We start from the raw sequence: 70,992 nt of genomic DNA on the forward strand, positions 1-70,992 counted from the left end.
ACGCTGCGTCCCACCACCACCCTTACAACAAGCAAGCTGCACTTTCCACATTGGTGCACAGGGCTAGAGCTCTTTGTGATCAAGACAGCCTACATGCGGAGTTGGTGCTCCTGGGGGATGTATTCAGGAAGAACGGATACAACAGCTGGCAGACATCCAGATAAGTCAGCTGTAGCTGAACACAGCATCGATTTGGGACACTGCATTCAGCTTCAGAATACCTCCATCCTCGCCACCATGACCTGATATATAGATCGCATCATTAGGGAAGCCATTGAGATTGAACTCCATCCCGACAATATGAACAGAAAGGGGGGGTGGTTGTCTCAGCAAGTCTTGGAATCCTCTCATCTGTTCCCTTAGAGGCCCCCGGGACATGACGCCAGATCCACAAGGCCTCACAGTCCATGACCGACTCACATAGCAGCCCCCCCAAGCTTAAGGGTTAATGCCCTCCCATTAACCTTGCCTTTCTCNTTCTTATCTTTCCTTCTACCCTTAAGATGGAGGCAATACGTTCCTCCAAAACATCGGTTAACTCCTGCATCATTCTAGTGAACACGGCGTAGTCCTCTGGTATTCCCTGCTACTCGCCCTTCATCTCTGAACTCTGCAGTCAGCAAAGTATTATAACCTGTCTTCTGTAAGAAGGGATGACCAAACATTTCAATCAAGTGGGTAGCATGTCTTCATATTCAGGAGATCATGGGTTCAAATCTTGACCTGGAGAGCAATTACCGTGACCGAGGTTTTTGTCAGTCAGATGTTGGGATAGCATATACTGTATTTGCTTGAAAGGGTTCAAACTGTTCTTAAAATGAGAGAGAAGTGTTTATTTTGATTTATATTTTTTTACCATAAAGTAGCATAAATATAAAATATGGTGAAATGTGACAATGTATTCTTCAGATAAATGAAACATGCATGAAATATGTTATGGATACTTGAATAGTAGAGTCATCATTTAGTTTGTCTGTGCCTGAATGTAATACACATAATAATGAATGAAAAAAATCTTATTCACGAGGTTTTGGTCTGATGTGTTACTACTGCCGTCTGCAAACATTATTACAGTCAGCCATCAGAAAGCAGTATTGATAATTCATCAGTAATACACATTAAATGAAGGTTCAACAGAGAATACAGGGCAGACGACCTTCTACCTTCTGTATAAAAAGTTAATAAACTTCAGTCACAACTCTCTATCTTAAACGTGGCAATCTTATTATAATTTGTTTCTAGTCATACATGTGGGAATAGTATTCCTGATACACTTGTATGTATGCTTCTTTCTCTGCGGGTGTCATTTCTGCAATCAACGAGTCACTGACTTCTGTTACAGGCACACTTCTGTCCCCAACTGACACTACCGGAATAAGGTCATCATCATCATCAGAATCCATAGTCTCAATTTCAGCTGAAACAGAAAATCAGCGATATACATGATGTTGGGAGGGAGAAGTGTGTATACATTCTGGCTGGAAATCCTCAAGGAAGACAGAAATTCACCTGGCTCTGAAGCATCCAGCTCCTTGAGATCCTCGTCTGCACTTGACTCACTGGCACTGTCATTTTGTCCAGGGATCACTGCCTTTACAGCGGCAGCTGTTGAACTTCTCTTCTCATGAGCTAGTAATACGGACATTATGTCTTCCTGACTCTTGGCACCAGCATTCGCCTTATCAGTGTTGCTTGTTTCTAAACCAGGCACTAGACTGCCCATTGGTGTGGCATTCTGAAATAAACAAGAAAATATCTGAAAGATCCCTTGTTTCCTGAGTAATTTCTGAAAGAGTATTAACGTGCAAGAATATTTAAAGCATGGTTTTCATACTTACTTACTTATGGAGCTGAGCCCTTCTGGAGGAGCGGCCAATTCTCCAGCTACTCAAGAATTTCCCAACATTTTATGGAACCCGAAGGTTCATTACCGTGTTCACAAGAGCCCTCCACTAGTCCCTATCATGAGCCAGATCTATCCAATTGATACCATCCCATCCTATCTCTCTAAGATCCATTCTAATATTGTCCACCCACCTATACATGGTTTTCATATGGTATTTTAAAATTCTCACAGCAGGGAACTTTAAGGGTACAGTCTTTTGGGATGTGACACTGTGTACGAGTAGTTCCAAAGTTCTTGAGGAACCTGCTGCCCCAAAAACATTTGTATCTATTCACAATCTCACAATCACATCTCAGAAGATGGTAATCTTGAAGTCAATAATATACCTTAACAAGTTTCTCTTTGTCAAATATGCTGCCAAAAATTTTGAATTCTTACCATGACTGTATCCTGGGAGATAATTGTACTTTCAGTCATCCAAATTGGACGTTCCTTCCTAAATGCAGTCTGGTCCTGAATGCCTTCATCACCAATCATAACATCAACACGAGCTTCCTCGACTGCAAAACCTTGTGTTCTTGTAGCTTCGCCTGACCAGTGATCACCTGGAGGCCGTAATCCAACTGCTGGTTTCTTGTTCTCCAAACTGGAATCATAGCAATTTTTCTTTTCAAATTGTGAAGAGTGTTTTATACAGAGAGTAGTGTGTTCTGAGATGTAAACTGTGTAGTCCGGTAGAGGTCCACTGACATTTTGGAGAATGTTCCGCCTCCATTTTCAGAGTTGAGCAGTATGCCAAGCAAGAAGCAGGTCCTGTCAAACTCTCCCACTTAACTTCCAACTCTAGAATATATAAGAAGATACATTGAGTGGAAGAACAGTGGAAGTCAAGTGGGAGAGTTCGACAGATCCTGCTTGCTGGTTAATTGTTGGCTTAGTCTTGGATTCTGCAGATGGAAGGAATACATTCGTCTGAAACAACGGAGGACTTCTACCAGACTGCATGGCATTACATCCCAGAAGACAATACACTTCACAGTGAACTTAAGATTTAAAATCTTCTGGTATGTAATGCACAGAAGACTGTAATTTTAATACCCACTGACATGAGAACCCCATATCTCGTGCCTCATTCTATTTATGAAGCTGCTACAAACTCAAAGCATAAGGTACACACCCTCTTATTGTGCTAAGGTCAACTGGTTCTGGCTCCAGAATTTCTGGTGCCAATTTAATTCCTTCAACTTCCCTTAGCAGTATGTATAATGGTTCAAGTTGTTCATTAAATTTGGCTAACAAAAGTCTAGAATCCTTTTTAGGTAAAGCTGACTGGTCCTCTTCTACAACTTCTCGACAGAATGTGCAACGGAACTCTTGTGTCGTAATGTCAAACAACTGATCAGCCTGTGAACATTTGAATAAAATAACAGCTTCAGTCTTCTTTATTGCCACAGTAACAATGTGGGAAGTGACACAATCTCAGCTAAATTTTACAGGAATTACAGAATAAGTAATGTAAAATAAATCACCTCCAGATCTGTAAATGTCTTGCAACAGGATGGACACTTAAAACTTGCCCTGCTAGTTGCATCACGTTCTTCAGTCTCCATTCTCTTTCTCATTAGATCTAATTTGTATTTTACAACATTTACAAATGTCTGAAAAAATGTAAATTTATTAGTCGGTAACAGTCGAACTACAAACTGGAATTGAGATTTCAATAAGACATTTTAGCAACGATTATGTAGTTCACAGCATTTATGGGACTATATGTTTTCATTACCTTATAATTAATGAAATAGTAATTTACTTTCTGAGCTTTGCCATCTAAGCCGGTTTCCATTTTAAGCCGCACTTGTATGAATTTGTCGTTGCGCAAAGTTGATATACGAGCTCTCAACATTTTCCTTTCAAATTTCAGAAGTTCACAGATGTCATCCTCTTTCATACCTGCAAGAATGGAACATGTGCAATAGCTCACATATATCCATACTGAAGTATCAGTTTTTACATCTAAGCTTAAGTAGGGAACATGTACCAAGGTGCGCTAACTGTAACCATTTATGACTGAAAAAGAAATGTTCTGATGTTACTCCAGTCGTAAAGGACTGGAAACAAATCACTGAGTATTCTGGCCACAAATCACAAAAGTGCCTGCAAGACAGTGAGCCTGTCCAAATTATTCAGCGGTCTTTACTGGACAATCATGCCACCTCAATATACCCACACTCACTATTTTTGTAGCTAATTTCCACACTTGGTATGATGATGTATGCTCTACATGCAAGTTTACTTTATGGACCTTAGTAATACTGAATTCATCATTCCTCAATCTGTCATCACAGCCCTTCACTTTAAAAAAAGAAACAATATAATGTAAAACATTCCCCACACAGAAGGTGAACACGGAGGCAGTATGTTCCTTCAAAACGCTGGTATTCACTTACCGGACTGTACAGTGTTATGACTCTGATGACCACATCTCTGTACTGAAGGTGGAGGCTGTATGCCCCTCTAAAAATTTGATACCCACCTGTCAGGCTGTACAAAGGGTACACATATCTTGAATTATATCCTAGGCCATGAACAAAACCTTATGGCAAAAGAGCGCTCTAGGCACATGTACTCACATGGATTCCGAACCAGCATATCAACTATTAAAGCGTCTTCAATAGTATAAAATCCTCGAACAACAAGACGGGCAAGTTGCTTGAGACTACTTGGGACCTCTGTGACAAGTCTTTCTTCACCCATCCTTGGATATAATTCATCAGATCAACACGGTTAACAGTGCCTTTCGTACTAAAATCCTGGGAAAAAAATTCATTGTGAACATAACGTAACCTATAAATTAATTTCCTATTTCAAAACTTTCAAACTGCCCAACCTAACCTAAAATTTAAATCGTATTTAAAAAAATTATTTATGCATATATGAATGAACCATTAATAACAACATTAATACATTTAAGTTAATATTAGACAATGTAATTATATAAAAGTTTTCGGTTACAGTATAACACCACAGTGTATTACATCACATTCACATTCTCATACTCCGCCTCGCTGTCATACAGCACACACACCATCCACACCATATACCGAAAGTGGCGGAAAGAAATTCTCGGTTACCAGTTTTGTAATTATATGTATATTTAATGGCAGCATTTGACAAAGTGAAAGTTATTGTTGTTGGAGATTCGGGTGTGTTGTAAAAATATGATGTTAATCTATTGATAAAATCTTTAACTGGAAGATTATTTTAAAAAAGTATGTTAAGCAGACCGCTTGTGGTCTCTTCCCAAAAATGGTAGATGGTAGTTTGTGAAGATCGTTAATGAAAACGTTTTTATTTTTATCACAGTGGTGTGCAGCATTTAGCAGTTAGGCTTGGTGACATTTCCCAAAAATCTGTTAGGTTAAATATGCAATAATTTAAAACGTAGAGCAGAAACTAAGAATCTGTGACAGTCTTTCACACTTTGCGCCTACGTAATTTGCAGTTCATCCATATGATGTATGTAAATATAACTTCGACAGTAATGTGTTTTAAAGTGTTACTTTAGATGTAGAATTCACTTTGTATAAGAAGTGTTATAAGTCAGTTTCTGTTTGAGGTTAAGACAAATTAGTTTTTTCCTGGTGATGGTAGTATTACCTGTAGGTTAGGCACACCATAGCATACACAATTACCAACCACAAAGACATCTGGCGAAATGTGTTTTTATTTAAATCATATCCATAATATATGAAGCTTTTACATGTATTGACCAGGTGTAAATCCATTTATGACATTCAGTAATGGCTGGGACAGCCTCCTATTCAATAGATAAAAATGGTTAGTTTAATCAGAGAGGAACATAAGCATCCACTGTAAGTGTAGTATGAAGCTTAGACCCCCAGTGTACTTCATGAGATGTGATTATGTGTAGAGTTCGTTAATAATTCTTATTACTTTGTATTTTTCTTATATCAGGTGTTGGAAAATCATCACTTACATATTTGATATGTCATCATCAGCCTATTAACAATCCATCTTGGACAGTTGGATGTTCAGTGGAAGTTAAACTTCACGAATACAAAGAAGGAACACCTGATCAGAAGACATATTTTATTGAACTCTGGGACATCGGTGGAAGCAGCAGTCACAGAAACACTCGTTCTGTTTTCTACAATCCAACTCATGGTAAGTTGCTCATATAAGCCTATGTAATCAGAATATTTTGTTTCTGGATACTGTAAATGCAAGGAAATAGTTCAGTAGAATGGAGAATATGAAAGATGAGCTGCTCACACTTTCCTATCACTGATTTTGGATTCCATTTTAATCCTTACAAAAGTGTCTGTATTTGGTATAGCAATAATGCTCTAAACTTGTATTTTGAAGGTACACAGTTTTTTGGCTGAGTTGTCAGTTATCATGAGAGATTTTCCATGAATTTCATGTCTTGAAATAAGCCAGGAAAGCCTCATTTCAACATTAATTAAGTTAGCTGTAAGTGTCATGTAAAGGACTGCAGACTCAGCTCTGGAAAGGGTGGGTCATTAGCTGTCAACATGGAAATTTACCAGTAAGCATGTTATATAGTCATCATTCACTTCTGTCTTGAATATGGAGCTCCATTGTAATAATACTTGTCGGTTTATCCAAGAAGGGATTCAGAGTTACAAACTTAACAATTGTCCATTGTCCTTGAACTTTACATTTGTGTGCATACATAGTTCCCCCTCTCCCCTCCCACTGTGAGGCCATAGGTCATGTTACAGCCTTGAGTTCTCTCTCCACCTGTAAATTGTGTAACTGAAATTACGATTCTCTTACTTTGCAGGTATCATTTTAGTACATGATCTTACAAATCGGAAGTCTCAACAGAATTTGCAGAAGTGGCTGGCCGAGGTGATAAATAAGGACGGAAGTTCAAAATCACGAGTTTCCAGTTTTGATGACTTTGATCCTGAGCAGTTTGTTGGATCCACACAGGTGACATGAATGCCATGTGTTTTGTGCACGTGATGCATGTAGCTTTTGCAGATGCGTGTATGCATAAGGGATGAAAATGCATTTTAAAAACTAGGTGGATGGTCCAGATCAGTTAGAAGGCCAATGTTAATGACCATGGGCAGTGCGAGAATTGTTTTCTGGGGGAGCAAGCTGGCCTGTTTACCACAAGGGATGGGGGCAGCCAGAAAACTTGGTTACAAACTTACGTGTAAGCCATGAAAGCCTATTCATGATAGAACAAGAATTGGTTTTAAAAATACTTTTGATGTTTGTTATTAGGTACATATGGTTTACTTTTTTCTATGCTTCAGTCCCCACCCCCAAGTAATCCAAAACGGGGTGAACATGGACGTAATAATAATAATAATAATAATAATAATAATAATAATAATGCCTAACACTGAACTGTTACTGATTTCTCAGTGTAGATATGTTAGTTTGTGAACTGAACACACATATGGAACTTGTATGTCCAGATTCCAATTCTTGTGATTGGGACAAAGTCTGACCTGTCAGAGGAAGTGAGGACACATTCCCATCGAAGATCATCTACAATTGCAGAAGAGTGCGGTGCGGATGAAATTTTCCTGGTATTATGATTTTGACTTTTCTACTTAATTCCTTTCCTGTGGTGCGTTATTGCTATACTAGCAAAACCCGAAAATTGTGATCTAGGATGACAGCATGGGTCTTGAAGATGCAGGCAGCAGTCTGTTGTGAAACATATCACATCCCAGAATGCCATAGTCTTAATCTTCGGTACCATGGGGACCCTAGATTTACAGTACAACCTACTTACAATGGAATCGCAAGGATCCTGAAGATTTATACTCTGTAGACAAGTTTTCATTCAACATAGGTTTTTTAATTTGAGATAAGACGAGTTACATAATGAATCCCATATATATTTATGTCCATTACTACCTAACACAAGAGCTGATTTGTGTTTAAGAAGTAGTGTGTTGCTTTTTCTTGCAGGATTGCCGACAGGTACGTTCGCTGGCCGCTGGATCAAGCTCTGCTGTGAAACTAAGTCGTTTCTTTGACAAAGTGATTGAAAGGCGATACCACTGCCGTGATGGCATCAGCCCATTCTCAGACAAAAGGCGAACACTTGCTTCACTGAACCCAAAGTTCTATCACAGTGACTGAATAATTTACATGTTAACTTGAGCTCGATATTTTACTTCTGTGGTCCAACTGTAAATAAATTCCATTAGTTTGGGCCATTTATTTGATATTCTCATGTATTCCTGTTTATTTCTAATTATCCACATGTGTTTTTATTAGTTTCCAGTATGAGTCATTACTTTTCCTCCATTATATACTGTGTTCATTTTGATATATATTTCATTGTTGAAGATACCGTCTTTCTTCTGAATTCCTTGTATGTTACTGTAACATAGAATTGAATATATATTGAATTTATGTAAAATGAGCATATTTTAAAGTTTTCATATTCACGTGTCTTTTAAGATAGTATTAAGAGTTGTTACAATTCCGATAATTCACATTTACAAACATTTTTTAAATTCTTTTTTCTGTACTCCCATAATGTTAATGTTTTGTCCAACTTGTGCGAATATTCTTGGTGTTGAAGAAGGCCTGAATTGTTTGAGATTTGCTTGCAATACCTGCCCCTATGTGTACAACATTTCCCACCGTATGGGCACACGGTCGTACCCAAAGCTGAAGGAAGTTGATGATGTGCTAGGGGGTGCTGCTGCTTGGGATAATGTTGATTCAACTGAAGAAAGGTGCCCTAAATGCCACCATCCGAGGGCTTATTTCATGCAGATTCAGACACGGTCAGCTGATGAACCAATGACTACGTTTTATAAATGTTGTAATCACGAGTGTGGTCATCGTTGGCGCGAGTAAGTTTCGTGGTGATAATTAGGAGTGGGATTCTTTATCTTTATCAGCTGGAATTCTGTCATTTATATCCATATCAAATGTGTAAGTGGAATTTGTGGTAATTTCACATGAGATGTTTGTCTTTTGTTGAAGAAAAGAATGGCAGTATTAAATATAAAAACAGTTGACATTTGTATCCAGAGTTGCCCATTCAAATATAAATTTACTGTTTTAAAATGAAATCAGTTTTAGTGTCAGGCACTTTGTTATAGTTCCAATTTACAGAAGCCAGGGATACAGCTACTGTACATGAAAGTGTTTATACAAATGGAATCATTATGAAAAAATGTTGATATGCCTGCGTGTGACAGTCGCACATATACAGGACTTCTAGGATGGAATATTTATAAAAAAGTGAGTGATGCTGTAGTGATGCATGTTCATTTTAAAGATAGTTTTGTGAACCCATGTTGCATGATAGATTGTTACTAAAGGGCTAACGTTATTCGCATTCAGAATTACTGAGTTTCTGGACCTTTTCCATCGTCTGGAATTCTAGGTAATCTCCCGCTGAACTAGCCTAGTCTTATATGTTGAAATAGCTGGGTAAATCTGACAGGAGTTGTCCAGTGATTGAGATTAGCTCTTACTAAGGGACCCATCTGAGTAGGTGTCTTCCTTTCTCACATGAAGACGGACACAGATCCAGTTTCCGAAACATTGTGTCCTCTATTACCTAGAATTCCGGACAATGTAAAACATCCAAAAACCCAGGAATTCTATGTGTCATCCACCATCGGCAGAACCCTTATAATTTAATTATTTACATTTTTCTGCATACTCCTGTTCAGTCTGGGCCCCAGGCCTCCCTCTTTGTTTGTCTAGACCATTTTTCTGCACTTACCCCACAAGCCAGAAGGTCATGGGTTCTATTCCTAATTAGGTCATTGCGTTTCTCAGTTTACCCAATCCATCCAATCACAATATGGCCCTGGGGTCAACTAAGCCTCCGACAGAAATGAGTACCATGAATCTTCCTGGGGGTAAAGGGTGGCTGGTGCATAAGGATGACATCCTCACCACCATCTGTGAGCTGATTGCTTGGAAAATGTGGGAGCCTACAGATCTCACAACCCACTGGGTCTGTTACAGAGATAGCTTTACCATTACCTCACCCCAGAAGCTGGAGGCACCAGGTTTCCCTAAACATTTGTAATGATCTGCCAAGCTACATGGTGTCACATCCCACAAGATAGAAATCTTCATAGATATGGTGTGAGATGCTCCAAATGTTGCATTTTCATTTTACTTACTGTACCTTAATCAGCCAGACATAGAATTTTTGAACATGCCTTTAATGATGTAATTTGGCACCAGTTACTGTAAAACTATTTACTCCTTATTGAAGTAGAATCATATCTATACTCGTTGTAATTGTGTAATTGCTGATAAAGACCTCCTGCAGTACGTAGTTCAGTAGGAACTGAGTTTGTAGGAATTGGACCCATCTTGCTAAAATACTTGGAACTGTGTATGTAAACTATTTTAACGATTTGTTTTAGTGAAATATCCAAGTTCAGATGTCACTATATTTTGTACAATCTGTCTCTCTTATTCCACTGGTTTCCTCAGTCTTGTCACTGTTTTTTTAATAATTACTGTAAGTTCTGATGCGAACTTTGCTCTAATGAATAAATAGCCTACTTTGTTGCAAAGTGTGCAAATCAAAGAGAGAGACAGTTTATTAAAATATATATGATCCTTTTTCTGCCTTAACTCTAGAAGTAGCAAGTGTAACCTCTATTACGCTGTAATGTAGTATAGATGTGTGTATTTTAAGTAAAAGACAGCTGAATGAAACATACTCATTTTCAGAGCACCTTCATATCTCACAAATATCCTCTTTGACACAAGAAATGAATGAGCTAAATATTTTAATTATATTTTACTTAATTAAGGAAAGTTTTAACAATCATTTTCTTATTGTAAGTGTTGAAATTGTGCAAGAAGTGTAAGAAATTAATGGGGTGAGTTCTTTTCATACATTGTGCGTGCCTTTCATTAATCCATTTAAGTTTACTGCTTCCGCTATGTTTAACCTTTAAACGCCGGACTTTCAAATAGTGGTAAGCTTGAGCTGGCCGGAGTTTATTTAAATGCCCGTTGGAACTCTGCCTTTAAATGTCCATTCCTGTTAGGTGCTTAATCAATTTTAAGCGTTGTGTTTAAAAATGCTGTATCTAGCTCAATTTTTATGATAAATGGATGGAATTAACTTACTCAACGCTGGCACAAACGGGGCACTTCGGCACTTAAAGGTTAATTACAGAACCAGTACTGAGCTCACAAAGAAATGTGTGTGCACAGTATGAAGGTGGGGGGATAAATGTAGGGGTGCCATATACAGGCCAAAACAGTAATAAGAATTCGTAACAGGTTAGGTCAGGAAAGCCTTGGCTTGTGTGTGTGATTTGAGGTTTCCATAGCGGTGACTATGAAGAATAGTGTCTTCTGAGGTGTGACACTGTGTAGTCTGGTTGATGTTTGCTGAAGTTTTGGAGGAACATTACTGCCACCTTCTGGGTCAAGCAGTAAACAAAGCAAGTATCTGGCTTATTTTTCAGACCAGAGCTGGGAAGATGGAGGAAGTATAGAGAGTTTTTTTTTTTAATTATGTTGACTGGTTCAGGGCTCTGCGTTTCACGGTGACCAGTACACCATTGGCTGCAAGGCATATATGATTTTTTCCAATAAATTAGTATGTCTGATGGCTGATAACATTTGGAATGAAGGGAATTTATTAAATCTGTGGACCACTTGATGGTATCATGTTTCACAGTGAACAATGTGGTTCATACATGGGAATTTGTTATATCAGTTTTCTGCTCCATTAGTCATTTGTTCTCAGTTACAATTAGTGAGCAGTGTGTTTGGTCATGGTGTGTATGTTTTAGTGCAAAATATGTTTCTGTATGACACACATGAAATATGGAACTGCTAGAAGCTCTTGACATAAATTTTGTGATTAAAGAGTTCCTAGTAGACAGACAATTTACAATTTGGTGAGTAAACTTAGATCACCAGTACTCTCATAAATGCCGAGTGCTTACTGAGGAAAAGTTGACATAGAAGCCAAACTTGAACATACACCTAGAAAATCACTGAAAAGTCTAGTGCAAGAAGGGCAACACAATTGCAGAAGTTTAGACCCTATAGAAAAACAATTTATGCAAGCCATGCGAATCACCTTGAAGGGTTCATTTTTTGCGGTTGGTTTCTCCAATCTGTTGCTGAAGGTGCGATCAATCTGCAATTGACATTATTTCTGATGAAGCGTGGTTTTGTTTGCAGGAGTACATAAACACACAAAATAATTGCTACTGAAGTTCATTGAATCCACACCTAACCCACGAAGTTCTGCTCCAGCTGGTGAAAGTTGGTGTCTGGGGTGCTATAAGTGCAAGGATTGTTGTATTTGTGTCTTTTAATTAAACAATTAATTGCAAAATATATCTACGTGTAGAGAGAGAGCATTTTCAACACCACCTGTGAACTGTGAATTGTAACTACATCATTCTGAGCATTATCGGCCAAGGAGCATATTGAGGGCTGTGCCATGGCTGAGGCAGTTAGTCGCTGCCATCCCACCACGGTGGCCTGAGTTGTAGCCCTGGTCAGGTCATGTGGGATTTGTGGTGGACAGAGTGGCACTGCAGCACATTTTCTACAAGTACTTCAGTTTCCCCTGCCAATCTAATTCCACCAATTGCTCCACAGTCACCATCCTGTATCATCTGTGGCTGGTACAATAGGCCAGTAGTTACCGCAGTACCAAGTGGACTCAGTATCACCCCAATAAGAATAAAAAAAAAGGTATACTGATTCATCGGCAAAATTCGTGCGTGCCTGGCAGCCGGCGGTGCACCGGTCAACGAAGTAAAGAGTCTTCCCTGTGGTCCTCCAACACATATGCACACGTTACCAGCCATGCCAGATAATACACCATAACCGCCCCTCCCCCTTCCCCCCTTCAAAGTACATAGTTCCATTCTCTGCATTCCCTGTGCGGCGTCATCCTAATCCAACCTATTAAATTTAACTCGATAAGAATCGATTTTCTCAACCACCGATACTGAAATTATTGCCAACACATATAATAACACGGAACGCGTATTATATGTTGTGTTATATATTTAATATACAGCTTGTTTGTCGGAAAACTAATTAGTGGTTTAGAGCGTCGTACTCAATTGTGTATTTGTTTTACCGTATTAAGGCAAAGTAAATTGTATTTATGGTTGATGATATTTGATGGAAGGGGATTATGTTGGTGACATTGTGAAGTTGTGTAATGGAGTTGGCGGTGGAAACGTACGTGTGAATGCATGTGTTTCTTTGATTTGTGTGATAGTAAAACTGATCTTGGATTATAATAGCCGTTATAAGAATTGAAAGAAAGCAAGTAATAGCACTTATGATTTTCTTTTATTGTAGATATCAATGGGTGGAGAAATTCCAAGTATGATTTTTGCATTGTTAGGTTAGATAATAAACAGCCTTTCCCAGTTGCGATTGGCGTTGCCCTGTAGTAGTTGTAGCTGTTGAGAATCTGTAATATGACTTATATTAGACTAGAATTTATGATTTAAATACGTAACTGTTATTGTCCATTGCCCAATTGCCTTATCACTTTCATTCATTGGGCATTTAATATATCAAATTTTACCTGTTGACCTAATGTGAACTGTAATAGCCATATGAAAACTGAATTGCAGACTATTCTTCTTAGGCGCATTATGTGCTACAGTATGGCCATACATACGATAACTACTTCTTCTTCTGTTAAGTCTATAGCTTATAAGCTTTTGCTTTAATGACTAAACATCCGTGTATAGAATTAGTTCACTGTACAGTTACAGTAATTTATTTTAGTACAGGTAGTGTGTTGCAGTAAATATTGTTTATGTATATGTGAAGCAGGACTACACGTGAACACAAGTCTCAAATCATGACCCAGAGATAAGAAATTAGGTTTAAATTTGCTGAACTTGTTGCCTCACATTTTGTGAATGATGTATGTTCATTCTATGGAGCTTAATTCAGAAATTATATTTATTACACCATGTATTTTTTTATTCTTTTGTCAAAATTAGTATATTTCTTTTAGTATCAGTATTTGTAAACTTTCCAATTTTCCCGATTTCATATACTGCATTTAATACAGTTCACATGTATCTTGCATCTTGCACTTTATGTGTTTCCAATTTTATTTACATGGCAAGCTTCCATGGCATGTTCAGACATTTCAATGTTGTACAAGTATATTTTATAAGTACCCTTTTTAGGACACATTTATATGTCATTAAGATGTGCTTTCTAGAGGTTCCAGGCTTGTTTTTTGAAGCTGCTTCTGAAAAGGTTGTCCATGAAATGCTTAGAAAACTCCCACTTTCCCAGCCTTCAGAAATTGAAGCTACAATTTTTTCTTTTCCTAAAACACTTTGTCAAATAATTTAAGGTGTTATGGAAATGAGCATGTAGTTATGAAATGGACATACGTAGTTCAATTTTTAGTTGGAAAGTTAATGATTTTTCTGTTGATTGTCATGTTCGATCTTACTGGTCGGTAGCAGACAGCTTTTCTTTCAAGATGCAGATGGCTGGAACACAAAGTTGGCCGTCCACCTCAAAGAGCGTCTGTCAAATTTTTGAGCTTCGTTACGCCATCTTAGCACATTGCTTGAACGTAAACTTAACTCTGGTGTTGTAGGCAATAACAGGAGCTGTGTCTTTATTAATGGACAGTGAACACTAGTATTTGTTGGAAATTTTGCTGGAAATAGATCTGAAAGGCCAGTATCAAGCACTGAATATCAAAGTAACTCATGCTTATTTATGTACAAAATCCTGGTTTTGATACTCAACCCAGACACCATTTAGTGTAACTGAAAACCTGAAAATTGGAAATCTAAGGCCATTTTTTTTATTGTTAGTGGGGTGAGAATAAGGCCCTTGTACTGTGGTCACTTCTGGCCTATTGTACCAGCCCCAGATGATAGGTGAGGTTGATTGTGGAGCAATTGGTGGAATGAAGATTGGCAGGGGAAACCGAAGTACTTGGAGAAAGCCTGCCCCAGCCCCACTTTGTCCACCACAAATCCCACTTGAAAGCGTATGGGTGAGGTATAGCTCCACCATTCTCGTCCTTGGAATTGGATGGAAGTGAGTGGTCAGCTTTGTGTCACAACTGCTTTTACCTCTGGGGAGATCGTCCCAAGCACTCGTTGGATAGGAGGCTGGGTGGGCCTCAGAGCTAGCCTAGATGCTGCATGGAGAAGAGAGAAAATCTTGCCATGCCAGGAATGGAACCACAACCGTCCAGCCTGTAGTCCATCACTGTACTGACTGAGCTGTCGTAACTGAAGTTTTGCAGAACAGTTCAACATAAAAATCTGCTGTGTTTATTCAGTGTGTTCAGTAGAGTTACTGCCGTACTGTGTAGGCAGTATTACTGTTCTTCAGCTTGGGACATTCTCTTGCTGAAAGTAACTTGTGGAACTTCTTACACACTTGTGCTGGTATTTTATGCATGTATAAATTTACATGAGATTTTCATTATTTTCAGAGTGAACTAATATGACAAGAGGAATGAATCGTGGTTTTCGTAATCAGCGTGGTGGAAGGGGATTCCGTGGAGGCGGACCATTTCCAAACTATAAGCAGAGGGGAAATATTAGGCCTCCCCCTCTACTTAATTTCTTTCCACCAGCAAACTTCGGTTTTCCTGTACCAAACTTCAATTTTCCCAGAGGAATGAACAGATTTCCTCCTAGGCTTCCATTGGCTCCCAATATGAGAATGATGAGAGGAGGCATGCCCCACTGGCGCGGTTCATCCAAGAAACAATCTAAGAAGCCAAAGAACTCACTAACTCCAAATGCAAATAAACCCAAACTAATGGAAAAAGATGTTGGCATTACTGAGTACATTAGTACACATGAAGGTTTCAGTGGCATTATCAAACAGAGGTTTTCAGATTTTCATGTAAATGAAATCACTCTTGATGGAAGTATTGCAAAACTCACTGATCTGGCACCGCCCATAGATGTCGGTGAGTATGACTTGGTCTTCTGAATAAGGAAATATTGATTCAGTTGCATGCAGCACACACATTATTGTTACATAGATCTGCATGCTCTGCCCTGTCTTTGTGAAGGCTTTCCTTGCCATGTGTTTCCAAGCGATGGTTTGCTGCCACCCTTCTCCCATCCCCATGTCTTATGTTTTACATTACATAACCTCTGCAGTTTGCCTCTGGTTCTGTATGGGTGTGAAACTTGGTCTCTGGGATTAAGGGAGGAACATAGACTGAGGGTGTTTGAGAACAGGGTGTTGAGCAGAATATTTGGACCGAAGAGAGATGAAGTGACAAGAGGTTGGAGAAAACTGCATAATGAGGAGCTTCATAACTCATGCTCTTCTCCAAGTATAATCAGAGTGATCAGTGCAAGGAGGATGAGGCGGGCAGGCCATGTAGTGCGAATGGGGGAGAAGAGGAATGCCTATAGGATATTGGTGGGTAAGCCAAAAGGAAAGAGACCACTGGGAAGATCAAGGCATGGGTGGGTGGACAATATTAAAATGGATCTTAGAAAGATAGGATGGGATGGTGTGGATTGGATTGATCTGGCTCAGGATAGGGACCAGTGAAGGGCTCCTGTGAACATGGTAATGAACCTTTTGGTTCTATAAAATGCTTTGAAATTCTTGAGTAGCTGCAGATTTGGCTTCTCCTCCAGAAGGGCTCAGCTCCATAAGTAAGTAACCTGTGCATTTGAATGCCATTATTAAAAAACTGCAGTTTAATCTCATGCATCAGAGAATATTTCAGTGTGTGTCATCAGTAGATTCAGGTTGTGGTATTCTGGGCTTTGATACTGCATAGCCTCATGTGTAGTTATCAACATTTTGGAGGAACATGGTGTTAACATCTTCAGATTGATTTTCTCAGAGTAAAAGGAAATTTAAGGACAAAAGGAAATTGTTTGTGATAACTGTGAAAATGTCCTTGAATGGCAATAGTGTCACAATTGTACAGTTTGTTGTGAATGAAAAATGAACACTAGGTGGGAAGTTTTCAAGCAAATTTTTTGTATTAGGAATTAATATTTAACATTCAGACATCCTCAGAATGAAGGATGATAGTGGTACAGTATTTCAATATACCTTGTCATAAGTAGTGCTCGTTATCTCGTCACCAGTGAGTTATTTTTTATTCCCTGAAGCAGTAATGTCTGTGTTCTTCCTGTGATGAATGTTCACTTACCCTTTCCCTTTTACTCTGCAGAGCATAAGAGACCAGAAAGTGAAATAATTGAAATTCTGACACCAGAAATAATGGAAAAGCTGAACACAATGGTAGAAACGAAGATGGGTTATGTTGAAATCGAGGTAATGAAGTCGTCTGTTTCATAATTGTTAACTTTCAGTTGTGACTTAGTGTAATTGTGATTATTATAGAACATGTCATGTATCCTCTATTCATAAATGTATCCCTATCATTATCATGCTGTCAGGTGACTGAAAAAAGCAAAGATGAGAGACGTAAGATCCATGAAGCAATCAAAGATGGCTTTGGAAAGGAGGTCTACAGCAATACAGTAGATAGAGGGGCCAAGAAGTTCATCACAATCTTCAAGACTAGAAAAGGAGGTAAGTGCTATTCATCTGTGATGTGGAGACCTTGTGAAATGTGTAACGAATCTGGAAGTAGGTGGATAATATTACCCATGCCCTAAGGTTCTACAGGCATGTTTCAGGTACAAGACCTTTGTATTATAATTTAGGACTTTGTTTCCAAACAGTGAGAAAGCCATTGTAATCATCCGTAATTGCAGTGTCAGTGTCGCAGGTCCAGCAGGATATCCAATAACAAAAAAATGTATCTGCCAGAAGATACATCAAGACACAAGAAACCTTTTTCCTGATAATACTTAAACAACCACAGTTTTAATCTGTTTTATTGTTGTGACTAGGTTATTATAGTAACATCATCAAAAATTGTAAAGCACTTCCATTTACTCTTGAGCCTCTGAAAATAGCCCTGAAAGGCTGAGACTTGACATATAAATAATTAGATTGTTTATCTTAAGAAGTTTACCTACACTGGATGGCTTCTTATTCCAAGATTGATGAAGGTGTAGTGGCAATCATGTGTCATGTTAAAATAATTCTTGAGCACTTTACATGATAGTTTGGTTTCTTCCATTTATTTAGTAATGCAAGATCGTAGGTCTCGTTGGCCTGCTGACAGGGGTGGAGTTTATGTTCACTTCGTTCTACACAAGGAGAACATGGATACACAGGAAACTGTGAATTACCTTGCAGGAAAATTAGGGTAAGGATTTTAGTTATTGTTTTAAACGCTCTTCATTATAGTTGAAACTCTTTGTTCTGTGAAACAGCTTATTATGCAGGCATACCTTAGGATAGAATTTCTAATGGTATTGAGAGGTTTACAATTTGTTTAGGGTGAAGCCAAATTTCATAACATATGCTGGCACCAAGGACCGCCGAGCTGTGACGAGCCAGATGATGAGTGTCTTTAAAATCGACCCAACAAAACTGGCAAATTTGAGTAAAGATTTGAAAGGCATGACCCTAGGAAATTATACCTACAAACCAACATGCTTGAAATTGGGAGATCTGAAAGGAAACAGATTCAGAATTTCTTTGCGGTAAGTTTGTGAATATTACCAAAAATCCAGATTCCTTTCTTCATTTGTTTTGTTTTGTTTTGTTTTGTGCATATTTTTCAGATACATTTGGTAACTTAACCCTTGGAAGCACAAATGACAATGCATGTCTCACCTGCTGTAACATTACGACAACCCGCATTTTGCCTTCAGAGTGTATTTACGTGTTTCATATTAGTCTCACAATATACTATGATTATTTCCCTAAAGGGCATTAACCATTTGTGCCTTGTAATGGAGATGCAAGTGTTTTCTGTGAGGTATAAACAGAATTTTTAAATATTATTTAGATGAACGTCATGCTTCAGAAGGGTTAATATAGAGAGTTATTTCTGTTTAGGAATGTTACTGGAACAGATCAGCAGATTGAGGAAGCAATGACTAACCTTAAAGAGAAAGGTTTTATAAATTACTATGGTCTGCAAAGATTTGGCAGCTCATCATCAGTTCCTACACCAGAAGTAGGACGAGCTCTGCTGTTAGGAGAGTGGAAAGAGGTGAGTTAACGCTGTGTGCAGCCAGATGTCACTGCATGCAAAATAACTTGGGTGTGTCAGACTGTATGTTTCGACAGCCAAGCTGCTAGATAACGTTTTGATACAAACTGGTAAATTTGAGAACATGTTTAGATTTTTGTCACATTGTTTTGGGGAGATGAGGATGGAGGCAGGAGATTCTGCAGAAATCTTGGACTACTCAGTGTCACATCCAGAAAGATTGTAGTTTTAGTAATCTCTGCTGGGAGAATCACAGACTTCACATTTAGGTTTGGTTCACTAGAACTCCTGCCCTGTAAAAGGCTGTAAATATATTTTTTTTTGTAATTTGCTTACTGATCTCTGTGTAATGAATAAGAAAAGGGTAAAAAAAAAAAAAAAAGGTAAAGCTATCCCTGTCACGGGCCTCGGAGGCCCAGAGGGTTGTGAGACGTTGAGGCTCCCACATTTTCTAGACAATTGGGTCAAAGATGGCAGTGAGGTCAGCCTTACATGCCAGCCGCACTTTACCCCCCAGGAAAATTCCTGGTACTCATTCCTGTTAGAGGCTGAGTCGACCCCAGGGCCATAGTGCAGCTGGAAGGATTATGTCAATTGAAAAAATCCAATGACTTCATTGGGACTTGAACCCATGACCTTCTGGCTTGTAGCATAGTGCCTCAACCAACTACCCTACCACGTGCCCCCGTGTAATGAATAAAAGCACGATGAATCTTAGGATACATTTTGTTATAGGATTTTCATTGCCATGTAATGAACACAAAACATGTTAGCTATTCCACCTTACTCAGTCATGGGGATTAGAATTTGCCTTTTAAATGTTAATATTTTTAAGTTCTATTTGTAAAATGACCATAAAATGCATTAGAAAAGTTTGGATCTGGTTTACTTGTAAAATCCTCTGTGTAATGAATGTTAAATACATCCAAAAAATTACATTTCCTACATTTTATTTCAACATCTTGCTGTATCTTATTTATGGTTGAAAATCTGCATGTTACATTTTTGCTGTTTGTATGATGATTAGTCATTTATGTTGCCAAATTCAGCATCTGGAAATGTAAGGTGTCAGTCCATGTTATATCTGCTCCACTAGGCTATTGAGTTGATTTTGAAACCAAGAAACACTGACGAACCATGGGCCATAAAACGAGCACGCAAGCACTGGTGGTTGACGAAGGATGCCAAAAGAGCAGCCAAAATGTTAAGGAAGAATTTCATGAATATCATTGAGTCAAAGTTGCTGTACAGCCTCAGCAGGCATGCTCCTGATGACTATGTTGGCGCTCTCCAAAACGTAAGTTAAGCTTATGTTAGTAGTTGGCTTATTTTCTGTGCCTTAATGTCATAATACTGAACCTGACTTGACTCTTCACTTACTGACATTTCCCAGGTTATTGTAGTATTTGGGCATGTAACATGTTGACTCCCAAGGAAAACTAACATGTTCCCAGAAAATTTTCCCTGCTACCGGAATGGTCACCTTTTGTCTCTTCCAGACCCTTTATCTCACCATCCCAACTGACATCACTGTCCGATATCTGATAAAGTAAAGTAAAGCTATCCCTGTACCAGGCAGTGAAGGCCCGTAGGGTTGTGAGACGTTGAGGGTCCCACTTTATCTAGACAATTGGCTCAAAGATGGCGGTAAGGTTGTCAGCCTTACGTGCCAGCCGCGCTTTACTCCCCAGGAAAATTATTTAATTCCTGGTACTCATTTCTCTTAGAGGCTGAGTTGATCCCAGGGCCATAGTGTGGCTGGAAGGATTAGGTCAATTGAGAAAAATCCAGTGACCTCATCAGGACTTGAACCCATGACCTTCTGTCTTGTAGCATAGCCCCTCAACCAACTATACTACTGTGTACCCTGTCTGTTATCTGATGCTTGGATATATTTTTACACCTCCACCAGGTGTCTGGTTACTTGCGGGTTTTAAAAACTGTGACGGCTTTGGCTTTTATGCACTGCAACACTCATGAGCATCTGTGTCAGTTCACAGAAGTGTAAAGAAGATGGCATATGTCTCAACATGATGGCTTGGGACAAATAATACTGTCATGTGTTGGTGACTAGACATGGATTTATTGGACGCTTGTAAATTATAACTACAAGAAATTCTAGAATTCTCGCTACTTCACACACTCAGCTTCTTACTGCAGCGCACACTAAGTTTTCTCAGTTTATCCTGACGAACTGTCACTAGTTACAGCTGCCTGCAATGTAGGTACCTCAGCTTCTGTGTTCACAACCTTACCAGCTGGCTGCTGTCTCACAGCTGACTGACTCAACTGCTGACTCTCAAGTAACTCATGATGGTGGGCCATGCCATAGCTCAAGCAGTTGGTCGCTGGCTTCCCACTGCGGCGGCCCAGGTTCCATCCCTGGTTTGGTCAAATGGGATTTGTGGTGGACAAAGTGGCACTGGGGCAGGTTTTCTCCGAATACTTTGGTTTCCCCTGCCAATCTTCATTCCACCAAATTCTCCATCATCATAATCACCCAGGCAGGTACAATAGGCCAATCAGTGGACCCAGTCGGACCCCACCCCCAGCTAAGCGAAGAAACTCATGATGGTGACTCCTAGTCATGACTGACTGATAGCAACTCACTATATAGCCTGGGGTCAGAACAAATAGAAAACACCATTTCCGGTAGTTCCTGTGGAAACTGGTTTATCGTGTTGTTACCCGGCAGTGGCTGTCTTTGTTGGTCATCATAGCAGAAATCATGATGGCAGTAAACATCACGCATGGTTGTATGGCCATGCCATGAATTTACAATAGGACACGTGGAATTAACGAAGTGTTGTGTTTGGTGCACTGTTTTACTAAGGTGACCATAATACTGGACATCTAGTAGTATGAGTGTAGAAATTCACTGTACTTACTTACTTACTCATTTACTCATGGAGCTGAGCCCTTCTTGAAGAGAAGCCAAATCTGCAGCTACTCAGGAATTTTCCAGCATTTTATGGAACGCGAAAGTTCATTACCATGTTCACAAGAGCCCTCCACTTGTCCCTATCATGAGCCAGATCAATATAATCCATACCATCCCATCTTCTCTCTCTAAGATCCATTTTAATATTGTCCACCCACCTGTGCCTTGGTCTTCCCAGTGGTCTGTTTCCTTCTGGCTTTCCCACCAATATCCTATATGCATTCCTTGTTTCCCCCATTCATGCTACATGCCCTGCTCACCTCATCCTTCTTGAGTTGATCATTCTGAGAAATTCACTGTGCATTGACAAATTTGTTCTTCATGGCATCTGCTTTACATGCCATGAAATGACAAGTTTACCCACAGTGCCTTCTGCTATAATTACTTTACTTGTTTTGGAAGCCTTTAAGATGCCATGATATTAGTCCCATATTTCAGGGAAAGTCATGCTGTTTCATGTTCTTTATGATAGGCCTTAAGTTTCATATTGTAACCAGGGTTATGAAGCTGTGTAATCTCATAGGTGAGTACCACCACCTTTCTGAGGAATATACTTCCTCCAAAGCAGTGGTACATATTTACTGGGATGCACACTTTCCCTTCCCGGGAAATTGTAATCTTAGCATTTACTGCTGTGAGTACCTCAGAACACATTTCTGTTGGGCCTGAATATTGCTGATGTGGAATATAAAATATTAATTTAAAATGTGCTGTTTGTTTAGATTCCACGGAACACTCGTCTGCTGTACTTGCATTCATACCAGAGTTTGGTGTGGAACAAAATTGTGTCACGCAGAATAAAGGAATTTGGATTGCAGCCCATAGTAGGAGACTTGGTGTTCGTGGATAATAATGATTATCAGGAGGTGGTTGATCAAGAAGGAACTGTTGTTGCATCAGATGAGTTCCCAAAGAGACCAAGGAAGAAGGAAAAGAAAGCCGCAGCACTGGCTGCAAGAGAAGCGGCGGCCAGGGCGGAGGCCGGCGACACCAACAGCGCAGAAGAGAAAGATGAAGATGAGAGAGAGACGGATGGTACAACAAAATCAAATGTTGGTGATGACACTGAAAATAAAGGGGAAGAGGAAGGAGAAGCCACAGGGAAGGATGGCAGTGGTTCGCCAGATAAAGCCATGGAGCGCAACGTGCAGGAGAGCACTGATGCAGGTACCACAGAAGAAAATGTTGGAGGTGCCATGGAGGACAATGCAGATGAAGATATAACAGAAGAGAATCCTGGTGAAGGCCCCACAGAAGAGAATCCTGGTGAAGGCCCCACAGAAGAGAATCCAGAGGGATCTAAAGCTTGTCCACTGCTCGACTACAGTCAAAAGACACCCGCTGTGAGGGCCATAACTGAAGACGAACTGGACAGCGTAAAAATAGAAGACATTGTGTTGCCACTGCCAGGCCATAATGTCGTGTATCCAAATAACGCTATTAAGGAGTGGTACGAGGAGCTTCTGGCTGTTGATGGACTCTCATTTTCATCAATGAAGCAGAATGTCAGGTAAGACTGGTACAGCAGTGAGAAAAAATATTCATGTGAAACTGAGGAAAGAGTATGTTTCATTTCTCTCAGTATACATTCATTGCTTACACCCGGTCTGCCACTTCTCTTGCGATCATGGATGCTCCCAGTTCCTACGGAACGCCGTTGCCAGTCTCTTATTGCTTTGTCCCTCGGAGTTTGCTTATTGAACTGTGTGCGGTAATTTCATTGAGTCTGAGTGACTGATTTTGTCTCTAAAAGCCATCCTGCATAGTTGCCATTTAACAAACGACTGACTGAGAAATGTAAAGATGGTCGCTTATGCCATGTGTTGGCAGCAAAAGAAAATGTCCAGAGTTTCAGTATGATCTGCCGCAAATCACATGTGGCTAGCTGAATTTGTTTGTATGCCACAATTTATCAAAACCCCAAAGGGACTTTGTGGACACACTGTATAATCTTTCCTTTTTTTTGAACATTTAACCTATACGTACAGACCATGTGTTGCCTTATGGCAGCAGTGCATGTTCATGATCCAGCTGACAGTTAAATTTCTTCTCGGTATGACACAGTGCTTAATTAGTTAAGCATATGGGCAACTTTACCCTTTTTTTTACATTCATAGAACTGGGAGGTTTGAAATCCCATATTCGTGAATGATAATGATTAATAATGAAGAAATATGTTATTTCTCTTGTCATTATTCTTATGTCTTTCTTGTTTAAGTCTGCCTGTTGTTTCTTTCCTGATACAATTGAGTGCTGCTGTGACATGGTCCTTACTTTTACCACTCCTGTCAGCAACAACCACTGCCTCCCCAGTGCCTTCTTGTTGTCACTACATAATCATCCTCTCAGTCTTGTTGTTCATAGAGCAGTGTTAAAATCTCCAAAAAATTAAGAAAAATGAAAAGGTTCCCACATGGTGTATCCAGTTTGTATACACACAGGTGTCCGGAAATTCATACCTCGAGACTGCACCTTACTGCTTCTTAAGGAACATTGGGACGAAAAGTAACCTTGATATATTTTTGACACAATCATAATTCTTGTGGAAATTGAGATTGAAGTTGAATATGATGTGACAGTGTGGCATGGGGAACACAGAATGGTGACCGTGTTGCAGCAGCTACAGTCCTAGGGCCAGTATTTGAACTGGGACCTCCCAGATACAAAGCAAGAGTGCTGACTGCTTGACTTCAATGTATGATCTTGTCAAGAGTTAGAACACACATGAGTATTGTGTGTGGGTACATTTGGCTAGGGACTTCTAGTGCAGGCTGTTGGTAATGTATTTTCCCCAACTCTGCAGGCAGTATTCAGTGAGTGGTACCTACCGACGCATGCTAGTGCGACCTGAGAATCTCTCTTGGAAAACGATGCGCTATTCAAACCTGCTGTCTACTCTGATTCAGTCTGATTTGGAGGAGTTGAAGAATGCCCCGGAGCCTCAGGATGATCCAGGTAACGACTCGTGTTCCACGAGTAAGGAATCTTATGGCATGGCCTTCAGGAATGCTGATGAGGCGATGTAGTTACAGTACTTACTCTGCTTGCTTGGCATACTCTGAAGATGGAGGCAGTATGTTCTGATATGTCATTAAATTTTTACCAGGCTGTACAGGGTCACAGTTCAGAAGTTGGTACCCTTTTAATGCTTGCTTTTTATGGGAACTTCACTGCCACACTGCCTGTATTTCTTGCTCCTTTTTATACATTTTTTTACATTACATTACACTGCATTGCATTCCATGGATCCAAAGTTAGTCAAAATGACTCTAGGATGTGGAATATGTCATATAAATACAAAACATATGTACAGTCCCAATGGAGTTCTCACACAAGAGAAACCGAGAATACACAGTGACTACACACAAGGCTATTTAAAGATATATAAGTTATTTTCTAGACAACAGGTACTCATAAACAGAGTAGAACGAAAGTGTATTTAAGTATCGTTTCAGTGCTATTTAAAATCTTGCCTTTTCATTCATAAGGCCTTTGAGATCAGATGGCAGGTTATTACAAATGTTGATCACAGCATAATATGCACTTTTCTGAAAGCATGAGAGGTTAGCAATTGGTTTATGAAGACAGTGTTTGTGTCTTGTGTTAACACTGTGTACACGCGCATTCGTCTGAGAATATTCACAAGGAAAAGTTAAGATCTGTAGTCTCTTAAATAGATCTCTACAGGAATTACGGGATTTGACACCCATCATCATTCCCCACTAATATATTTTAAGCAGACTGTGTTCACAGTTCTTAATCCATTGGAGGTAATGGGTGTCTCATGTATAAGAGTGTAATCAAACGCAAAATCGTAATTATAAATCTGCTTAGAAGGCATAGAATTTATGATTCATCTTTCAGTAAATAATTTGGAAATTATATGTAAGTACATTTGGTGATAAACTGGGGACCTGTTCTGAAGATCCCTGACCTGCTGTGCTGTGCAGGTAGAGCTGTGAATGTAAGAATGTGGAAGTGGTGGGTTGTGTCAGGGTCCATATCTTGAAGTAGCTGAGAGTCTGTCAGTAAGTAAGTAATAAAATTGGTTTGGAGCAAAAGTCCATGTTAGCATTCCCAGAGTCCATGGAAAGAGATCGTCTCAAAAATGTTGGGACTTCTGCTCCAAACTGATGTGGCTTAAGTTGCCGTGGAAGCTTCCGGTCTTTCTTTAAATCGATAAATTAGTCCTCCATGTTTTAATGTTATTTGCCATGATTTTTTCGACAGAAGGCGAATACAAAGCCCTCATCTTGGATTTTTGTTTGCCATCTGCAACATATGCCACGATGGCTCTGCGAGAGATACTCAAAGTGGATACATCATCTTTACACCAAGCAAGTCTGAACAGCTACCTTCTCGGGAAGAAGGCTGCTGAGAAAGAAGCACCCAAAGCAGGTGCAGCTGCAGAAGATGATGAAACTCGTACCTCTACAGAGAATGAAAGTGCAAAGACTGGAGAGGGAAGCACCCTAGAAGCAGAGAGTAACATTGACAGAAACCAAGAGGACAGTTCGACTGGAGCAACAAAAAGGAAGGCGGACGACATTACTGAAGAAGACGCAGATGGACAAGAGACAGACGCGGATGCAGTTGCAGACGCCAAGAAGGTGAAGGTGGAAGGTGAAACCTAAAAGCAAAATATAATTTGGCGATAAAGAAGATTAATATTAGGTAAGACTTGCACACGTACAAGAAATGTACGGTAAGTTGGTAAGTTACTTTACACTCTGAATGAATATCTGTACTGTGAGTTTATTTTTAATGTGTTACTAGCTATATTGCTTTTCATACATAAAGGAAGGGGGCTTGCATCTTGTAATGAAGTAGTCTTTAGTGTAATTGGATTATATTACACAATGTGTACAAATATGAGTTTGTCTTGTTGTACCAAACACTGTGTTGACTTAATGGAAAAGTTATTTAAGTCATTTTCTCTCTTCAGGTGAGTATTAGTGTCCAACTGATGCACTTCATAACACTGTAGGTTTCTGTGAAGACTAATGTGTCCAGAGCAATATATAATTTTTCTTTATTTACTGTCTAGAGAACATACATTCTGTAGTGCAGTTAGAACTTTTTTATTTCCATGCTGTATGGTGTGATCTACTGATGGCATCATTCAATAAACTATTTGTTTTTATTTTCAACATCTGATTGAGTGTGAGAAGTGAGACATTTGTTATCAGTGGTTAGGTTCATTGCAAAATTGGGTTCATATATACAAAATTGTGACAGAAGAGAATAAAATATTTTATAACACACAATGTATATTTTATCTTCATTGCCGAAACTTCCACAATCAGGCAAGTAAAAGACTTCTGCTTTGTGCTGGTTCAGTCGTCTGCTTTTTCAGTGACTTCCCATCACTGAAAGTCATATTTCCTCCATGAAGCATTGCCATGTTAGCCGCTTGCATCAGCAGCAAAGCCTGTAAGTCGACTAATGATATGGATGTTATACATGGCATGTTAATGTTAAAGGGTGCTGGAAGAACTGACAGAGGTATGTTACACTGGTTAATGAATGAATTATTTCCTGGCCATAAATCTTCCAAAATGTTGGCATATGCAAGCCTGTTAATACCAGAATCTGTTGCTGATTTAGGCACATTATCAAGTACACAGTTACTGGAGTTCATATGAAACAGTCTTTTGTTATGATCTGTAACATTTGTTGCAGAAGGAATGTTCAGTGGACTTGCAGTGCTGTCTGCTGAATGGAAGTTCTTTATTAAAGAACAGGATGGGAACTGCTGAATCATTTCTGTTGTTGGGAGACTGCATTTGTTAGCACCTGTAACCAGAATCGATTGTGTTCCCTTGTCATTCTTCTCATGCCAGGAATTATGTATTTTATAGTTGGTATCATTTATCCCTCTAGGGGAAATCATATCAGGTTTGTCTTCGTGTCTTGGTTCAGTATTGTCATATGTTGTAGTGGTGATTCCTGTTCGTTCTGAAGATATCTCTTTGATGCTGTTTATTTTGTCATCACTGTGATGATGTGTTTTCGTATGTGCACGTAGATTGCAAGCCAGAGCAAATTTCTTTCCGCAGAATTTGCACGGAAATGGCCGATCTCCTGCAGAAAGAAAACTAATGAATAATGTGCACAGTTTTAACTTCCTTTTTCCATAACTACATTAGACTTAGCAATGAAATAATGTTTTAATGTAATTTTAGGATAAGCGGAGCATATTTTATGGTTGTATACATTGTGACATTTAACAGTTGGAATCCTGTGTGTTTGAGGTTTGTTATATTTTAATTGTCTTGTCTATTATAAGGCCAACAGCTGTAATTCAATGAAATGAACAGCAAATAGACGTTCTGAAAAGGAAGTGCGCAGTTTTCAATGACATACCCGTATGTAAGAAAAGATGGTTGCGTAGGTTGGTCTGTTTGCTGAACCCTCGGCTGCAGACATTGCAACGGAAAGGCCACGACCCACTGTGGATGTACATATGTGCTTTGAGATCTCCAGGGGTTGGGAAAGACTTAGAGCATTGGCCACATTTGTGGGGCTTTTCCTGGAAAAGATGCGAGTAAGTAAAGATAAGGGAAATAATTGAGGAACCAGAATAGTTCATTTAGTATAGTGACTGGGTTGCATGCTAGACAACCAAGGAATCAGGGTTCAGTTCCCAGCAGAGGCAAGAGATTTCTTCTCTTATCCTCAGCATCTGGATTGGTTTTGGGGCCCACCCAACCTTTGCACTGAGTGCTGTGGATTAAAGCAGCTGGGACATGAAGCTAACCACTCGTTCACATCTAGAGCAAAGAGTACGAATGGTGAAGCTGTACCTGTGCTCCCTCATTCATCCTCTGGGCATGGTGCTTAATTAAAGGCACAGGGATATAATTACTTTATACCTCCTGTTTAGGTGAGATACTGATCACACCATAGCTTACTGCAAGACCTGGTTTGTAGGCGGCTTGAGATCGTAGCTTACAGAATTATTAGGTGTGAGCATAGGTTTTGTTTAGTGTATACTTGAAAATACAATTAATGGAAAAGAATTGGATACAATGATGCAGTTTAATGGAGGGGGGGAAATTACAGACCAAATGGAGTCAGAGTTTTGAGACAGAACATATGGTCAAGCGTCCTGTGGGGTTCGAAACCAAGAATGACTGCACTGGCAAAGGCCAACAGCAATCTACTGAACTGGTAGACCACTTGAACAGTGCACTAAGCATTGATGTGGTTGTGAGATACTGGCTCTGTAGGATCAGCCCCACTGACTCAGCAGGTGTGACAAACATTTGAGAGGTACCTGCTTCAAATCCCAGCTGCCCGTATTCACCAGTTTCTTGGTACGAATGCCAGCATCCTTCACATGTCTCCCGAGTCGTCGTCATGTGTGTATAACACGATGTTCATGATTCATGCGCCTTATTACGTTCACCAGTTCGTACACATCCTTGACTCTTGAAAGCACAGTGTTTACTCTATGTAACACTATAACATTAAGAAACTTTGCATTTTGCCCACATGCTGTATTCGTATGTTTCATATGGGTCTCAGAGCAAACAGAAATTGTTTCCATAAACATTAATTACCAGTTTGTCTTTGTAGCGTACTTATCCTATGACACAGGAGCTGAAATTTTAAGTACTGTTGTGAGTTAGATGAATTTCCCGCTTCGCACCAGTATACCATCTAGTGTGAAAGAAGTTGGACAGACTTTTACCAGGCGGATGGCATCTCTGTGCGTTACCTTTGTGTGTGTCATGCGGTGGTAGTAGAGGTTGGAGCTGGCAGTGAAGCGTTTGCCACACACTAGGCATTGGTGCGGCTTATCTCCGCTGTGGATACGTCGATGTGTATTTAGTGAGCTAGATGTTGAGAACCCCTTGTTGCACACCTCACAGATGTGAGGCTTTTCACCTGCACAATGAGAGTTAATATTACCAGGTATTTTGTAGCGCACACATGAGCACTGCGGCTTGTCAGTACAGAATCCGGTTGTCACTGCCGTTGGTGATGGAGGATTAAAGACATTTAATCCTTTGTGTGTTTCATTTAGAATGCTAGCTTATGGTGTTATAAGCCATGCTCTTGCAGTTACTTCATCACGTTTCAGTGTGTTATGAGGGATATAACCCGTGAAATTTTGCTGTGTTGGGAGGAGCAAAGGGTTAAATGGGGAATCTGTTTCATGCTTTCATTGTCCCCACGCCTCCAGCATATGTAAGTGAACTTTATTGTAGATTCTGAAGGGTTCCGATGTGGTGTATCATGCTTAGAGTTACTGGGTTTTTGGTCTTTGTCCATTGTCTGGTGTTATAAAAACTATAGTATACAATGTTCCAGAAACTGATCTGTGTGTGCCCTTGTCCCACTAACCTGAGGGCAGAAGCAGATCCCATTGCTGAAAAATTGTGTTGCTAATTTTTAGAATACTGGACAGTGGACAAAGTCCAAAAGCCAGTAATTCTGAGCAAAACTTTAGTGTACATTGCTGTATTTGGCTGATAATATTCTGGTCCATGATGTGTGTTATAATTCGTTTTGCGCTCCACCAAGAAAAAAGTCTTAACTTGTTTGAATGTAAGTTCAGAGTCATTCAGAACTATTAAATGCAACTCATTGAAACCGTGATACACACAGAGTATAGATAAATACTTGAGACGTGTGCAAAGTTTACACAAGAAATTGTTTGTACACATAATGACAGATTTTTTAATGTATTTAGATAATTTATAATAATCTACATAAAAGCTCTTCTGATTTTAAGAATTATGTAAAATAATTTATTACCTGTGTGGGTCCTCATGTGCCTCTTCAATAAAGATGGTCGGTCGAACACCTTGCCGCATACTTCGCAGGGCAGTAGGGACTTTTGAGAGAGCCGTACCCGGTTACTTGTTCCATCGGTACTCATTACAAATAGTTGTGGCTTGGAATTTCCCATTAAAGACTTGGATAAATCCAGTGGGCTGTCTAGAATAATAATTGTTAGACTTCAGATACAGCAAGGCGCAGTGGGTCCACAGGCTTTTTGAGACATTAAGAAATTTATGAATTAAGTTCGTGTGAGAGTACCCTTTTCCCACTGAATAGAGTATCTCATAGAGTTTATGTATAGTCCTCCATTTCTACCCTGCATAAAGAAGCAGAAATATAGTTTTATCACGCAGTGTAGTTACCATTGCGTGTATCAGTAAGACATGCCTATGACAGGTCACTAAGTGCAGGCATGACAGATTCTTAGTGTAGTTTGTGTTCGGGAGACGCGTGCTCTGAACCTCAGCCAGGACACCAGATATCTCCACTAGGTTTCTGTGGTTTTCCTCAGCCCTTCCAGGCAAATACTAGGATAATGATTCCATCCAAACCCTTTGCAGTTCAGTGATCATCCCACAGGACAATGGTACACATAGTCTAGACTACAGGTTCACAAACTCGTGGTCCATGTACCGCCTATGCCCAAGAAAAACTTTTAAGTGGTCCTCATTCAACTTTGAGGTCAAGGTCTTTTATCTGTGCATAATGAAACGTTCTGAGCCCGTTAAATCCTTATATTATTATTATTATTTTAAAACTCATGGGGATGTAGCTGTTGACCAGTTTCACTCTTCCATTCAAAATTGTCAAGTTGTGGTCCCCCCTAGCCTGGATATTGATGGTGACATAAAATAAACCACAAAAGGAAAACTGGGACAGGAAGTGTTCAGTGTGATTTCAGAAGCTTCAAACATCACCCGGGGTGAGCAACTTGTGAATTTCGTTATTTGACCTCTGGGCCGTATGTATATAGCGACGTCAGCTGTAACGGACAAGTCGGGCGAAGATGGTGATTAGGGGCTGAAAACGGCCAGTGTGGGTTTTTCCCCCGGTCAGGTACTTGCCACCCCTTCACAGACCTGCCTATATGGGCTTTGTGGAGAACTTCATGGCTCCTCGGGTGGGGGATCAGCATCCAGCAATCACATGACATTGGGCACTGACGGGGAAACCCGGAACCGGCCCCAAACTGCTGAATTCGTGATGATGGCGCAACGTGGTAGACTTCTTCAGGCAGGATCACGCTGCGAGGAATAGCGTGCAGTGCCACGCAAACTACGGCCCGCGACTTTAGGGGGGGATCACACGAGGCTTATCTGTATGGGAATATACTAATCTGTAAAAGAATCACAGTTCCGAGTAATACACCATGAAGATAGGGGAGGAGTGGAAGGAGGGCTCCACGCATTCCTATTTTGGGCACTAGTCAGCTTCACGAACCCCCAGCTTATATTCCATCAGCGCGATTAATGCTGGTAATTGTAACGGTTTCGAAGTAGCGAATCTTTCTCGAGGGGCCCCAAATAAAAGGAATTACATGCCCCTTATCTGGTGGCTTCGCAGAAGCTCACTTTCGGGACGTTTCTAACGATGGCTCTAGCGGTGGGGTGAGCCTGAGCCCCATGTACCAGCATGGGGCGCCCTGAGGCTAACGCCGAGAGGCGCAGCATTCGCAGTGACCCCCATCCCATACGTAGAAGAGGCGAGCCTAGTTACCTTGGAGTTCTGTTGGAGAGGCATACTTCTGGCCTAGAGGAATGCCACTGTACGGGTATGCCAGCAGCCCGTCACGGGCTGTGTCCTGAAAGTGAACCACTATCAGAGTGTGAGGCAAGACGGATTTTGTAACTTCAAAAACGGGTTGCCCATCCAGGAGCATTGCGCTCATGTTCGCCTCCACGCCCTCACTGCGCTTGGCGCCGTCTTCATTTGCCTGTGTCTCACAGCTGTCAGTGGACACTAGAAAGCGAACCCAGTTGCACTGCCGTATCCTTCTGCTGGTGTCCAGTTCCTGGATCATGTCGAAAGATCCAAACTTGTACCGTACCTGTGGAGCAAAGCAGTCCCGTAAGTTGCAAGCAGAAATATCGGCATATAGAGAAAGTAAATCTATCCTTGTAACAGGCCGCGGAGGCCATAGTTTCTGAGACGTCGAGGCTCCCACATTTCCATCATAGATGGCGGTCAGATTGTTAGCCTTACTCGCCGACTCCCTTTACCCGCAGGAAGATTCCTTGTACTCATTTCTGTTGGAGGCTGAGTCGACCCCAGGGTCATAGTGCGGCTGGAAGGATAAAGCCAACTTAAAAATCTAATGATATCGAGAGTCGAACCCGCGACCTTCCGGCTTTTAGCGTAGTACCTCAACTAGTTTACCGCGTGCCCTTAATATTGCCATAAGATCTGTAACTTTGTGATGCTGGTATACAATTATCGACATTTTGACCACTGTCCATCGTCCTGCTTTTTTAACAGCTCTTCGGAGACTGGACTCTCTCCATCTTCAGGTAAAAGCCTGCTCATTTGGGCCAAATCGATAGAACTAGTCCCTATCTCTGAAGATAAGCCTTTACCTGAAGGCGGAGGCAAAACGTTTTTAAATAACAAAGAGGACGGCGGAAATATTGACAGTTGACGTATTCGAGGACAACTGAATAGATTTTTATTAAATTTGATAACGGAGACTTTCGCTAAAATTTGTGGATATATTCCCATATTCGTTTAATTGGAACAGAACTAACGGATACCTTGCACGAGGTGTATTTGCGTTTCTGTGCGCGCCTCAAGCGTGAAGCATAAAATATTAATTAGCAGCGAAATTTGTTTCCGATACAAGGAACCATGTAACACGTTATGTCCAGTGCACTGTTTCCACAAATCTCGACATTTTCTAGACAATTACGCACACGAGAGCGACTTTGCCAGACTTCACTGTTGCACTTCAGTTTTATGAATTATAAATTTCGGTGCAAGGCTTGGAGAATGTACGTGTATATCGAACACTGGCCGCGTGTGTCCGGCTGGCGAACTGCGCCTGCTTCATTCCTGCTGAAATATCTACCCTCTGTACGATTTAACCGTGGGCGGTAGAAGGCCGAAATGAGCCTAGTGGGGTCCGAATCCTCCCCCGACCCAAGGGCGCAGTGTGCCTCTGTCACGAGGCGTGAGGGGCGCAGCTCCTTTGTTTAACAAGTCCTTGGCAGCCTGAAGTTGCTTCTACGTCACAAATAGTGAACTTTTAAATAACTCAAATGTTGCCCTCTTTCCTTAAATATTGACAGGGGGAGGGGGTGAAACTGTATTAGTCTCGACCCCATCAATTCAGCATGTGACGAACCGCCACTGGGGCTCACACTTTAGTGTTTAATGTAACCTCCTTAACTGTTTCTGACATATCTGTTTCCGTCCGTCGTAAACCCTTAGAGCTGAGGATGTGATCCAAGTTTTACATAGGGATCTGCGCAGTCTTAGGGAAGTGTCCTTCCAAACAAATATACATGGATTCATAACGACGGCCTCTGTGGTCTAGTGGTTAGAGTTCCTGGCTACAGATCCAGAGATCCCGGGTTCGATTCCCGGCGCTACCAGATTTTCTGAGAAGTAGTGTGTCTGGAACGGGGTCCACTCAGCCTCGTGGGGGTAAATGAGGAGCTATTTGAATGAAAAAGTAGCGGCCCTGGTCTAGAAAACCGAAATTAACGGCCGTGGGAATTCGTTGCGCTGACGACGCGACACCCTCTATCCGCTAAAACTGGCACTGACTTCGCCGACAAACGGCGGTTGCTCGGTCGGTATAGTTCGCTTGCGGACTAAGGCCATGGAGTTTGATGGATTCATAACAACTACATCACTACTAGAGTTGCAAATGATGGTAGCAACAATTTAAATAGTTCGGGGCGAATGCAGACGTAGCGTCCGTCTGCTCTTGCTTGTTTACAGTGGCTAGGTATTGAAGCCTGACAGAACATTGCGAACAAAGTGCGAAGGGTGGATTTGATTTGGCTGGGTATTTACAAAACCGAAAGGCTCTCGAAATACCATCTCAGGTAACAAAAGCACTTCAAACCAGTTTAAAAAGACATTCCGAATATTTTTAAGTTGGCAGGAATGCGCACAACATTGTACTGAAAACAAACTGAAGTCTTCATTCTGAACGGTACAGTTTTTACGTGAGCTTGTCGCCTCCCGCTGTTCACTTGTTTCATAATGCTTTTCACAAGATTGGTACGGTCGGCAAATCAAGGGTATTATAAAAGCAGCCTATAAAATGACTAAGCTAAAATTTTAAGCTTATTTTTTCACAGTCGATGGATGACGCTGCGTATTGTAATATGGTAGGATGGGAACGGAGGCTGCTGTAATGCTGGCCCCCCACGGCCGTCCTGTGCTCTTAAGTTATTGCATTTTGGTTGCTCAATGCTGCGACATACCGCTGCCTCAACCCATGTAACACCACACACTTTTGTAGAAACGAAGTGAGCAACACGTGAGCATGTAGCATGCATGTTATAGATGAGAAATGGGTACACAATTTCGGCCTCAAAACTTGAATTGGAGAAAAAACATCTTGGAAGACCTAGGCGTTTGTAAGATTATGGGTTTGAACAAACAAGCAGGCATTACATTGACTGGAGTCATCAGGCCCGGGATAGGCCCCAGAAGTGGGGTCTTTTGAACACGGTAATGAACCTTCGGATTTTCAGACAAGCTGTGGAATTTCTTGACTAGCTCGGCGACTGTTAGCTTGTCGAGAAGGTTTGTGCTCCGTGGAGCTATTTAAGGTGGACTCTTTTTGACCACCGTAATGAACCTTCGGGTTCCATACAAAGAGGGGCATTTCGATACTAGCTGAGCGACTGGTAGCTTCTCAAGGATGACTGTGCTCCACGCAGAACAGAAACTTGACTATGGGCAGTGTAAAACTACTTGCCTGCGTCTGTGTTCGTAATATTTTCCGTTTTTGAGAAACGCGCCTAAACAGTTGGTATTCCATGAGACTTTACTTCCAAAATTTTGGAATCTATCTACCGAGCCGTACGGGGTCACATCGAGAAGACATAATCTTAAATCTTAGATTGATGAAAATAATGTTTCTTTTTTTTTTTCCTTGAGCGTAATTAGTTAAGCGCTGTCATGAAGACGTATGGGGGAGTGGAGGTATATGTCCATCTTTCTTGACCTCGGCACTAGATGGGTGTCAGTGGTCAGCTTCACGACCCTGCAGCATTAAACCCGGGGGAACGGCCCCCGGTACCCATTGCATAGGAGGCTGAGTGAGTGAGTCGGTCTGGACGCTGTGGAGAAGAGAAAAAAATCATCTAATGCCGGGAATCGAATCCAGCTCGTCGCTATACCGACTGGGCTTTGACCTCTCCATGTATCCCATAAACCATTTCACAGGTTCTGCTGAAATTCGATATGGGGGGGGGGCTGTTACACGTTTCATTGTTCAAAATTTGAAGTGCGTTTACTAAGTGAAAGAACGCCTTTTGGAGTTCTGTGACTGCGTTACGGAGCAGGGCTCTACCCTTTCCCAGTTTGTTTCATAAGGACGAGAGTCGCAAACAATACGGCGCAGGGGCGGCGGGTCCTGTTGTTCCACTTCTTGCCTTTGAGAGCTCCAAAGGTTAAGAAGAAGAGGGCGGCGCTTTGGGTTGTGACGCCGTGTAGTTGTGCTGGTTTCTTGCTTGGCTTACTCCTCGACCGTAAATATGTGGGCGATAAATTCCTCTGAAACGTCGGCCTGTCTCCAAACTACACAGCTTATAGAACCTAGGAGCCTGCACCTCAACCCCGGCCGATGTGCCGGGGAGATATATAAATCGGAACCCATCTTTAATTAACAATTAATTAACAATTTTTAATTAATCTTTGCCCTTTCAAATTAGATCAGTTAAAATTAAGTGCATTCCAAAAAATGATAATTTTGCCAGCACTATGGGGCCTTCTGTGTGGCTCAAATGACCATTGGCAAGTTAGAAAACATACGCCCAGCGTAACAACTATGGTGCGTTTCCTCATTTTTAATTGTCTCGAGAACCTTAGCTGTTAGGCAAAATGTGTTTCATTTTTGTCTGCTACTGTTTGCACGAAACTTTTTTTTTTCGTTCCGATAAATATTTGTCGAGGTGCGCGCAGAAAAATATCTGCTGTTTTAAGCTGACACAAGAATGTGTAGACACATTTAGTTAAACTACCCAATATGAAATTTCAAGAAAATTCTTTCAACATTTCTCGAGTTGTTACGCGAACAGACAGATACCTGAGATACCCCAGCTGCTAAATCAAGTTTGTGTGAATGACCCATGAGAACTACTTAAGTACAAATACGGGGCATAGAGACACTTAACGAAGTTTTGTTTGTGCTTGGTTTTCGGCATTTAAGCTAAATATTGGGAGCACAAAACAGGAAACGCTTGCAGGCTTATTAAAGCTTGCCATGCCGCATCGCAGATCAGCGGACAGTGTGTACGAGTTCTGTTTCCAGAATTTCTAGAGGCTCAATAAGACCGTTTGGCTCGCCACAATGTGTTTCGACTAGAATATTATCAGGTAACTTACATATGGATACAATTTATTTTGTAAGTTTGTGCCGATGCAGATCCAGTAACACAGTTCTGCTATAAACATTTAAAATTATGTTCAATTTTGTGGGTTATAATTTATAACGTTTCTTAGATTTGCATATCGTATTTCCTGTTGTGTGGTAAGTTATAAAGTCTCCTTCGTTGAAACAGTTTTATGGATCATTTTCTTATATTGGTCTATGTATAGGTTTTTACATATGTGGGATAGGCCCATTTAGTCTTTTAGTGCTATATTTATTTCTGGATTCGTATTAGCTCTAGCACACATTAATAATATTTAGTGTATTAATTCGCCTGATGATATTGTTGTCGAAATATGATGTGACACTTTGAATATGTGAAGATACAGTTGGTTTGTGTAACGGCAGAAGTCTTCATTCGTAGGCGTGTGCAACAAAAACGCCAAGTTTACAAAATCTATAGAAGGTGATAGCGTAAAAATGAGCAAAATTTAAACATAAAGGTAAAGCGGTCCCTGTATTTAACTAATTAAGCACTATACCATGAAGGCGTATGGAGCAGTTGGTGTATAGATCAACGTTTTCTTGAGCTCGGCACTAGTTTAAACATACGAGTTTTATTTAACTCTTTAAAGCACGGTCGTTACTATGTGCACCATCTGTTTTGCCATTAACGAAAATTCTGCATTCTGCCCCCACAGTGTCTGTGTGTTCCATATGTTTCTCACAATAAACAGCGACTGTTTCCCTAAACAGCATTGGCCGGCTGGGCTTTGTAGCGGAGACGTAATGTGTTTCCTGTGAAGTACGGACTGAATTTATATATATTGTTTAGATAACGGGCCGCGCCATAGCTCAAGCGGTTAGTCCCTGGCTTCCCACCGCGGCGGGCCGGGTTCGATCGCCGGGTCTGGTCAAGTGGGATTTGTGTTGGGCAAAGTGGCGCTGGGGCAGGTTTTCTCCGAATACTTCGGTTTCCCCTGCCAATCTTCATTCCACCAATTGCTCCACAATCACCCTCACCTACCATCTGGAGCTGATACAGTAGGCCAGAAGTAGCCGCAGTACAAGGGACTTAGTCCCACCCCACCAGCAATAAGAATGGATAACCGTTCGGTTTTAAAGGGTTTGTTGCTGAATATTTACATTGTCTCCATTTTCATTTTAGAAGACCAAAAGTTACTGCAGCATTAAGCCTATCAGATTAAACCTGTACGTGTTTGCATGTAGGTGATAAGATGATGAATGCGATGATCCACAGATTTCCCATGAATAGTTCCTGTCCTGACAGTTCTAATGTAAAAATGTTACTTACATCGTGTTCAGGTAGAAACGGCTCCAGATGAAACCTTCCGAGTCTTACTGTTCCTTCGAATGGGAGAAATCTCGTTCCCTTGGCCACATACTGCTCCGTGTGCACAGCCAAGCGACCGGCGTCTCCATCCTGACTTAAATGCCCTGACTTTGGCGTCGGCGCCAAACCGAATTCCGTAGGCATTAGCACTAACGTTTCCATTTTATTTAAAATGTCTCGTAATACCTGGCTTTTAATTCAAAATTCAAGGTGTTGCAGCATGTATATATTAGACAACCAACATAGCCATACTTACAATAAGAATTTAAAATTGATTTTGTGAATATCTACATAAATTCAGATTCTGAGAAATTCGATATGTCCCAACTCGAGCTCTCATTACTGACACTCAACGTGTCGGGTCAAGCTGCACGTCGCACACTGACCTCACGAAACAGCACCTCGTCATGTCACTGTCAGCAGTAAATTCGGTTGTGACCCACCGCCATTCTCCCCAAAGAAGACGCATGTAAACACAACAAACGAATATTACAAAAACGAGTAGGGGGGAGGAGCCCACGTGTAGGTGGGAACGGCATTGCAGGAGCAGTAGCGACAACGTAACTCAAACAAATAGTCCTACAAATCCTATCACTAACGATTGGTTACTGAGGAGCACACCGTGGCAGCCCCAGGCCATCTCGGGAGACAAGACGTTCTGACCTCACATTTAAAAGCAGCCCAACTTTCTCAAAAATTCGGTCTCAACTAATACGTAATACGAAATTCCCAGACACTGTGTCGTGGTGCTTAAAGAAAGAGGGAACAAAATGTGGCGTCACCCGGCCACAACAGTCGCAACGTCGCTGCCGGCGTCAGACCACAGAACTGGGCATTCATACTTACATTGTTGCGTAACGTGTTCACATGACTGCTAATTAACTCTTACAAGAGTAGCAGAAATTAATTTCCGTTCAAGAATGGTGGGGGGGTTGTGTAATATTGCGACGGTTGTGAAGGATACATGTATTTTAATAGCCACACCACATACGCGTGAAAACGTACCATACCGTGCGATATTTCTTGCCGATACGAATACTTCCGTCGGCCAGTGTAATTTGCTTACACTGAGAGTGGAACCCAAAAGGTGAACTGAAGGATTCCCCCCCCCCCCCAATGTACTTCCCGTGCAACAAAACTTTATATTTACATCGGTTATTACGGTAATCGTTTACTAGAAATTTATATTTGAGTGTCCAGTTCGTCACTGCAGTGCGGCGTTACTCTATGTGCCAGCGAGTGTAGATTCAGAACTCTGTAGAGTATATGATTCATACAATAAAAAGCGATTATTTCGTTGAAGAGAATTAACCGGTTGGGCTTTGTAGCGGTGACGTCATGTTTCCTGTGACGTACGACCTACATTTTTATATATTGCTTACATGAAATGTAGGGTCTCTGTGGAGGGAGACTACCTCCACCGTATCCCTGCGAGTCGTAAGCGGCGACTAAAAGGGAACCCAGTGCCTGGGGGTATAATCGGGCCACCCTGTTCCTGAGGGATATAAAAACAGGGACCTGGCCCTCCAGGTTGGTGAAGTCTCGAATCAGAGACAGTAAAATGTGGTCATGAGTCCCGCGGGGTAGGACCTGAGAATGTCTGCGCTGGCGAGTACCAGCAACAATTGTAAACAGAACCATCCTCTTATAAGAGTGGATGTTACATAAGGACTATAACCGTAAGTGTTTGGTCGGAAAATAAAATTACTGGTCGTGAGCGTCGTGAGTCTCAAGGGGCGTGTCGTCAAGACGAAACCGCCAGTCTTAAAGTAACAGCGCCTGTGTGAGGACTTGGAAAGGGAAACCGGTGATACTGTTTATCCTGAATCCAAAGCAGACTGACTGCTCCTCCGTGTGTCCGCCCATCTGCCGGGACATCCACTGGATGCATTTCGATGTTACAACCGGCCACGCGATGTCTGGTGGAATGAGTAGCAAAAGGGCTTGGTCGTGGGCGCCACCAGGATTATTTTCCAGAGGAGGGGACACGATACCTGCTTACAGACTTGCCTTGAAGTCGAACCCGAGGTTCTCACAGCGGTGACTATGAAGAGTGCGGTCTCATGGCTTGTAACTCCGCGTATTCCGAAACGTCCGGCACCCTCCGAACTACGCGGCGTTACAACCCAGAAGATCGTTTAAGCCGCGTAAGAACATTTTCACGGACATCCCTTCGTATTCAGGACAGATAACATTTCTTAATCTTTGGATATTGGTATTTGGTGCATGTAATTTTTATTGGATTTTCTTTTCAAAAATCCTATGTGGGAGCAGATCCATTCTCTATATTCGCTTAGTGGCGGGTGGAGTCCAACTGGGTCCACTCGGCACGGCGGCCACTGATTGGCCTATTGTACCTGCCCCGGGTCATTATGATGATGGAGAATTCGGTGGAATGAAGATTGGAAGGGGAAACCGAAGTACTCGGAGAAAACCCGCCCCAGCGCCACTTTGTCCACCACAAATCCCACTTGATCAGACTTGGGCTCGAACCCGGGCCGCCGCGGTGTGAAACCAGCGACTAACCGCTTGAGCTATGGCGCGGCCAATTGAGCAGATCCATAGCCCCTCCCCTCTGCATGCGCCAATAGAAATTCCTTCTTCAGAAGCTTATAGTTGATCAGCCATTTAGATACCAAATCTCTAGCAGCCGTCTCTGGACCCTAAGTCGGGCCAGATAATGCAGTCCACACCCTCCAGTCCCATCTCTTTAAGATCATTTTAAAATTATTTCCTAATCTTCCCATTAAGTTTCCCAATCAAATCTCCGTATGCATTTCTCATCTCTCCCATTTTTGCCACATGCCACACCTGGCTCGAACATCGTGTTAATATGCCGAGTTCGCGAACTCCAGGCTAGAAAACCGAAATTAACGACCGTGGGTATTCGTTGCGCTGACCACGCGACACCCTCTATCTGTTAAAGTTGGCACTAACTTCGCTGACAAGCGGCGGTCGCTCGGTCGGTATAGTTCGCCTGTGGACTGAAACGACGGAGTTGTTTGTTGTGCAGTTGATGAAGCTCTTCATTTAGTAGTTTTCTCCATTCTCCTGTCACTTCGTAGCTAGGCCCAGCACTTAAATAAATTTATATTCATTGTTTCTTAAACTCCCCTTGCCACTAATTAAGCCCGAATATTCTCTTAGAAGTTTAGATGTCCCCGGGATTACAGCTTAGATGAATCGTCTTATGATTTACTCAGTAAGACACTGACTTAGTCTCTCAGTAATTTCGCAGATCAGCAGCGTGTGTATGGAGAGTACAGTGTTCTGGCTTGTGACGCCGTGTAGCCTTTGTTTTCGTGTTCGACCCTGAAAGTGGAGTCGATATGTTCCTCTGATACGTCGGGCTATCTCCAAACTACACGGCGTCACAACCCCAGACCCAGCGTCCGTATGGTTGCATGTTTCAACTATTGGCGAAACTGAAGCCCAGTCAGTGTGTGACCGCATCAAGTTGAGCCGGAGAGTTTGTGAAAAGGGGAGAAAAACCCTTTTGTCACTCGAAGCGCCAATCAGAGCGCCCCAACGTTAACCGGGGCGGATCTTATGAGCCGACTGAAAGACCTGTCGATCACAGAGAACCAACCATGAACTGGGGGTACATCACGCAGACAGGCGCGTCCGGGCGTCACACCCCTCCGCACTTCAGCACAATCAAATCTGTCTCAGAAATGCATTGCCAATGGCTGGCGCAGTTCCCATGCCTGTAGATTCCACTCCTTCCGTACGGCGTAGCTCAGTATAGTGACAGGAGAACCGGGGGTTCGATTCTCAGCAGGGGCAGATATCTGTCTTATGCTTATGGATGCTTACGAGGTCACCTTGCTGTCTGCGTGTTCCCCCTTGTCGTTGCTAGGCAACGGGTCGTATGTATATCTGTGTGCGTAATTTTTTCGCGTGTTATGAAGGGAAAGTAGGACATCAGTTGATCCCAGAACTTCTCGTTATAATTTCATGAAGTGTTGTCCTATTGCGGCAGTTGGAGGCGCCGATCCTGCTTTCGCACTGCGATATTTGTCGGGCGGTAAGCCCCCCCCCATTCTTCATCTCCTGGTACCTCATCCTTGTTAGAAGTATTTCAAAAAGATTCATCCGTCGAGGCACATAAGAGCGGGTAGTCTGGTACGATTTTACTAACGTTTCGGGGAACATACTGACTCCATCTTCAGGGTCGAAGAATAGTGCGCACAAACCAGAGGTAATTAGCGCTTGCGGATATTGTGATTGCTTGATTTGCTTATGAGCCGGGATAGCTCAGTCGGTATAGCGACTGGCTACGGGCTGGACGACCGAGGAGTCCGAGTTCGAGTCCCGTTAGGGTCAGAATTTTCTCTTTTCCTTATCGTGCACACCGGCTCTGGGGCCCACCCAACCTCCTATCCAATGGGTACCGGGGATTCATTTCCCTGGGGGTAAAGCGGCCGTGGCGTGAAGCTGACCACTCACCTCCAGCTGGTGCCGAGGTCAAGAAAGTATATATCTACACACCCACTCCCCCATACGCCTTCATGGCGTAGTGCTTAATTAGTTAAGCACAGGGGCAACTTTACCCTTTTTTGATTAGCTTACATTTCCGCCCTCAAGATGGAGACATTACTTTCGTCATAAGTATCGCTAAACTTCTACCAGACAACACGGTGTCACACTCCAGAAGACAAGTACTATTCACAGACACGACAGATGCTCTAGGTTATTTACATTACAGGTACCACACAGAACTCAGTAGGCCTGTCTCCCTTTCTTCTAAGCAAAAGGGTTTCGCCTCTAGCTTGGACGTAGTTATGGTTCCAGTTGAAAACGGGATGCCTCAGTCGGTACAGGGACGGGCGAGGAAGGGATCCACTCGGCCTCTTAGCCAGTGGGTACGTGGGACTCTTTCTCAACCGTTGTCAGACCGCGGCCTAGGATAAGCGGCTGGGACTTGAAGCCGAATGCTCACTTTCATCTTGTGTCGGGATTATGAATATGTGGAGTTGTACCTCCATTTCCCCATACTACTTCATGGCATGGTGCTTTAATTAAGAGAGACAACTTTGCCTTTAGCTTTTACACGTACTTCGATTGAATTCCTAAATCTCTTAAACATAGGGCACACCTGCCCCGTGTGGAGGGGGGTTAGTAGGATACCTCCACCGTTGGAGGCGACGAAGTGGGAACCCAGTGCCTGGGGTATAACTGGGCGACAGGTCCTCCAGGTTTGGGTTGCACGCAAGGCTGCTGAGCTTGCTCTGTAGAAATATCATTGGCACGAAACCCACAGAAGTGAGAACCGGATAAAATCTGGCAGAAGCTTCTAAGGAAGGCTGTGGCTCAAAACGGGCAGCTTTGCCAATGATCATGATGATGATGATGATGATGATGATAGGGCCTAACTCTTTCTTTAAACGTTGACTTTAGTGAAAAATATCTTAGATAAAAATTTGAGTCTATAACCCAGACACCTCCTGTGCTTAATTACGCACCACGCCATGAAAGCGTATGGAGGAATGAAGGCATAATTCCAAGAATTCTTATCTTCGGCACTAGATGGAGGTGAGTGGTCAGATTCACGCCCGGCCCCTTTAACCCCCGGTGAAAGCTGTCGGTACCGAATTAATAGGAGACTGAGCGGGTCCCAGAGGCGGTCTGGACGCTGTGCACAAAGGAAACATGTCTTTCCTCTGTTAATAATCGACTCTCGATTGCCCGATGTTCGAGGTGTGACCGTTACCGTGATGCAGCCTTCATGCAGCTTCCATGTTCGTCGCATAATGTTCCCTTTTGTTTGCTTTTTGCAACAGAACATCAGCCTATCTTTGTGTTTTGTAAACTTGCGAAGTTCGCATGACGGGAACATGTTCCAGCTCCCGGAAACTTCGCTCCGAAATTACAAACCGTATCATAAAGAGATTAAGAACTTAAATTATGGTCCGCAAAGGTTTTGTGGGAAGTTGCTTATAATATTATTTTGAATTTATATCAACATCTTTAAAATTAAAATTAAGAAGTTTGTCAGCAACTGCAAGCGGCACCATCTATCGCAATAATGTGTCGAGCTGTTTTTCACTTAGTGAGAAATGCTTAAGAAATACTGCATTGATGACTTTCTGGTCCGAAAACACCTGCAACCACTGACCCGACCCTTCGGCTATAGAATTTGGCGACCCCTGTTCCAGGTCATCAGAACATCAGTGAAACTATATAAATATTCATCTTCGCCAAATTCGCCGGACATTTTCCTAACCCCCTTCGGTTTATCTTAAAGGGCCAGACATATCATGCAAGCTGTTTTAGTTTACATACAAATATACAATTGTATAGCATAATTATGTTGCTTGTTGCCATACAAATACGGCCATAGGCCTTGTACATCTTCTTTTGTCATAAAACCCCTTCAAGAAAGGGTTAAAATGTTTTATCTTGAAAATTTGGGAGTTTTTAAAATATATTTTAACATAATTCTTAAAGGGGATTTAAGAATTGAGAAGGAAGGCCTTATAGAGATCTGTATTTCCATGGTGGCACATAACATTATTAATAAGGATTTAACTGTCTGGGGCTTGAAATTCTTCTAAATCATGTTCAAAACTCATCCTCTCCTTCACATATCTAACCATTTGAAAGACCAGCCAGTTAGTGCGCAAGGAAATGACCACTGTTTATTTCTGAGAATCAGATCAAACACAGAAATGCGGAGTTCTTAGTGTTAGCTACGGCACTTGACGGGTACCCTAAGCAGCGTCCTGGCGAACTATGTTCACCGACAAGCATAAGCGAGACTGCCGTGGGTAGAGATCCCACATCAGTGAGAGAGCCCGCGGCAACGACCTGGACGTCTTAGAAGCAAATTATTGTAATGTACGCCCGTGAATGCGTGTCTGAGGCTCTTACTCATGGAGCTCAGCCCTTCTTGAGGAGCCTCCAAATCTGCAGCTACTCAAGAATTTCTCAGCATTTTATGGAACCCGAACGTTCATTCCTGTGTTCACAAGAGCCCTCCACCGGTCCCTATCCTGAGACAGATCAATCCAATCCATACCATCCCGTCCTATCTCTCTAAGATCCATTTTAATATTGTCCACCCACCTACGCCTTGGTCTTCCCAGTGGTCTCTTTCCTTCTGGCTTTCCCACCATTATCCTATATGCATTCCTCTACTCCCCCATCCGCGCTACATGCCCTGCCTACCTCAACTTCTTGACTTGATCACTGAAGCACTGGGAATAGCTTCCTCATAATCTGTCTCTACCGCCTCTTCAGCTTCCTCGGCACGTGCACGGGTCTGCGCGTGTAGGAGCTACAGCTGCACTCGGAGAAACCTCGGAATGAGCGAAACTTGCACATCGCTGTAAAGCAGCCGTGGCCCCCGTACCTATTGGTAAGGTGCGGAGTAGACTTCGTAATATCTCTGGATGTGCTCAGGGCCGCGGTAGGCAAGAGCAGGCAGAGAGGAAGATTATCACTATGTATCAGTATTATTAGCTTGGACGCAGAAAACGCAGGAGGTTTGTTACATTCATAGTGATCATTCGGGTAGGCCCAACCGAGTCGCTTGAGGGCAGTCCTTACCAACTTTGTTCCCAGCAAATTTCTTTAAACTTCCATGCTTCGCAAATCCCATTCTTAGAAATAATTGTCACAAAATATTTCCACCCTTCAGAGCGGAGTCTGGACAAGAAAACTAAATTCAGTGGAACAGTGTGTAGTTCTGAGTCTGGACGTAAGAAATCGCGTCAGAATAAAACTGAATAAGGAAACAAACCAACGGCAGTGAAATGACTGTCTGGTTCTTGTGTTCATTAGAAGGACGGACATCTATGGATGCATTACAGTAAACCGTTCAGAGCGGAAATGACGTAAACGATGCGGAAATTAACTGATGGAGTTAACAAGAGAATGTGATAAATGAACTTTAAGTAAAAGAATGAGGACCGCAAACAGCTGATAAAAGTGGAGATACAGATAGATAGAGAGACAGACAGATGGATAGATAAATAGATAGACACACACAGAAGGAAACAGATAAATCCATAAAACCAAAATTGGAACCCTCCTCTCGGAATAAACATATCTGTCCTGTGGACATGTCGTGCCGGGGTGCAGACAAGCCTTACTCCCAGGGTGAGGGGACGATTGTGCTGTGCAATAAATACGGCAGTTATTCGGCAGCCTCGGCCAGGCAGCACCTTATCACTTCCTCCTCAAATTGGGGACTTGATCTCTGACTTGGCTGGTTACAGAGGGAGAAGGAAGCTCCGGCCGCCGTTGCGCCCCGTCCCGCTAAGCACAGTCACATCTTGAAGCAAGGAAATCGGCCCTCTTATAATTTAGCTTTGGTCTGATGACAGTTGCAGTGCATCATGACGACTGACAGCGTATCCTCCTTCCGAGCCAGCAACTAGTTCCGTGTGTAGAGATAAGAGTAAAGTAAGCAAGTAATGGTATCCCTGTAACAGGCCGTGGAGGCCCACAGGGTTGTAAGACGTTGGGCTCCCACATTGTCTAGACAATCGGCTCACAGATGGCGGCAAGGGTGTCAGCCTTACGCTCCGGCCGCCCTTTACCCCAGGAAGATTCCTGGTACTCATTTCTGTTAGAGGCTGAGTCGACCCCAGGGCCATAGTGCGGCTGGAGGGATTAGGTAAATTGGAAAAATCCAATGACCTCATCGGGACTTGAACCCGCGACCTTCCGACTTGTAGCATAGTGCCTCAACCCACGATAGAATTAAACAGAGCGATTGGCAGACCTGAACAGAATAAGCAAATGAAGGCGCTGGACAGTTGCGCAATGAATGCATAATTGATATATGTATTGTAGGTTCCCCGCCCCCGCGGGCTGTATGGGGCCATCTTGTTAGCGCCCATAATGTAATGAGCTTACAAAATGGAGGCAAATTCGTCAGTTTGTCACTCTCTCCTTTGTGCCGCGACAGAGGATGTGCAATTGCAATGCTTTTTATTCACGAAAGAAGAGAAGAAACAGAATAAAGGAAATGAACTCACTGAAGCATAGTACAGAGGACACACCTGCAGATTACAATTTTTATGGGGCGTGTTTTCATTTTCCACGTGATTAAGGCTGGTTCATTGTGCTAAATGTCCGTAACAGCTACACAAGTCCCCTGTGCGCCTGCGCATGGCATCTCATTAGACTTGTATCAAGAATTGGGTGCTTCAGCAAACCCGTGCCCCACAGTTTCCTGCTGAGAAGTACAGACAGTGATTAGTCGCCATGCTCGGCGCGATTTCCAGGATATTTCTATTCAGAAGTTTCCTTGATATAAATAAAAACGTGTGGGGCTCCCCCCAAGCTACAGAAGTGAGCTAAAGATTTCGAAAATAATTACAACTGACTATGAGTGATACCCTTGAAGTACTCTGTCTGTTAAACTGTATGTCTGTAACTTACTGTGACCCTTAAGGATCTTTGTCATCTGCCCATTTTCAGCCGTCCCCAGTAAAAGCTTCACGGCTTCCGTCCTCAGGAAGGAAACTGGGACATAATCTGATGGGTCTATCGGAAACTTCTAGTCTCAATCACTCGTTAACTAAGCCTATCGCATAAGCTCCAGAGTTTAGCCTAAAGAAAAAGTTACCTTTTCATATGGCAAGGCAAGGTTTCCGTCAACACAACAAACATGGTTATAATCAGTCAATACTCAGATTGAGTTTCATTTTCTAACCGCTACATGTTTCGGTCCTCATGGGACCATCATCAGGATAAAGTTATTTGAACTCCTAAATATGGATTCATATTTAGTGCAACACGTTCTTATTATAAAATTAAGCCTATATGGGTTGGGCTATTGTAGCGTTCTGCAATAGGGCTGGAGAGGCCAGCTGACAGGGTTTCGAAGCGGAAGCCTCCACGAATACGAACACCACAGAGCGACGTCCGGCGTATAAGAGGACGGCGGCGTCCACTGAAGTTGCATGTGGTTTGGAGCAGGTGTTGTTCTCATGGACGGAACTTCACATTCGGTTCAGACAAAACAAATACTGGGAAGAACTCAAGAAAGAAGGAACAGGAGAACGGGAGAGATGAACACGCGAGTGGCGTGGGTAACACCCGGCCGGAATGCATCAGTGCGAATGTCGGGGCGTGAAGGAAAACGCAGAAATTTCGATCTGATGCAATGAACGAAGTTTGAGGCGTTCTGTCTGTCCTTCCGTCTGTGTTCTAATCGTCGGACAGATTTCCTAAAATTCGACGTTGCGGAAGGTCACTGAGAGTTGTCGGTCATTCCAGTCTCCAGCCGAACTGCTCCGTGACAAAGCCAGAAGTGCACTGCATAGTGTGGGCGTATGGAGTCTGTGGAGGATCTGCCATTCTCACGGCTAGCAGTAATCTTCTCTGGTTGCCACCTGCTTTCACGCTGGTATCTTGCTTCGACCCTGAAGATGGAGGCGACATGTTCCTCCGAAACATCGAAACTCCATGGCATTATATCCCAGAATCAACGGCGTGAGAGCCTCGTATCCTTCATCATTTCTGTCCGTCCGCATGTAACAAGTTGCGAATGGTTCGGATTTACGTGAGACTTTATTTGGGGGGGGGGGTGTTACTGATCTGCGCGCTAAGTGTTTGTCGGAGCGAAAAATGTTTCGTACAAATATGGTGCAGAAACATGAAGCACATTTCACGCCTGATACACCTCCTCTCTGTGTCTCGTGGTTTTCGAGACGACTGAATGACAGCGAGAGAACTCGTCAGAGCTATTATTCTGTGCTTGACAGTCCCTAACTTGTTACAGGCCTGACGCAAGTCAGCACGTCTTGTGTTACCGATACATGTGTTTGCAGCAGCTGCTTTACCGGCCCGTCGGCGAGGTTGCGAGTCCCTGTGCTTCTACACGGTGTATTGATCACACAGCAACTTGTCTCCTGCAGGCAAGAAGCGAGAAAATTCCATTCAGTTTCGTGCGTACTGCAACAAATGTTGCACAGAAATGTTACGCAAGTCAGAATAAATTTATTATTTTACTCTAATTCAGCGAGTCTGTAATAAATAATTATGTATCTTTTTAATTGCTCGTTTTGGTGCAGGCTGTGGCAGTAGCTTCGGCAGCTACACATGCTTAGCGATCGGCAGATTGGGATGAAAGAAATACCAGGAAAATTCCGAACGTATGGATGAGTATACAGCTGAAGATAGCAAAGATTATTTCCACGCTAAACGAATCAGCGCTCAGTAGAATGTTCTTCATTTCCGGTTCCAGTATCTCCTAGTGCAGGCTATGCCGTCACACCATGGCAGGAGCATTTTTGTCTCCCTCTCACTCCCACTTTGGAGCTTAGGGCTGGTTTCTCAGTTTCATGATCATTTTACAGACGGTAGGACTCCTTGGGCCGGTGATCAGCTCCACGTAAGGCTACAACCTAAACACAGGACAACACAAACGCAGAATAAACGCATACACACACCAAACATCCATCCCTTGTGAGGGATTCGAACCCACGATCCAGGCTTCTGACCGAGAGAAGACAGTACATGCCTTAGACCGCTCGGCTACCATGACCGGCGTAGGATAATTAGTCAATAATAAATTAGAAAATGTGGAAAGAAGTGGTCGTGGCCTAATTTGAGGCATTATCCTGGAATTTGTTTCGATAGATTGAGGACGACCACGATAAACCTCAGCCAGGATAGTCGGTCTGGAGGCCCATAATTGAACCCAGAACCTCTCCATTACAAAGCACGAATGCAATTGTACTCTTATGGAATGTGGCTACAACGAACTGAATTGTGGAATGTACCCATAATACACCTTTATGTTAAAGGCACATACAGAACGCACCCTGTGTTGAAATGATACGCTTGTGTTAAGGGCACATACAGAACGCACCCTGTGTTGAAATGATACGCTTGTGTTAAGGGCACATACAGAACGCACCCTGTGATGAAATGATACGCTTGTGTTAAGGGCACATACAGAACGCACCTTATGATGAAATGATACGCTTGTGTTAAAGAAATGGTGAGGAACATTCCACAAATGTTTTCGATTATTGTCAAGAATGTCCTCAAGCGAGCGACAAAGTTCTCTTTCCAATTCGGTATCCGTCGCGTTCCTAGCTAATCCTACTTCGCCCTCGAACCTAACAAGCCATTCAACGGAATTGGAAGACTCCCGGATTTGCCTGTGGTAGGCACAGTATCTGCACCCCCCCCCCTTCCTCGAGCCAGTAATTACCTAGAGCGCTGATATGTTCGATTCGCAGTTCTTTGTACTTACCTTTAAAATTATTGTAGAACATATTTTTCATTGGCTGCGATACAATGCGCAACCAGTAAGCCTGTACCTCATTGGTTGAAGCTCAGAAAGACTTGACAAGTTGTATCCCTCGTATAATTACACGAAATGCACTGCATAGATAGGTTTCTGTTATATAAGTTTTGTGTTAAGGCTATTTTTGTTGTATCAGGAAGATGAAAGGGCATATATGTCACGCCGGCCATGATTGATGGCGTGTTTCCTGCTGTGCCCGCTAGATGTCTCGCCTTGTGTACCGTATTATTTGGTATTGTTGTCGTACTCGCACAGGGAATCAGACGGATATGAAAGGAAGTGGTTGCTAATGGATGGGAGCCTCAATCATCTTTTGATATTATCTCAACAATCGGAACATCTGACAATAGGCTACGCTATGAAGACACGTTCGCGTCCTACCTACAAAGAATCTTTTTACAGTCTATGAAATGGGTTCGGCTTGTTTTCTTTTGTCGTGTTCTTATTGTGACTTGGGGAGGGGATTCGCTGGCCCCTGAGCCTACATGGTAAATATTTGAAGAGTTTATACTCACTTTTCGGTAAACAAAGGCAGCGGCTGACATTGCTACCGCCGCGCAGTTCGTGTGGCGTTCGTATCCGGAGCTGCATGAGCAGTGAAATTATTGTTATGCCGATTTAATTTCCGTCTTTCATTAGATTGTCGTTGTTGAAAAGTCTTCCATTATGTGCAGTATGTTAATGGAGACTGTGGTGTCGCCCTCTTGGTTGTCCTGTCAGCACGATTCAAGGAAAAGCAGGTTTCACAGCTGCTGGAAGGAAATCCGCCCCTGACGACTCGTCTGTTCCAGTGGCGTTGACCTACGCCAGTGGACCCTCCTTTTTTTTTTTTGGTACGAACTGTACTTACAAAAGGAAGTTCAAAACTTTGGTCCAAGATTTCAGAATAAATAGTTTGTTAGTAATTAATCCTCTTAAACCTGAAGTTCCACTCACCTCAATCTAGTGCCGAGATCAAGAATGGTGGAGGTATACCTCCACTCCCTCACACGTCTTCATGGAGTAGTGCTCAGTCAGTTACGTACAGGAATAACCTTACTTTTAAATATGAGTCAGAGTTATTTTACGACTGGTAGTTTACCGCCAATTGGCGTCAAGCCCCTTGAGACTCACGACCAGTCATTTTATTTTCCAACTGAACACTTGCGGTTACAGTCCTTATATGTAACATCCTCTCTGACGAGAGGATGGGTCTGTCGTTTACAGCTGCTGCTGGTCCTCGCTAGCGCAGTCATTCTCAAGTCCTAGTCCCGCGGGACTCATGACCATATTTTACTGTCTCAGATTCGAGAATTCCCCAACCTGGAGGGCAGGTCCCTGTATTTATATCCCCCAGGAACAGGGTGGGCCCGGTTATACCCCCCAGGCACTGGGTTCCACTTTCGTCGCCTCCTACGGCTCGCAGGGCTACGGTGGGGGTATTCACAGGAAACACACTACGTCTCCGCTACAGAGCCCAACCGGTTAATGCTGTTTAGGGAGACAGTCGCTGTTTATTGTGAGAACCATACGGAACACACAGATAATATAGAGATTCAGTCCGTACCTCACAGGAAACACATTACGTCTCCGCTACAAAGCCCACCCGGTTAATGCTGTTCAGGGAGACAGTCGCTGTTTATTGTGAGAACCATACGGAACACACAGATAATATAGAGATTCAGTCCGTACCTCACAGGAAACACATTACGTCTCCGCTACAGAGCCCACCCGGTTAATGCTGTTTAGGGAAACAGTCGCTGTTTATTGTTTGTGGGTTGTTACAGGACGCAGTTCGTAGTTAGACTATATAGGGTCGCATACTGGGACGAGAGCTGAACGATGAATTGGCGCAGTTTCGAACCGAGCATCCCGTGAATAAGAGTCTAGAACGTTATCGCTATACCAACTCATTCGGTCTTTTTTTTTTTATGTGTGTGGCAACCTTACGGAACATAAAGGTGGACAAAATGTGAAGTGGTACATATAGTAACCACTGTGCTTTAAGACGTTTAAGCAGAACTTCTTTACTTCATAAAAGCTTTCCTACCAGCATTGTGATAACACAGTCTTCAGACAGAGAAGCAGGTTCGAGAATATGAAACTTAATTCAAAATTCGGACTGGTTTTAGCAATACTCACACCTGGAAAAGTAAATGGTTCGTCAGTCAGGGCTGCCAGTTAATACGAGCGGAAGGTAAAGCGTTGGGGATGTTTATTTGAATAATCGCCCGTTAGAAAAAGAACAAACATAACCCGGACAGTGCCCCCGTACTTCAGTGAAGTTAGCTCTGGATGTTTCGAGTGCGGGGCGTTCAAGCTCTGTATAAAATATAGAGGCCCTCCTTCGTGTCCCGACTGAGTAACAGATTTAACCTTTTGAAGTATAGTGAGTTATATGTACCACGTGTCTTCAGTATGGGTTTTGTCCGCAGGATGTATTTAACTAACGTAATTCACATGGTTATCACATTAAAAAATGATTATGCTATTAGCTGTTTGATATTTATAACGGACACGCAACATGTTTTCTGTGAGATAAGAACTGAATTTATACATTTCACTGAGATGTATGCGCATTTAAACTAAATATTATTTATAAGAAGGTACGAGCCCCTTCCGATATTCAGAGGTTTAATATTGACGTCCCGACGAGCTTTTGTATTTTTTTTTTCTAGTTTTATCTTTTTTTCGTTTCTCCTACTGCATGGCAGGCCTATGTACGATCAGTCCTGTTCCTGTTTCACACACTGGCAAGCTGGCCCATCTGAAGGAGTGCTCAGTTATCTCGCGCGAGAAGTTGTCAGCTAGCCATCTGGTTTTCTTTCCTCAGTGGGGTGGGACTAAGTCCCTTGCACTGCGGCCACTTCTGGCCTGTTGTACCAGCCCCAGATGATAGGTGAGGGTGAGTGTGGAATGAAGATTCGCAGGGGAAACCGAAGTACTCGGAGAAAACCTGCCCCAGCATCACTTTGTCCACCACAAATCCCACTTGACCAGACCCGGGATCGGGAAGCCAGCGACTAACCGCTTGAGCTATGGCGCGGCCAGCCGCCTGGGTTTATATCATCGAGATTATTTGTTTGTTACCGTTGTCTTGAAGACAGCACGACACGTGACTCAAACGTTTCTCCGTTTTTGCTTTCTGTTCTGGGGCAGGATGACACCTGAACTGAACCGCATGCACGTCTGCGTGTAGAACCAAAATGCAATTTAAGTCGCAAGTTTTAATGCTCTTGATCACGTCATGAAGACGTATGGTGGGGTGGAGGTATATTGCTCCACGCATTATCGACCTTGACACTGGATAGAAGTGAGCGGTAAGTTTCGTGTCTCGGCCGCTTTATCCCTTTTGAAAGGCGGCGGTACCCATTCCTAGGAGGCTGGTTGGGCCCCAGTTTCGGTCTGGACGGTTTGGACGCTGTGCAGACAGACATTTCGTTGCCCCGGTACTGGAGACATCTGTCTGTTTTGCAGTGAAAGCGCCGTGTTGCACCGTCTTCACACACTTCCATGGCGTTACTTTATTTGCAACTGTGAGATATCAAAACGTGTTACGTTCTGAGTGACATTCAAACTGCAATTGACCTCCTAACTTCAAACGCAGGGCCCCGAAACTAGTGTTGGTTGACCTGGTACACTCCAAACCTGGGGTGACGAAATATCTGCTCTTGACGGGAATTGAAGCGCGTTCGCCCAGCTCTCAGCTTAGTCACTACACTGACTGAGATACCCCAGCTCCGCGGAATATCGCTTTGCGGCGGGCGGCATGGTGCGGCGTGACGGCCAGTATAGTAATTAACCTGAAACTAGCTGACGTCATCTTCACCGCGGTTTTTCTAATCAAAGAAGAATGCTGTTGCAACTATTATAATAACAACATTGATCCCTGGGTGGGCACAGGGCGGCCACAATGCTACCAGAGTTCACTGAATGAGTGTTACAAGTGTAAGCGCGATCGGTTTCTTGAAATCTGCCAAAATCACAAGCAGGAAGCGTGGGCGGATTTTCGTGGTCGGGATGTGTTACCAAAATTTATGAATAAACTAGAACTTTCTGTAAAATCGGACAGCATTCACATGGAGACCCAGACGCGTTTTTGCACGCTCGGAGCGAGGAAACACACACACGGAGTTCCAGGTAATTGAGCGAAATTGTTACACTGCGCCTAGATTTCCTGACTTGACGGTGTCATTGCGGTATCCGCTTCAGGTAATGACATGGCGCGAGATCTGAAATTCGTATGGGTCAGAGGCGACCTAGGTGGACGCTTCAGGTAAGTAGAGAAGTCCGGAAAATGACCAGCACACGGTGTAAAGGGAATTATTACACTCAGTTTGCTAATTTTTTCCTAAATGTGTCATTTTTGGGAAAGGTAGTTATGACGTTTTACGGATAGTTGAAAGTTGTCCATGTGCTTAAATAAACTACGCTCCATAAACGCGTGCGATTAACTGGAGTCAAAGCTCCACGCATCCTTAATTTCAGCAGTAGACAGATGAGTCGTGGGGCCCTGGTACCCCATAGCCAATCTAGACGCTGTGGAAAACAGAAACATCTACTGTCCCCCAGACGAATCGAACCGTGGATCCTAGAGCATCCAGCAATTCGCTATAACGACTGAGCTATCCAGGCTCCGTTAAGACGTTTTGGAGCGTTGATAATAGCTTCGTTAAAAAGATGACGCGTTAATGAACTGAATAGGCGGCGTCTAGCAGCGTTCATGCCCACTTCTCGCCCGCCCTTGCATTTTCATTGTTGCAGAGGGACTTAGGCCACTCATTCCCGACCGTGGCGGCACTGCAGTGAACAATACAAGCGACACACGACAGCAAGAAATGAGCCCTTGTTTGTGCAACATCAATACAGGCGAGCTGCTAATATGACTAGGTACAGCGCTAGAAACAGTTGTCACATTTGTTCACAACAAATTATGTGGTAATTATTATGGGTCTTTGTTTGTGATGTGCACCGAAACAGACACGTGCATTAATTTCGGCCATGATGCACGTTCCACTGTCGGTCACGAACGCGGTGAGGACTGGAAGGTTACAGCTAAGAGTGGGTTAAATTTCGGGGAAAGCTTGCTAACATTCATCTGTTTCCCCTTCTTAAATGTTAAGGTTAATGTTATCCCCTGCTTCATTCGGATGGGGAGACTGGGCCCTGAGGACAGAGGTGACATCATGCACAAGAAGTGGCCCTGACTGGACCTGCAGTGATGTACTGCCCGGCGAATGGTGATAGAGTCTATGTGCTTATGTAGTGCTGGTTCCATTTTCATGTCAGGTGGTGGCAACCCTTGGAATTCAGAACATTTCCCCCGATGGAGTAAATAATTTGACACGGGGCACGGCATATAATCCAATTCCTGACAGCGTCGTTAAGTGGATCACAATAAAAGACATGGGGCAGGTGCAGCTGTGCTCCAGGTGCAAGACATGTTCATCACATCAAATTCTGTTTCCGGTACAAGTTCAGTAGCACCGAACATGGATGCGAGTTTATGGCCTTCTGGCTGTCTGGATAATACGCCTGAACTTAAATATCTGGGAGCAACAGTAAGAAGCGAAAGTTCGGGAACAAAGTAGGACAATAAACTCTAACAATAAGCATAACAGTACAAGAGCACGTGAAAGGGGAAAGTCGTGGGAGAAAGAAAGAAGTTTCCCAGGCTTCGCCGGTTCGTCCTTCTGACAAGGGCAGTATGGAAGTGAAGTGGTTATGACGGTTAGAGCCATGAGTTGCATGTAACCTGTAACATTAATTTGGTGACACCGCAAAGGTTCAATTCTGATGAGTGTGAGTCAGGAGAGGTGAATGAGGAGCACGCAGTAGCAACTGGGGACTTGGGAGCCATCTCAGCAATTCCTTGATGACAGAGGAAAACCAAGAAACTCTGTGTCGAGATGGCCGGTCGCAGGAACTTCCGCATGCTACTTCGTCTAAATAATGTTACATGTAAAGCCATTGCTGGGCAACGGGTTGGTAAACACGTTCCAGCAGAAGCAAACGAGCGGAACAATAGGACGTCTATTGCTAGGCAACGAAGCTGTAAACACGCATCCTTAACAATAGAAGATGGTGTTTTCCGTGAGTTCCGTGCAGAGGAGTTATCTCGAACACACTTTACCCCTGTGGAGGCGGGGTCGAATACCTCCACCGTGACCCTGCGAGTCGTAGGAGGCGATGAAAAGGGAAGTCTCAGATCTGAGACAGTAAAATATGGTTGTGAGTCCCAAGGGACTCCGACCGGAGAAAGCCTGCGCTGGCAAGGACCAGCAGCATATACAAAAGACAGGCTCGTCCTCTCGTCAGAGAGGGCGCCGAACAAGAATAAGACCGTAACTGTCAAACAGTAATAAATATCTGCTCATGAGCTCCAGATGGGGCTCGACACCAAAACTTACTGACTGAGTGACAGGAGTCGCAATGTGACTTTGACTTGACTCCAAGCTCGGTTCTCGGCAGGAGAGAGCCGCGGGGAGTTCGCATTTGAAGAAGAACTGGAAGTCGACCTGTGAAGACTTAGCGTGTGCTTAGTGCAGTGATATCTGGAGCGTGACACTTATAGTTCCTGTGTTAAAATCCGTTGCCAGAAAACGGATAGGGAAAACTTTACAGAGGAATAGCCATTGCTGAGATCTGTTACCTAGCAACGACTAGTGTAAGCAAACGTTTGAGACATACATACTCGGAAGGGCCGTCGAGGAGGAAGCCCCACTTCCAAAGAAACAAATTGTCTTGAAATGAATAAGAGTTTGGTCATGGATTCCGTTGGGGCCCGAAACCAAGAACAACTGTGCTGGCGAGAACCAGCAGCTCTGCTCTTAATTTTCAAAAGGTTAGTTAGGTGTAGGTCCCTGTTAACTGCAGAACACGAACACGGAGTGCGCCGTGACGCAGTTGAGTTACCGCTTTGTTTACTTTCCGTTGCTCAAGAAACAGGTGTAGGATTCTGACATCATGTTACCGTGTTTGTGGTCTCCCTTGACCTCTGGAAGCAGTGGACCGATTTTAACTAAATTTACTCGTAGTATGAACGTTACCAGATTGGAGGCTGCCTTAAACTCGTAACTGTTAACTTACTACAGCGGATGCACGAACTTGTGGCATCAAACCAACACTGCATGCCTCTGGTTGCAGAGGGAATAGGAGAGACGCTGTTGTTACTACTACTAGTACAAATACCGTCTTCATTTCTTTCTGTATGTGTATAACAACAGCAAGTCTATGCTCTGGGTTTCGAGTACAGTAAATCCTCGCTAAGTCGGATTAATTGAGAGGAGGATCAGGATTAGTGAAGCTAAAGGTACTCCTAAAGGCAAAATAACTTAGAACACAAATAAATACAAAAATTAATGATACGAGGAGCGCCGATGAAGATAAATAACAAAATATCACTGTAGAGCCTTTATTCAAAAACTTTAAAAAGACAATAAATTCATTCATCGCTAGAAAACTCAGGAACTTGGGCATGCTTTTGGAAGTGATAATGCAGGGTGCTGAGAATATTTGGACCGAAGAGAGATGAAGTGACAGGAGGTTGGAGAAAACTGCATAATGGGGAGCTTCATAACTTGTGCTCTTCTCCAAGTATAATTAGAATGATCAAGTCAAGGAGGTGGCGGCCAGGGCATGTAGCACGAATGGGGGAGAAGGGGAATGCATATAGGATATTGGTGGGAAAGCCAGAAGGAAAGAGACCACTGGGAAGACCAATGCATAGGTGGGTGGAATATATTAAAATTGATCTTAGAGAGATAGAATGGGATGGTATGGATTGGATAATCTGGCTCAGGATGGGGACCAGTGGAGGGCTCTTGTGAACACGGTAATGAACCTTCAGGTTCCATAAAATGCTGGAAAATTCTTGAGTAGCTGCAGATTTGGCTTCTCCTCAAGAAGGGCTCAGCTCCATGAGTAACTAAGTAAGTAATACACGTTTGAAGAAACTGTCAAGTTTTGTCTGGACAGACAAGTGGCTTATCTGCCGTTCTAAATGCTGTCTGTTTTAAATTACGTACTCAACTGTGAACAGCATTTTCATATTTCGATCCGGATTAACTGTAACCAGATCAACCCAAGGCCGCGCCATAGCTCAAGCGGTTAGTCGCTGGCTTTCCACCGCGGCGGCCCGGGTTCCATCTCGGGGTCTGGTCAAGTGGGATTTGTGGTGGACAAAGTGGCGCTGGGGGTTTTCTCTGAGTACTTCGGTTTCCCCTGCCAATCTTCGTTCCACCAATTGCTCCACAATCACCCTCACCTATCATCTGGGGTTGGTAAAATAGGCCAGAATTGGCCGCAGTACAAGGGACTTAGTCCCACCCAGCTAGCATTAAAAAAAACTGTAACCGGATTAGTGAGGGTTTCGAGTACATAATTAAATTAGGACTTCGCCTTTGCTTATCTGTTTACAAGCGAATGTGACTGAACTGTTACCGAGTTACAGGAGACGTAACGTTCGTTGAATGAAAGTTCTGGTGGCGGGAGGCCGTACAGAACCTTCTCGTAATAAATTTGTTTTAGTCGCAGTGAATTTAGTACAATACGTCCAAAGTTTCTGAGCTATTGTTCCCTGTTGTTGGGATATGAAAGGGGGCCGCTAACACATTCAGCGCACCTTCTCCTGTCCCATACGTGCTGCATTGTTTCGGTTCGATTGCTTTAGACTGTGAATGCATTATCGCTTGTAATCGTCTGCCATGACTCGACGACTTTCATTTTCGGATCGTCCGCTTATGGCGCTGAAGGTGAGCACCCCGTGGCACTTCCCAACATATGCAACCTCCATTCACGTAGACAGACACATCTAAATAGTATTTCACAATTTCCTCCTGTGCAGGCCCGCCCGTGGGGTTCAGCGAAATTGATGGGGCCGTCTAGGGCCCACTGCTCTATAAAACGTACATCCGAAATCAAGCGCGTTTCAAACATTAAGTTGCAAATATGCCCCATTGGGTTCCATCTCAGGTTTCTATGGCGATGTATGTCTTCTGGTATATCTCTCTCTCTTCTACCCTGAATATGGAGGCAGCAAATCCGTCCGAGATGCTGTATCATACTACACGGCGTCACATCCCACATGACAAGAATGTTGTAGCGCCTGTCTACAAATATGTAGACATTTACGGACCACAAAACGGATTCTCACAAAATTTGGCATTGGATTTGTCTATATATTCGGATTGTGCTTAAACACGGGCAACACAGGACACTACTGAAGACAGCCATGTGTTTCTATGCACTCTCAAGCATAACTTGTTCACATATTTTTTTTTCCCCCTTGGCACTACAGCCCCAGTGGGCCTAGGCCTACCTCCATGAACTTCTCCGTTCACTTCGGTTTTTCTAGATCTTACATTTGGTAGGACTCCTTGGGCGGGTGATCAGCTCGTTGCAAGGCCTCTACCTGTGCACAAACACAGAAAAACGCACACACACAATGCTCACATTAGTTATATAAAAAAAATGTTCTAAGCAAGTGTTGGAGAGAAAAATGAAACAGGTATTTCATATGAAATAACATTACCTTCGGTTTTTGAGATAATTAAAAAGAGGAAGGAAACGACAGAATCATGTTATGCCATGTGCATATTTCCTAACTTGTTTGAACTAAGAAGTATGTTTCTAAAGTAAAAAGTTAAAGTTGCCTCCTTGCTTAATTAATTAGCACTAGGAAATGAAGATGTACGGGGGAGTGAAATTAGAGCTCCACTATTCTTGACCTTGGCACTAGATGGAGGTGAGTGGTCTCCTCCTTGCACCAGCTGCCCCCCCCCATCCTCTTGTGTACCCAATAGGTGGGAGTCTGGGTGGGCCGCAAGAGCCGGTCCCAACACTGTGGAGAAGAGAAAAATCTTGCCCCTGTCAGGACTCAAATCTCAGTTGTCCAGCCCATACCCCAACACTATATTGACTGAGCTATTCCGCCTCTTTTATGTATCATGTACCTCAGTTGATCTTAAGACCATCCACACATCATTTTATTCTGGAATGTCTGGAAAGTGCTTCCATGGTGATATCTACTGGCTGATAATACAGATTCCATAAAGAAAATCACACAAACTTTGACACAAGTAAGGAGGTTTGTCTAGAAGTAAACTAAGTATATCTTGCTGTCTTGTCACCAAACTGCAGGGCAAAATCATGACATAAAGATAGGAAACAGATGTTTTGAAAATGTGGCACAGTTCAGATATTCGGGAACAACAATAACAAATCAAAACCTGATTGAGGAGGAAATTAAGAGGAGACTGAACTTGGGTAATGCTTGCTACCATTCAGTCCAGAACCTTTTGTCTTCTCGTCTGCTGTCCAAAAACGTAAAAATTAGAATATACAAAACTATAATTATGCCTGTGGTTCTATATGGGTGTGAAACTTGGTCTCTGACATTAAGGGAGGAACATAGACTGAGGGTGTTTGAGAACGGGGTGTTGAGAATATTTCGACTGAAGAGAGATGAAGTGACAGGAGGTTGGAGAAAACTGCATAATGAGGAGCTTCATAACTTTTACTACGTGGTAGTCATTAATTTCGTGGACTGTGGTTTTATCGCCCCACATTACAAGGTATTCACATACACTTACACAGATTCACATCAGCCCTCAAAATAGTTGCCATTGGAGGCTATGCAAGTCTGCCGAAAACACTGCTGAAACACATTGGTAGGAAATTCCCGTACGGCGTCTCTTGTGGCACTGACGACCTCCTCGGACGACTGAAATCTATGACCACGTAGCTTTGCTTTCAAGCGGTGAAAGAGAAAGAAATCGCATGGTGCGAGATCAGGCGAGTACGGAGGGTGTGGCAAAGTGGTGACCTGTTGCCTTGCCAGTTCCTCTTGGACAAGAACAGATCGATGTGCAGGGGCACTGTCTGGTAGGAACAGCCAATTCTTCCCATGCCAAACATTTTGCTGGGGGATTTGCCTAGTTTTTGGCAGAACTTGATGTTTGCTTGTAGTTAAGACTGCCACATTTTCGATTTCCGCCACTTGCATTTACCTGCAGTTCACAATAGAGGCCGTAGTTCTGCTTACACAGCACTTTCTCTTGCTATGACGAGAGATGAACTGACAGGTCATCACACTGTGCCTCAACCTATCCGCTGTAGTGCACTGCAGTGAAGCTATGCGGCCAGTTCACGAACTTATCGACTATGGTGGTATTTGCCTAGTATACTTAGAATGATCAAATCAAGGAGGATGAGGTTTGCAGGGCATGTAGCATGAATGGGGGGTTAAAAGGAATGCATATAGGATATTGGTGGGACAGCCAGAAGAGACCACCAGGAAGACCAAGATGTATGTGGGTGGTCAATTTTAAAATGGATCTTTGATAGGATGGGGTTGGTATGGATTAGATTGATCTGAGTCAGGCTTGGGACCAGTGGAGGGCTTTTTTGAACAAGGGTTCCATAAAGTGCTGGGAAGTTCTTGAGTAGCTGCACAATTGGCGGCTTCTCAAGAAAGGCTCAGCTCCGTGAGTGATGATGATGTCTGAAAAGTGCTGAGGTCACAGTAATAGTCCCAGGAAGAATGGGTCCCTCTGCATCACCCTCAAGCCAACTCTAGCCATTCTGTTTACAGTAATGCCAGTAATAATCATGAGACAACCTTCGCTAGGAACAAGCTTTTTTGTTTTGTTGACATAGGCTGATGGGAAATGCAAGCGAAGGGAGTGGCAACCCTTAAGTGCCGTTGTCACCACCAACCACGGAGATTATTTCTGTAACCTCAGTGTAGTCGAGATAAATTATATGGCACCTTTAATTTCAATATTTTATATTCATTTTGATTACAATTCTTAAATTTTATCTTGTAATTATACCCATTAAATATTTTGTATTTGTTCTATTACCACAGTTGATATAACAGTAAGCCAACAGACAGTTACACTTATTTCCGTGCACAGGTAGGGATGGTCCCCTATGCCACAGTGTGAAGACAACATTTCTTCAAACCGCATCAGTACACTAATGTAACATAAAGCAGCATTTCCCAAATAGGGCAATCAAAGAATGAACACTTTTATCCATAGTACAGTGGTCTTTATTAACCCCTTCAATACACCTTTAACATACATCATAGTCTTGTAATGCTATCTGGATGTCCAAAGGGATAAAACTAACTAGGAAAATATTAGATTCATGAGGTAACGATTTGGCTTGTCACAATGCCACAAGTCAGGCTCGTTGCCGGACTTGTCACTTGAAAGGACTAGCAAACAGATCCACTGCAAAATGAGAGGTTCCAACTGAATTAAAGTTTTGTCACTCAGGACTCCATTTCATAAAGCCCATTGACAATCCCAATATGCCCTTAAGTAAGGTAGTGTGCTTGGTTCAAAGTGTGGGACTACTAGGCTGGTAATTTTACTAATGACACGCATAACAAATCACGGACAACTGCAGGGCAAAGCTCGCGTAGCATCCACCCCTTCATCTCATTTAATTTAGCCCAGAGCAATCCACTCTAATCCCACATACAACATGTTTATGATGATAGAAGTTTTGGTTGCATTTTCATTCTGGCCTGACAAATGTGAATAAACCAACTGAAAGCTGAACGAGATTTTAGCCATTCTCCGGCATGTCAGAACTCTGGGTAAAGTATGAACTGGAATATCAATTTGAATTTCAAGCTCCTGTATTTTATTTCAGTGTATCTATCAAATATACTTTACATAAAATTATAATTAATGATTAAAGATCAAAGTAACTTCTCACTGAGTACCCAGCCAAGCACAGGCTGAGATGAAGCTGCGCTGCCTGGTCAGGCCTATCGCGCGCCTCACGGGATGCAGCAATGGCAGACAAACACCATACAAATATGGAGTGAAACAAGCTCCAGTGCCACTCTGTTCACCATGATCTCACATGATGACACCGCCCAGCACTGGACTGAACCAGGGACTTCATGAAGAGAAGTCAGGGTCTAACTGCCTCAGTTATGGCACAAAATGCATATGACTGTGTCATTAATAAACACTGCTCAGTAAAATTTGGATAGAAGTGACTAACACAAGTAAAGCATGTCAGAATCTTTTCAGTGAGAACCACACAAACTCTGCATAAAGTGCCTATCTCAATTACTGAAACAGAAAGAAAAAGTCCCTTTGCTTAAATAAGCACCATGCCATGCATACATGTGAGGGAATGGAGGTATGGCTCCATGAATTAACTTCAGGACTAAATTGAGGTGTGGTCAGCTTCACCCCCCTCCAGTTTATTCCACAACAGTCCCTGGGACCCAATGGATAGAAAGCTGCATAGGCCCCAAAGCTGGTCTGCATGCCCCTGCCCAAAACTGAACTCCATTTCCTCTACTTTCCAGCCTGCAGCCTCGTAGTCACTGTACTGAGCTACAGAAGTGACTTTTAACCCACTTATAGGACATCATAAGAATGTGCGACAGTAGTGTCACTTGGAATCCAAGGGGGAAATGAGAAAAGCGGTATAAAAGAAAATGTCAGAATCCTCGACTAAGTGACAAGTCAGTCACGACTCACAAAATAACGCCCATGTAGGGACTTTTATGTGCACACTGTATTATGAAGCTACATGTTTCTTAGCCTGCCTCGTTTGGGAAATGCAGATATAAGGTAAAACAAATAGTTATTTATTTAAAATGTTACAATGATAGAGATATCACTCATTTTGCATATGTAATGCATAGTATCAAAGGTGTGAGAGTCACTGCATCCTCTTCAGAGTGACAAGGAAACTATATCACAATTATTTCTTCGTAGTACTACATCTGATATGACTTTATACTTTACTGGACAATATAATGTCCCCAAATACTTGTGTTCCAAGGCAACACAAGCTTTAACAATACTGAAATATTTTCACAGCCTTGCACAAAAGACAGCTGCTAATAAGGTGCTGAACTGTCAGTGATCATTTTCTTGCAGCTACAAAAAGCTGTGAATGCTTAAAACAAAGAAGATATAGTGAGTTTATTCCTACAGCAGCAAAGTTATAGACAATATACAAATTAACTCATGTTGCCGTGAATTAAAAAAAAAGTCTTTGTTTGCTTTAAACCACTGCAGATATGTGGACTGCTATCTCTAGTGAGCCATAAAAGGAATAAAATAATAAAGCATCGTCAAAACAAGACATGCTGCCCATATACATTGAAATTAATGAATCTGGTATCATACAAGTGTAACAGCTGGCAGTTTATCATTGGTTGGTGATACACCCTGGCAGGGAGAAACAAAGGCTGAAATTGCAGCTGTTGTAGAATGTACAGAAACGGAACACTGCATATACAAGGACTGCACACTGAATTTGCTTTTATGTGAAGAACAACTTTCTTACTTCATTAGTGCTGCAAGTGCAGTTATAGCAATACATATAGTCATTTGAAAGTACAGCTTCTTTTGGATGGTCCTGTATATATAAGTAGCTTTAATAATGAAGAGCTTCCAAGTTTTGCCTGAAACTATCAGTGTGTGCACTTCAAAATATAAACGTCCATATTTCTTCCCCACCAAGAAACTGATCAGCATAGAAAATAGAAATGTTACAAATTTCAGGAGAAGGGAAATATTCTGTAGTTTAGGTGAGCCATCTTATGAGCAGCTGAGAAATACTCCATTGGGACTGTACCTATGTTTTGTATTTATATGACATATTCCACATCAAACAGTCATTTTGACTAACTCTGGAATGCTATATGTTATGTTATGTAATATGCGTCATGCTTTAAATGCATCTAGAGGACATTAAACGTCTTACCTAGTCAAAATAAGGCAAAGTCACTGTACCATAGTTTCGAATCTAACACTGCCTTGATGACTTCCAAATTATAAGCCATATGTGAGAACAGATATTTACCTTTGCATTTTCTTTCAAAGTTCTAACTGGGTGTAAATTTACAAGCATTACATCATCTGCTCAAGTGGATCGCAATATGTGCGCTGCAGTGTAGTGCCTAGTACAACAGTACTGGTGGAGGGGGGGGGGGTTAAACTTTGCCATGAGTGAAGTTCTGTACTGCATACACAAATGTATGTACATTAGGCAAAGCCATAACCAGTACTGACAGATGTGACCTTATTGCACAATGCTATTTTTACTTCTAAATAGTAACATAAAACAATTTTTGTAATTTTCTTTCTTGTTTTACTGTTCTTGTTGTGCAATGTCCGTACATGACCACAATACAAACTTGAAAATGGCCCAGAACAATTTTTAAAGTAAAGATTGTATTGCCACAAAAAGAATTCTGTAAGTCAGCACTATACAATTTCAAAACAGTGCACAGTAACTTCTAATCCAGAGTATTACTGTCTTCTGCAATGTGACCTTGCGCAGTCTGGTTGATCGTTTATAGGAATATGTAGTTGGGAGGCGTGGGAGAAACCAGCAGAAATAATAATAGTAAATTGATAAATTCTCACGGTTTCACACCCGGAGAGAGTAATCCCCATGTCACCAGCCTGACAGCCCACTTTTCTTCATTTAAATCACCATTTTTGAGAGGCAGAAAGTTACTGTATGTACCGAGACCCCTAGACAGCAGCTTTACTAAAGGACCGAGGACAGTATGAATTTTGTTCTATCCTGCCCAAACAAATTTCAGGAATGTTGTGGCTCTACTAATGTCAGGATAACACAAATTCCAATTGAATCACCTGGAACAGTGTTTTGCAGAGTTACGTAAAATGGTTCTCCCTTTCATATGACAATGTTACAACCATTACCTTGTTTCTCCACTCCACGTATGACAATGTGCCAATTCTTTTGGCCAACAGACATACAATTCCAACCCAGGTGCTAAGAGAACACCTTTCATAACTGAGATGACCTTTTCCATTGTGTCTTCATCGTCATTTACACAAAATGCTTCAATACCAATGTATTTAAAGTCATCTTTCTTTATAAGTTTACGTAATTCATAGAGACATTTTTCAAAATTAACGTAAGAGAATACATCAGTCTGTTTCTGTCTCACAATAAGTCCATACAGAACTTCATTTTTCTTCTCCAAACGTATTATATCTCTAATTCTCTTCATCTGTCTCTTGTAATCCGGCAGGAAGTTGAACTTACAATCAAGGGTTTTTCCACAATTATCCACACTGCCATCTTCAGAACCAAAGAACAGAAGGGCTGTCAGACTTTCAATGTCAACCAAAGGGTACGGCTGGTGTCGAACAACAAGGGTCTTTTTGCTTTTTGGATATTGGTCTTCTTCTTTCTCTGGCTGAAAAATAAAAATACAACAATTTTACTGCCTTTTATACATGCATAAAACTACTATTTCATAAACTCAGGGGTTCCATGACTTCTGGGCTCGTGAGACGGTAAAATAAGGACTTGGCACCAAGAATGACTATGCTGGCGAGGACCAGCAGCAATTTATCAGACTCTGACTAACTCACAAAATGGCCACGCCATAGCTCAAGCAGTTAGTTGCCGGCTTTCCACCGTGGCGCCCCGGGTTCGTTCCCAGGTCTGGTCAAGTGGGATTTGTGGTGGACAAAGTGGCACTGGGGCAGGTTTTCTCTGAGTACTTCGGTTTCCCCTGCCAATCTTCATTCCAACAAATTCTCCATCATCATAATCACCCAGGGCAGGCTACAATAGGCCAATCAGTGGCCGCCAAGCTGAGTGGACCCAGTAGGATTCCACCCCCCACTAAGTGAAACTCATAAGATAATTTACAAGATCCACCCATAGAATAAAAGACTTTATAAAACATGGGTTTAATGCACTACATTAGAATCTAGTGTCTAGAGGCATCTCCAAGTCTCCCTACTTCCTGTCACTGCATCTCTGTAACTGTAGCCAAGAGAATGACATGCAATTCACAGTTTACTCACTTCCACTTGCCTGTAGGTTCTTGTTTTGAAAGCAGTTTTCCACTTAATTTGCATTTCATGATAAATAGTAACTTCACTTCACATATGCAAACAATATCAGGCCTCACAAAATGGAAGTAATGCATGAAAACAAGAGAGTATTTACTCATTGTGAGTCACTGTACACCTCTGCACCAGAGCCGCAAACTGCTGCTGGCCCCCGCCACCACAGCCATACAATGTGGCTAAATGGTTGCTACTTGTTATAATCCTTGAAAATTGTTACTAAGGTAATCCATCAACAAAGCCGTTCAAGTTGCTTCAGCTACCTAGTATGATTGCAAGGCCAACTTTATCTTTCTTTCCTTTTTTTTTTTTTATTGCTAGTGGGATGGGACTAAGTCCCTTGTACTGCGGCCACTTCTGGCCTATTGTACCAGCCCTAGATGATAGGTGAGGGTGATTGTGGAGCAATTGGTGGAATGAAGATTGGCAGGGGAAACCGAAGTACTCAGAGAAAACCTGCCCCAGCGTCAGTTTGTCCACCATAAATCCCACTTGACGAGACCTGGGATCGAACCCGGGCCGCCACGGTGGGAAGCCAGTGACTAACCGATTGAGCTATGGCGTGGCCTTCTTTCTTTCCTTAGTGAAGTAAGTAAAAGTAAAGGTATCCCTGTAACAGGCCGTGAAGGCCCATAGTGTTATGAGATGTTGAGGTTCCCACATTTTCTAGACAATCAGCTCACAGATGGCGGTAAGGTTGTCAGCCCTATATGCTGGCCGCCCTTTACCCCCAAGAATATTCCTGGTACTCATTTCTGTTAGAGGCTGAGTCGACCCCAGGACCATAGTGCGGCTGGAAGGATTAGGTCAATTGAAAAAATCCAATGACCTTATCAAAATTTTCATACTTCCCAACATCAAAGCAATGTCAGCGTCTAAATAAGTTGTTGTACACCTCCCAAACAGTCATAATTACAGAATTCTACACAGACATGACAAATCAGAAACACTGAGGAATGCATTACCCTGCATTCTGTGTCTGACATTCAGTTCAAGCTGCTTAATAAGAACTAACAAATAAATACATAAACTTAAGAGAATGAATATGATTTATACTCAAAATGTGAGATCACATTTAAAACTGGACACTGCTGTTGTGCAGGGCACTGTACTGAAGCTTCACACAATGCGTCGTTTTACTTCTTGTTCTTCTTTTTTCCTTTCTGCCCATTCCGTTTCTGTAACTTCTCGCTTTTCCTGTTTTGCTTCCCTTTGCTCTTTATCTCATTTTTATGACAAAGCGAAGAGCCTTCAGAACTGCTTCTTGAATGGTCACGGGTTCCCCACCTCTGAAATAATGTCCACTGTCACCTCTAGCACCGACACATTCATAACCAGTTCTATAAGCACCGTGACACATTCATAACCAGTTCTGTAAGCACTGACACATTCATAACCAGTTCTATAAGCACCACGACACATTCATAACCAAGTTCTTTAAGCACTGACACATTCATAACCAGTTCTGTAAGCAATGACACATTCATAATGAAGTTCTATAAGCACTGCCACATTCATAATGAAGGTCTGTAAGCACTGCCACATTCATAACCAGTTCTATCAGTCTATGAAACTGACAGACTATTCCACCATAAAGCTTTCTTCTGGGGCCACCCAAAAATTCCAGTGATCAAATCATCATACAAATAAATTCAGGGAAGGGGGGATACTGAATTTCAAACAAAGAATATGATAGAACAAGTTTTTCACAGACAAAATTACAGTTCATTACTAATTATATTTTTACACTGCTAAATCACATTTTACTTTTCAAAGCTTGGGTCCTGAAACATTTTTGTTCTGATCAAGAGGCCCTTGGAAGTCTGGGGAACACAGACATATTAAATACATACCGTATTTACACATGTATAGGCCGCAGCACAATTTTCAGACAGAAATTATAGAAAAAATAATTTTCTTGGAATATTATTTCAGGAGTAGAACACCCTGTATTACTAATTATGAATATATATATATTTTTTAAATGAAGTGTGATTTCGAATATTTTGAATATAAGCTGCACCCCAGTTTTCCTCTTGAATTTTTGGCAAAAAATGTGCGGCCTATACATGCGTAAATACGGTATTCCTCTGACTGGCTCAAGTCTGTGTACAGTGACCTCAACCAATGTGTTATCTAAGGCTAGGGCGGCAATGTCAGCAATGACTTGGCCACTTATCACTGCACCCAAACCAGACCTCAATCCCACCTGCTTTATGTAATGAATACTGAGGCTATTACTCCCACCTGGAGTAAAGGTGCTAAGTCACAAAGCTAACAACTGACCTCTACCTAATGCCAAGGTTAAGAATGGAGCATTTTCTTCTTTTTGTGGGTTATTTTACAAGGTTGTTACAACTATATACCATGAAATGGTACAAGTAGCCATGGCCAACGTTAAGCTCACCTGATTGTAGTTGTAGACGGTGATGCTGATGTCAAGCTCAGAAAACAATTCTTCAATCTTTGGCTTTACTTCTCTCCATTCCAGCCTGTCCAGTCCACATCCAATTCTCGGCATAGCAAGAAACTTTACTTTGTGCTCAGCGCAGTGATTTCTCATTTTTTCCAGTGAAGAGACCAGGTCTTGGAAAAAAGGCTTCTCATTGCTATATCTTTTAGTTACAAGATAGTAAATGAATCTTCCCTCGTGCTCCAGGACTGCGATGTGACCGACACGTGCGCGCTGGTCTAACAATTCACCGACCCTCTTAAAATTCTGTCTGCAGAAAAATAAGACTTAATTATAAAAAAATATCAGCTTACTCAAAGTTGAAGCACAGACAACAGTGCTAATGAATTTGAGGTTTTCATGGCAGTGACTATGAATAATGCTGTCTTCTGGGATGTGGTGCTGTGTAGATCTTGTGTAAATGAACGCTTGAGAGGAACGTCATTTTACACAATATCTACATGGTGCCACATCCCAGAAGACGGCATTCTTCCTAAAGAATCATTGTACAAAGAATTACAATTACTCTACTTCCTACTGGCATTCAAGCAACTCCTGCCAGCTATCGGGGATTACAGCCTCATTAATAATAAATATGCATGTGACAGACTTACTATTCAGTTTGAAATGAGATCAAAATAATTTGGGGGGGGGGGGACTGAATAATCAGGTGACAATGACAGCTCTCTCTACTAGAACCAACTACAGTATGACACTAAGTTGCTGTTTCCCAGTTCACAGCAGTGCGCTACTTATCTCCTCTGACAGTGGTATTACAATCCTACATACAGAGACAGCTGCATTGTGGGC

At 42.4% G+C, this 70,992-nt stretch overlaps 5 protein-coding genes across 20 annotated transcripts in view; 2 read left to right on the forward strand and 3 right to left on the reverse strand.

Moving 5' to 3' along the window:
• Nucleotides 1–812: 812 nt before the first annotated feature.
• On the reverse strand, nt 813–4,963 carry LOC111875270 (general transcription factor IIE subunit 1). Of its 5 annotated transcripts, none has more exons than XM_023871377.1 (8): nt 4,903–4,963; nt 4,477–4,656; nt 3,630–3,796; nt 3,376–3,504; nt 3,024–3,250; nt 2,285–2,492; nt 1,510–1,735; nt 813–1,417 (listed from the first exon to the last, which is right to left on the reverse strand). In XM_023871377.1, exons 2-8 carry the CDS (start codon nt 4,598–4,600, stop codon nt 1,239–1,241), a joined length of 1,260 nt encoding a protein of 419 aa, XP_023727145.1. In that variant the 5' UTR covers nt 4,601–4,656; nt 4,903–4,963; the 3' UTR covers nt 813–1,238. The 5 variants fall into 5 exon arrangements, with proteins under 5 accessions (XP_023727145.1, XP_023727141.1, XP_023727144.1 ...); XM_023871373.2 differs by having other exon boundaries at nt 4,882–4,958; XM_023871376.1 differs by having other exon boundaries at nt 4,893–4,940.
• Nucleotides 4,914–8,286, forward strand: LOC111875271 (rab-like protein 3). Of its 2 annotated transcripts, XM_023871378.2 has the most exons (5): nt 4,914–5,049; nt 5,822–6,031; nt 6,675–6,826; nt 7,324–7,437; nt 7,826–8,286. In XM_023871378.2, the coding sequence occupies exons 1-5, from the start codon at nt 5,004–5,006 to the stop codon at nt 7,997–7,999; spliced, it is 696 nt and encodes a 231-aa protein (XP_023727146.1). In that variant the 5' UTR covers nt 4,914–5,003; the 3' UTR covers nt 8,000–8,286. The 2 variants fall into 2 exon arrangements, with proteins under 2 accessions (XP_023727146.1, XP_023727147.1); XM_023871379.2 differs by lacking the exon at nt 7,324–7,437.
• Nucleotides 8,287–12,866: 4,580 nt separating this feature from the next.
• LOC111875255 (pseudouridylate synthase 7 homolog) lies at nt 12,867–27,047 on the forward strand. Of its 3 annotated transcripts, none has more exons than XM_023871329.2 (11): nt 12,867–13,166; nt 15,330–15,815; nt 17,052–17,155; nt 17,281–17,416; nt 17,981–18,101; nt 18,235–18,441; nt 18,800–18,956; nt 20,053–20,253; nt 22,620–23,407; nt 24,701–24,852; nt 26,128–27,047. In XM_023871329.2, the coding sequence occupies exons 2-11, from the start codon at nt 15,341–15,343 to the stop codon at nt 26,529–26,531; spliced, it is 2,745 nt and encodes a 914-aa protein (XP_023727097.1). In that variant the 5' UTR covers nt 12,867–13,166; nt 15,330–15,340; the 3' UTR covers nt 26,532–27,047. The 3 variants fall into 3 exon arrangements, with proteins under 3 accessions (XP_023727097.1, XP_023727098.1, XP_023727099.1); XM_023871330.2 differs by having other exon boundaries at nt 12,867–13,162; XM_023871331.2 differs by having other exon boundaries at nt 12,867–13,075.
• Nucleotides 27,048–27,564: 517 nt separating this feature from the next.
• LOC111875256 (zinc finger protein 271) lies at nt 27,565–39,007 on the reverse strand. The gene is made up of 5 exons (XM_023871332.2): nt 38,553–39,007; nt 32,407–32,737; nt 30,664–30,846; nt 29,621–29,790; nt 27,565–28,429 (listed from the first exon to the last, which is right to left on the reverse strand). The coding sequence occupies exons 1-5, from the start codon at nt 38,751–38,753 to the stop codon at nt 28,202–28,204; spliced, it is 1,113 nt and encodes a 370-aa protein (XP_023727100.1). The 5' UTR covers nt 38,754–39,007; the 3' UTR covers nt 27,565–28,201.
• Nucleotides 39,008–62,615: 23,608 nt separating this feature from the next.
• Nucleotides 62,616–70,992, reverse strand: part of LOC111875267 — an 18,809-nt gene continuing 10,432 nt past the window's right edge. For 7 of the 9 annotated variants that reach the window (XM_023871369.2, XM_023871367.2, XM_023871365.2 and 4 more), the window contains 2 exons: nt 70,138–70,453; nt 62,616–67,066 (listed from right to left, as the gene is read on the reverse strand). In XM_023871369.2, the coding sequence (XP_023727137.1) occupies nt 66,560–67,066; nt 70,138–70,453 (823 nt within the window). In that variant the 3' untranslated portion in view covers nt 62,616–66,559. Of the gene's footprint in view, nt 67,067–68,803; nt 69,020–70,137; nt 70,454–70,992 lie in introns of all 9 variants that reach the window. The other 2 variants (XR_002844699.2, XM_023871363.2) reach the window with 2 other exon arrangements.

This window comes from Cryptotermes secundus, unplaced genomic scaffold (assembly GCF_002891405.2).
Source record: "Cryptotermes secundus unplaced genomic scaffold, Csec_1.0 scaffold526, whole genome shotgun sequence".
In the NCBI taxonomy this organism is placed as follows: Eukaryota; Metazoa; Arthropoda; class Insecta; order Blattodea; family Kalotermitidae; genus Cryptotermes; species Cryptotermes secundus.

Coding starts and splice junctions, on each gene's coding strand:
- LOC111875270 (XM_023871377.1), bottom strand. CDS start 4,600: ATGGGTGAAGAAAGACTTGTCACAGAGGTCCCAAGTAGTCTCAAGCAA. Junction 3,251..3,375: donor AGACATTTACAGATCTGGAG/GTGATTTATTTT, acceptor AAATGTTCACAG/GCTGATCAGTTGTTTGACAT. Junction 1,418..1,509: donor GCTGGATGCTTCAGAGCCAG/GTGAATTTCTGT, acceptor TTTCTGTTTCAG/CTGAAATTGAGACTATGGAT.
- LOC111875255 (XM_023871329.2), top strand. CDS start 15,341: ATGACAAGAGGAATGAATCGTGGTTTTCGTAATCAGCGTGGTGGAAGG. Junction 18,102..18,234: donor TACCTTGCAGGAAAATTAGG/GTAAGGATTTTA, acceptor CAATTTGTTTAG/GGTGAAGCCAAATTTCATAA. Junction 18,442..18,799: donor AGATTCAGAATTTCTTTGCG/GTAAGTTTGTGA, acceptor ATTTCTGTTTAG/GAATGTTACTGGAACAGATC.
- LOC111875256 (XM_023871332.2), bottom strand. CDS start 38,753: ATGGAAACGTTAGTGCTAATGCCTACGGAATTCGGTTTGGCGCCGACG. Junction 30,847..32,406: donor CTCTCCAACAGAACTCCAAG/GTAACTAGGCTC, acceptor TTATTATTCTAG/ACAGCCCACTGGATTTATCC. Junction 29,791..30,663: donor GCACATGAGGACCCACACAG/GTAATAAATTAT, acceptor CTCATTGTGCAG/GTGAAAAGCCTCACATCTGT.
- LOC111875271 (XM_023871378.2), top strand. CDS start 5,004: ATGGCAGCATTTGACAAAGTGAAAGTTATTGTTGTTGGAGATTCGG. Junction 6,032..6,674: donor TTTCTACAATCCAACTCATG/GTAAGTTGCTCA, acceptor CTTACTTTGCAG/GTATCATTTTAGTACATGAT. Junction 7,438..7,825: donor GTGCGGATGAAATTTTCCTG/GTATTATGATTT, acceptor TTTTTCTTGCAG/GATTGCCGACAGGTACGTTC.